Source organism: Melopsittacus undulatus, chromosome 9 (genome assembly GCF_012275295.1).
Source record: "Melopsittacus undulatus isolate bMelUnd1 chromosome 9, bMelUnd1.mat.Z, whole genome shotgun sequence".
Classification (NCBI taxonomy): Eukaryota; Metazoa; Chordata; class Aves; order Psittaciformes; family Psittaculidae; genus Melopsittacus; species Melopsittacus undulatus.
Genome location: NC_047535.1, coordinates 12,963,810 through 13,033,490, shown reverse-complemented (window position 1 = coordinate 13,033,490; position 69,681 = coordinate 12,963,810). Strand labels below are relative to the sequence as shown.

The 69,681-nt window shown below is 53.4% G+C and overlaps 3 protein-coding genes across 4 annotated transcripts; 1 reads left to right on the top strand and 2 right to left on the bottom strand.

The window, feature by feature from the left end:
• The first annotated feature begins 12,333 nt into the window (after window positions 1-12,333).
• INSYN1 (inhibitory synaptic factor 1) lies at window positions 12,334-24,140 on the top strand. The gene is made up of 4 exons (XM_034066502.1): window positions 12,334-12,370; window positions 12,858-13,022; window positions 13,315-14,045; window positions 23,451-24,140. Exons 3-4 carry the CDS (start codon window positions 13,863-13,865, stop codon window positions 24,123-24,125), a joined length of 858 nt encoding a protein of 285 aa, XP_033922393.1. The 5' UTR covers window positions 12,334-12,370; window positions 12,858-13,022; window positions 13,315-13,862; the 3' UTR covers window positions 24,126-24,140.
• Window positions 24,141-36,010: 11,870 nt separating this feature from the next.
• Window positions 36,011-39,440, bottom strand: LOC101874514 (zona pellucida sperm-binding protein 3-like). The gene is made up of 9 exons (XM_005145785.2): window positions 39,039-39,440; window positions 38,157-38,275; window positions 37,970-38,073; window positions 37,618-37,795; window positions 37,426-37,546; window positions 37,240-37,331; window positions 37,025-37,170; window positions 36,643-36,753; window positions 36,011-36,141 (listed from the first exon to the last, which is right to left on the bottom strand). Exons 1-9 carry the CDS (start codon window positions 39,438-39,440, stop codon window positions 36,011-36,013), a joined length of 1,404 nt encoding a protein of 467 aa, XP_005145842.2.
• Window positions 39,441-44,804: 5,364 nt separating this feature from the next.
• CD276 (CD276 molecule) lies at window positions 44,805-55,542 on the bottom strand. Of its 2 annotated transcripts, none has more exons than XM_034066553.1 (8): window positions 55,499-55,542; window positions 53,102-53,231; window positions 51,418-51,768; window positions 50,468-50,764; window positions 49,236-49,376; window positions 47,598-47,639; window positions 47,185-47,220; window positions 44,805-45,837 (listed from the first exon to the last, which is right to left on the bottom strand). In XM_034066553.1, the coding sequence occupies exons 2-8, from the start codon at window positions 53,214-53,216 to the stop codon at window positions 45,815-45,817; spliced, it is 1,005 nt and encodes a 334-aa protein (XP_033922444.1). In that variant the 5' UTR covers window positions 53,217-53,231; window positions 55,499-55,542; the 3' UTR covers window positions 44,805-45,814. The 2 variants fall into 2 exon arrangements, with proteins under 2 accessions (XP_033922444.1, XP_005145843.3); XM_005145786.3 differs by lacking the exon at window positions 55,499-55,542 and adding an exon at window positions 53,346-53,641.
• Window positions 55,543-69,681: the final 14,139 nt, after the last annotated feature.

Here is a 69,681-nt window from a genome sequence, read left to right as displayed (position 1 = left end):
TCCTGCAATGCAAGGATCCATGCCCAAGGATCACCAGCCTAGCCCAGCAGCCACAACGTGCACTCAGCCTTTCTGCAAGCACAGGATTAGAGACATGGAGCTATTCCTTTGTCTGGTTGGCTGTTGATGCATCCCTTAAGATGCTGCACCATAGCTCAGATCCCAGCCCATCCCAAGCTCCAGCTGCTCCCCCCCAGCTAAGCTCCATTTGCTTCCAGCAGCAAACGTCTTCTACTACTTAAAAGCCATTCTAACATCATTTTAAAAGAACTCAGAGTTACTCCCAGTGTCTTTACCAGCAAGGAAATGCCCCCTCTCAAAGCCCTGGATAGCTGTCCCCATGCAGAGAAGCCTGTTCAGCATCTGTCCCAGGCAAATCCGAGCCTGCAGCAGGCTGGAAGAATTCATCCAGCCCTGAACACCATCAGAAAGCATTAAAAGGAAAAAAGTCAGGAAAAACCCGACACAAACCAAGTTTATGCTCCCAGCAGCAGAAACTGGGGAATATTGAAGCAAAACTGAGCACAGGACATTAGGAAAGGTTCATTTTATTTCAGCTCTTTCCCATTTATTTCTTGCTGTCCCACTGTGGCTTCTCAGAATATGGAGTGTGCAACCTCAGGATAAACCTCCTCTAGCAGATGCACAGAGACAGGGAAACAGGGAATTATCATCAGAGGAGTCAGCACTTCAGGCAGTATGTTATGGAGGTTGCGGAGTCTGGGGCACTTTTTTCCCCTTCTCCATTGTTTTCCAGTGGGATAATATAACCTTCTCTAAGCTATTTTTAAGCCCTTGTGACTTGTTTCATCTCAGGACAGATGCTGATCCCAGGAGCCAGGGGTAACTCCTGCACAGTAGCATTCTTTCAGGCGAGATGGCACAGCTCTGGCTGCTCACCTTCTATACAGGCTGAAACAGCAGCTAAAAATACCCAATTTGGGGTGTTTTTGTAACAGAACCAAGGGAGCTGGAAAGAAAAAGGGGAAAATGTCCCAGTTTGTCTTTCCTGGTGCATTTCCTCAGCGCTGCACTCACCAGAGGACAAACAGCCTCATTGGTCCCTCTCAGACACTCTCATGCTGGAATCCATCACCAGAGCCAAGGGGTTTAACCCGTTTTGGATAGCAGAGACCTCCAGGACTACCACTGTCATGGGGGACCTCTTCTCAGGACACCTCTTTGAGCCCTGAGGTAGCTCTGAATGTGGTATCCTGCACATACCTATGGTATCCATAGGGGAAAGGGGCAGCAGACGTCCCAGGTTTTGGCCTCTGGGGTTGCTACACCAGAAGGAAGGGCAGCATGTCCCACAAGGTCCTCCTCTGCCTCTGAGCTCCCATCTCTCCCCATTGCTTTCCCACCTCTCTCATGCAAAGAGGTTTTAGAGGTCTCAGCCTCAAAACCCGGGAAGTTGAGGCTAGGGAGGGTCTGTGGGGCACCTCCAACCTGTTGGATTTGCAGCATATTCTGGGTGCACCAGGGAGCACAGAAAGATTGATGGATCAGCATCGGGATTTGAGAAGAAGCTGTGGCACTTCTGCTCCTACAGCATCAGCATCCCTGGGACTTCCCACTGGGAATGAAAACCAGCTCTCCTGCTTGGTCCCAGCACCTCCTCTCCCTTTCTACAGCCAGACAGGGAAGGCTCAAGGTGGGAGAGAAAGGGGAGAAGACCCTGGTGAGATGCAGTCAAAGCCAGTCATAAGTACCCTCAGTCTCCACACTGCACCACAGGAGGATGGCTGCCCCCTTTCATGTCCAGGTTGTCCCCCTCCAGCAGAGGGGACATAACACCGAGATGCAGAACCCACCCACAGCCCCTGGGGGTTTATGGGGTGCTGTGCCCCCAAACACAACAGAAAACTTCCCAACCCCAGCTTCAAAGCCTCAATGCATGCTGGAGAGCACATCCCAGAGCCGTCACATTGCAGCAGCTCGCAATTTGACACAGGAGGGTTAATTCTGCCTGACTTCCTGCATGGAGAGAGCTGGTGCTTGGCTTTCCCTGTGTGTGGAACTGGAACAGGGCACTACCAGGGTGGGGAAGAGCATCCTCCAGCTGTGCCAGCAGCACTGACACCTTCCAGCGCGCCAACAGCACATCACCCCCAGGGCTGCAGCTCAACCACAGCCAGAGCTCGGGGTGATGTGAGCACACACGTGTGCACCACTACGCACACCCCACAGGCTCAGACACTCCAGCAACGCGTCCCCACCTCACCCAAACACACACAGCACCCGCCCTCGCTCCTGCCCACGCTCCCACGGCGCTGCTTAAACAAACCATCCCGGTTTTCCCAGGAGCTTTAAGGGAAGCAGTACATAGATACTGCAGTGGCTTCCACTCTGAAGCACTTGGCTCTTACCAAAGGCAGGGAGCAGAGCAATGGGTAAGCCAAGCCCTGGAGAGGTTGAAGCCACGTAACGACAGTGATGCTGTCAGAAGGCTCAGGCATGGCACATACACACACCGCTCGTCTCTGAAGCAAAGAAGGGAAGGGATGTTCCTCTAATCCTTTCCAAGTTGAGGATTTAAATCCTTGATGTTTTCGTCAAGTGTATTCCAGCTCACAAGGATGAACAGATCCACTCTGAGCACATCAACAAGAGCGGAGTCAAGCATGCTGCGGGTTAGGAGCACTTCTTCATGGTGTCCTATCCACAGCCCATCCCTTACAGGACCTATGAATCAGTCACAGAGGTTTTCTGTTTGCCTGTTTCCCCCAAAGCTCGGAAGCATGTGGCTGTGTTCTGTCAGCCTGTCCCAAAAGGCTCCTAAAGAGAGACCACCAAAACTGGATAATTCCAAAAGCTGTAACAGGGAAGCACCTGGGGGGGGGGGGGGGGGGGGGGGGGGGGGGTCCTCAGACAGACAGCCCACTGGGACATCCCATATGCTGCAGAGACCCCATTTCTTCTTGGAGGGATGGAGAACTCCTCCTTCACCCCATTCCCAGGGAGCAAGCAGTTCATCCAGCCCCAGGAACACCAGGTTTTGCTTTGGAACCAACAGAGAAGGGTACCCACAGCCACATGAGTCCCAAGACACGACAGCAGATGGTAGGAAGCACCTGCTGGTGAAAGAGTTGTAAACCCCAGGCAAGCAGCAGCATGAAGGACAAGGGACTGACACCTAAAGCCCATTTTGCTCATTCCCTGTTGAGCTGGGAAGTGGGGGCAGCTCCTCCCTCCTCTTCATTTCCCAAGTGATCCAAAACTCTGGAAATTCCAGACCTCTGTAGGCTACAAAGCCCTTTCCACAAGGCTGACACATGGATGGTTCCTTGTCAAACCAAATCCTGCCTGCAGCTCCTTGCATTTCTTCCAACGGGCTGAGATGTTCCTTGCCATAGACCTTAGCTGGGAGCATCCCCCAGGGCAGCGGACACCCAAATGAGCACTGCTTCATGGAAGGAGGAAAGAAAACATCATCTGGAGGAGGAATTGCAAGAAAGCAGCAGGATGAAGTAGAAAATGTGAAGCCCTTCACAGTCGAATCCTCGAGGTTGGAAGGAGTACTGGCTTTGTTGCATCAGCTGAGAGAACCCATCAGCATCTTGCTAAAGTCCATTTAAATATTCATCTGGAGGATATTTAACTGCTGCCAAACATGAAGAGACACACTGAGACCCTCCTGTGGCAGTCACCTCCCTCTGGGGTTAGTGGAGGTGACAGCAGGGACAAGAGCACAGCATGAGCCAAGGGAAGGGACAAGCAATGCGAGGAGTCCCTTGCCAATGGGGAAGGAATGAAACCCAGAGCAGAGCCTGGCTGGGTTTCCAGCCTGGCTGCATCCATGGGTCCGCACAGCAGAGCATACGAATATCAAAACATGCAGGGAACGGGCTTTTCCAGGCTCACAGCCCAAAGCTAAGAGGGATGCACAAGCCCTTTTCTCCGCCCAGGAGATTTTAGGGGTAATTCTTGGCTTCTTCTCCCCCCTGAAAAGCACGAGGGCTGTTTATTTAACAAGCCCTAGCTCTGCCATGGAGGGGAATTAGAAGGCGAGTGGCCTCTGATCAACAAAATACATTATTAGCATCCCAACGTGAGCTTTGCCAGTGCCTATAAATACAAGCCAGCAGTGACTCAGCAAAGCTGTAGCTATTTCCCTCCCCAGTTTCCCAGGTAGTTGCATCTTGGGGTGTGCGTGTGTGCATGGTCCTGGCTCCCGGGATGCTGTGCAGGTCGTCATGGAAACCCAACACTGCCAAAACCCATCCCTACTCCAGGAGAATCCTGCACTAAATGTCCCCCTTCAGCAGCAGGGAAACCCCAAGAAGATACAGGACCAGGTAATGGCATAAATGGGCAGCACAGGGAGAAGGAAAAGGTGGGGTTGGGCTTTTATTAAGCTATTCCTGGTCTTTAAAATAACCTGGGAAGCAGGGAAGATTCTCTTGTCTCATATAAGGCTGTGCCCATCACCTTGCTTGCATCCAGCACTCAGCCCAGGGGCATAATATCATGCTTTGTATTCTTTTTAATTGTTAAGGCTACCTGTGCAAGAGAAACCAAGGGAGATGACATGAAAAGGCACATTATCTCATGGGTTTCCCACCATCCTGGTCAGCTCTGCCTATCACTAATCAATCCTGCCATGAAACCAAGGAGATTTAATACATCTGCCCCCCAAAAAGACCAACAGCAATAACATTTGGTGTTTCTAACAGCCTTTCACACATCACATTAGCAGACTCACCCAGCCCCAAGGCACAAACCCTCCCTTGTTACCCAGCTTAACAGGTTTTCCTTTGCAGATTCACAGTGCTAAGCAGGCCCCTGGAGCACAGACAGCCCAAGTTTTCCAGGGAAACAAGAAAATCAGCCCAAAAAAATGCCACAAAATGCCTGGCAATCCCTAAATTTCCATATCTTGGTCCAAGTTTCAGAGGGTTGTTTGTGCCTGGAGGATGCCAGCTCTGTTTTACTGCAGCATTTGAACAAGCCACTGCCACGGGAAAGGAGATTTGCATTTGGAAACTCCCTGTGATTTTGCTTTTCCGTTTCTATTGCAAAAACCAGGATTTAGATTGAAAGCAGTTTTGTTCGGAATTTCTGTTTTGGCTTCCTAGCAAATCACAACTGGAACAGCACAGGATGGCTCAGACCCTCCTGGACTGGATACCATGGGGATGGGCACTGCTGCGTGAGATGGGAGGAGTAACCAGCTCTATTGATATTCATATTTCTAAGTAGCACCTTCCAATCAATCATACCCTTGACTGCATCAAAAGGAGTGTGAGCAGCAGGTGAAGGAGGTGATCCTGCCCCTCTGCTCTTCTCTTGTGAGACCTTGCTTGCAGCACTCTGTGCAGTTCTGGTGTCCTCAACATAAGGACATGGAGCTGTTGGAGCAAGTCCAGAGGAGGCCATGAGGATGCTCAAGGGCTGGAGCACCTCCTGTATGAAGCCAGGCTGAGAACATTGGTGCTGTTCAGCCTGGGGAAGAGAAGCTGCGTGGAGACCTCAGAGCGGCTTCCAGTGTCTGAAGGGGGCTACAAGGAAGCTGGGGAGGGACTGTTCATCAGGGACTGGAGCAAATGGGACAAGGGGTAATGGGTTCAAACTGAAACAGGGGAAATTCAGGTTAAATCTGAGGCAGAAGCTCTTCCCTGTGAGGGTACTGAGGCTCTGGCACACGGTGCCCAGAGAAGCTGTGGCTGCCCCATCCCTGGCAGTGTTCAAGGCCAGGTTGCACGGAGTCATGAGTGACGTGCTCTAGTGTGAGGTGTCCCTGCCCATGGCAGGGGTTGGAACTGGATGATCTTAAGGTGCTTTTCAACTCAAACCATTCTGTGATTCAAGAGGAGGTGGTGACCAAAACAAGCAGAGTTTGTCCCCATCCTAAGTCCTGCTCCAGAAGCAGCTGCATCCCCATGCCCGCAGCCACTCATTGCATCACTGCCCTCCATGGCCAGAGGTCCCTGATTAATTATTTATCATTGCACGCCATAAATCGTGATGAATTTGAAATAGAAGCCTGCCCATGCAACACGAGCAAGGTCACCTTTCCCCTGCCAGGGGGAACAGCTCTCATGTTCCAGGTTCAACAGTGAGATAGCAGCCCAGCAGGAAAGGATGCTGTAATTACATCCAGCCCTTTTAATGGTCACATTCAGCAACTTGAGAGTCGGTTTCCCCATCCCAGCACCACAATGATCCAAACAAGCAAGGGCTCAATTGGGTTTAGGGCAACATTATTAGGGAGCATTAAGTCCTTAAACCCAAGTTGTCCCCAGGAGCATCGCTGTGGCCAGCACCACTGGTCCCAAGGGATGCTCAATTGGCTCATGCAGAACTTGGCCCTGCAAATCTAACTTGGCTCTTGGAGACCCCCTAAATAATTCAGGGGTCTTCAAAGCCAACGAGGCAGCACCTCCCTACACCTGATGATTTCATCCTTCCTCTACCTAGTCACGTCCCCAACCTGTGAGCCCTCACCAGCACAGCTCCATCCCCACAGAGCTACAGAAGACGGGCAAGAGCCAGAAACTCAGAGAAGGTCATGGACAAGGCTCTTATAAATGTAAATGAAGCCCAAGGAGATGGCCTAATCCTGCAGGCTGGCACTCTGCAACAAGCAGAAATGAGATTAGCACAAGGTCCCCTTGGCGCAGGTCTGGCCCATCTGCTTGGTATTCTCCTTGAAGAGGGTATCCCCAGAGAGGACTGATCCCAGAGCTCCCAGGGACATCTCCTGCCCCAGCACCATCCTACTCCAGTATAATCATCCTGCCAGGTGTCAAATGAAGGTGGCAAAAAGATGTCGTTCTGGGCCAAAGCAGCAATTCATTCACAGAACATCACTGCTGATGCTGCATCCCTCAAAGGGAAAATGCAAGGGAAGCTGGAAAACCCTCTTCCAAAGCTTTGGGGAGAAGCTTATTTTAGCTTTCAGCATTTATTTGGGTAGGACTGGGGCTTTTTTTCCCTCTGAAAAGCAGCTGGAAAAATCCACTTTGCTATCAAGCTCCAGCATTGGCCCACAGCCCATGGTCACTGCTGGGGCCTCTCCAAGGCCAGCCTTGCTCCATCCCTGGTACCTCCACAGCTGGGTAGCCCCAGAGGGACCCATGAAGCCTGATCCATTCTTTAGCACAGCTATGAGGGGTTTCTACTTCAGCCACAACAAACTCCAAATCAGATGCTCATGTACAAGCTGAGGATGGCAGGAAGGGTGCTCCAATGCTTTTCCTCAGCAGATGCTTTCTATGGTCTCAAATCCAAGACCAGGTTAAGGACCAGAATAACTTATTCCCCCCAATTCCTGGTACCATGTACCTGCTGCCCAGACTCCTTAATACCTTTTCTGCTCTGCTAGAGCACTTTCAGCCCAAACCAGAGGGACAGTGGAGCTCAGCAGGAAGCATCACCTGGGGGATTTCAGCCCCATGCTTTCCACTGGAGCCCCTTGTCCCCCTCAGCATACACTTTTCTCTCTCTAACAAAGCCACAGATGTACATTTTTAAAGCTCCTTATTGTGGGCACCCCCAGCTCCACTGTGCTCACTCCCCACTCAAACACCCTCATGGATGCTCAGAGGTCTCCCCTCTAACTCCTAGCTCTGTTTGCACAGATAAGCCATCCCCAAGCAGACTCAGCTCCCCTTGCCAGGGTGATTAATAGTGGGTTTGCTGGTAAAACAAAAGGCCATTAAGAACACTAATATTTGTTCTCCCTACTCCCTGCCTACTTCATTTCATCCTTCGATGCAAGCCCTGCACACTTTCCCCAATGAGAAATTAATAAGGGCATGAAGCCACATTGATTTCCCCTGCTATGGTGGATCAGATACATCTGCCCAATCACAGACACCCAGCCCCACTGGCTGCAAAAGCAAGGATGGTCCCAGCTCCATGCATCCAAGAAAGGGATGCATCCCAGAACAGGATGGAAATTACACAGATACCCTGTCTCCCTCTGAGACCGAGGAATTTTAACATTAGGAAAAGAGCAGCATTTCCACAGGGCTTTTAGGTGACCTGGTGATGGAAAAGTTCCCATATCCATCCCCATCCCAGCCCTGCAGCAACAAGGGCCTCATTTAAAGAGGCTTCATTAGAAGCAGCTCCAAGCACTCCAGACCTCACAGCCTCTAAAGGATGAAGAAAGCAGGAGAGGAACCCCAAAAGACCAAACCCTGGGCAGAAAAAGCCCTGTTTGGGGTTGCTCACCATTCACCAGCGCCAGCTCCTCTGCAACTTACATGGGGATAACCTCCCCTTACCAAAATACTCAGCACCAGAAGAAACCGCCTTGCTCCAAGCCCCTTTAGATGGATACTGAGGCCCTCAAATCCTTTCATACCAATGCCCCCACCCTCCCCAGGTGGGTTGTATCTGGGCTAAAAGCTCTGGAGAGGCAGATTGAGTGCTTTTGGGTGTATTGGGGTTATGACTTGCTCCAGACAAGTCAGTACCACAGAGGCCAGCACCCCTCCATGATGGGATACACATTTTCTACCAAGATCCACAAATTCAGTCAAATATGACCTTTTTCTTAGCACAGGGACAGTTTCCCAATGAAAACACCTTTGGGAAGCAGCTGTGAATGTCCCCATGTCCCATTCCCTGGTTTCACAGCTCACATCCACGTTGTCACTCTGTTTTAATCCACTTTTTTCCTCTCTACCTGCTTAAAAGCAACCAGTTGACCTGAACAACCACAACACGTAGCCAAGTAAAACCATTGCTGCTCAACACCAGCAGCAGTTTCTGCTCCTCATCCTCAGCATGGCCAAGCTGTGAGTTGAAATTCAGGGATGCTCTGCTCACTGGGATGAGCGGACACTGGGAATCTGGGGATTTGGACCCCCTGTGATGTGGCTTTGGGCTGGACTGTAGTGCTGAGGATGCTGAGCATGGCACCAACACAAGCAGAACAAGCAAGGATGGACCCACTGGGCTTTTCTGGTGCAATGGATTGAAGCCCTCCCAAAGGATCTTATCATGGATCATGTCACCAAGGGTGAAGAACTTCATTTCACCCCAGACCCTGCCCTGGTAGCCAAGATGCCAGCTGGAAGGGGAGCCTCCTTCACCCCCAGATCCTGAGCATCAAGGACCACAATGTGGAGCATCTCCCTCAGAGATTAATTCCACATGCCATGTTTCAAATAGCCCAAGGGTAAAGTCCATCCAGGCTGTTTCACCATGAGCATCCTGTGGGATTTCTCCCAGGAGAAGGCACCTGGGAATGCTGCAGGATGGCACGTGTGGCTCTGCAGGCCAGGTAATGGCAATGGAGATGGGGAAAGAAACAGATCTTGAAACACCATTTTGAAACAACAGGCTGCTTCAGGGGGTGTTTGATTCCTCTTTCCCAATTTCCTACCTTACCCTCTGCAGGTTTTCCCTGGGCAGCTGGGACCCGAGGCGCTGACACATCACTCTGTATTCTCACATCTCTCCAAGGTAATCTTTAGGGAAAGGGGAATTGACAAACTGCTGGAAACTGACTGACACTCCAATCAAAACACAAAGGGAACAGAAATAAATGGCTCCGCAAAGAATCGCTATTTAATTAGGAATTAGATCTGTGCCAGTGACTCACGGCAGGAAGCGACACAACAGCGGGCTCAGCGGAGGGCACCTGCAGCAGCATCACAATGGGGACCAGCTCCAGCCCGGGGCTGCGATGGGACATTGCAAGGAGGGGGGGGGATACACAGAGGGGACTCCCGCTGCCAGCATCCCCTGCTAAGCTTTGCCAAGCCAAGAGCCACGCTGCAGGAAGCAGCCTGGTGCGACCCTGGGCAATCAGATGCGTGCAAGCCCAGAAGCTTTGCAGAGAAATCCCCTCGCAGCAGTTTTGCTGCTGGAATGGGAAAATCCCAGTAAATCTGATCTAGTGAAAAGCACAAATAAAGATTGTGGAATGAGGGAGGGAGAGGGATTAGGGAGGTCGGAATAAAGCTGCTCCTCTCTCTCCATCACACTCCAGCTGCAACTGTCCCATTGGGAAACCCCAGCCCTCCATCAATAGGGTACCAAAGCTGGGCAGTATTTGGGAATCCCTCTCCTTTGGGAGACGCTGAGGAAAGTGATATGTCATTTGAGAGGATCTGGCAGGGATGGGGACCACAGATCAGTCACACAGGACATGACATGCTGAGAGCAGGGTGGTCCATGACCCCCCCCAAATCTGGGCTGGGATGCACAGGTGGGAAGCAGCATCCTTGTGGAAGCTCCTGCTGAAAGCTGTATCCTTCACTGAGTTCTTCACAGGGAGGAATCAGGAGCAAGGCAGAACGGATGAACATCACTCCTCATAGCTATCTCTTCGTCCCTGGTGCTGGGTGTGCTGGGGGCCAAGGGTGCCCCTTGGCATGGATGCAGCTGACGATGGTCATGTGGGGCTTTGGAACAAAGGAAAGCAGGAGCAAAGGGTGAGGGATTCTGCAGGCTTGGTTTCTCAGGTGTCTCATTCTATCCCCTTTCCAAGGGGGAACTGGTTGCTATCCCTTCATTTCACATCTTCAAGACACCATCCAGAGGGTTGTAGGAAACACAGCTTTGGGCCTCTGACCTCATGGTGGAGGCTTTGGACATAGAATCATAGAACAGTTTGGGTTGGAAGGGACCTTAAAGCTCATCCAGCTCCAATCCCCTGCCACAGCTTCTCTGGGCACCCTGTGCCAGCGCCTCAGCACCCTCACAGGGAAGAACTTCTGCCTAAGAGCTCATCTCAGTCTCCCTCTGTCAGCTTAAAGCCATTGGGCACCCCTGCAGGATCATTTCTGCTGCATTAGCTTCACTGCCATGGACAGGACTTTCTAAGCTGGGGTTTTGGGCAGTGTCCACTCAGAGTCCCACTCTCCAGTGATGGTAATGGGTATTTTTGAGCATCTTTTCTCAGTCTGGCTTGGACCAAAATTTGCTGGGCTGCTGGTACCCATCACAGAGGGGCTGAGCAGATGCCTATGGAAAAGAGCAGGGCATGGATGGAGCAATGCCCATGTCTCAGCCACTGGTTTTTCCCCCACTGTATAGCTTATTCAGGTCATCTGGCCAAAATCATTTGATATCTTCCATCTCCTTCACCAGCTGCACTGTGTGTGTCCAGAGGTGAGACCTCACCTGCTCCCACATCACCAGTCCAAAGCGGATTTCGCAGGAGCAGCACCTCCACCTCCATTTTACCACCTCCACAAATGCCTGTCTTAATATCCTCACTGAATTCCAGCTGGTTAACAGCAGAGGCAGAGCATGAGCTGGCATTAAGCTGCTATTAGAGGAAACCAGAGCCTGGGAGTGGAGGAGAAAGTGTCGTGGCTGTTACAGACCAGGGTGGCTCCTTGGACCCCAGCTGAGCTTCGGGTCCCAACTGTTGCATGGAGAAGGCTCCTACTGAAAACTTCCCCCCTGCCACAGGCTTACCCTGAGAAATATCATTCCAATGGGGCTGTGCACTGAGGGATTGCACCCCAGCCCTCCTGCCAGCACAGGGATCCGCCGCTGGGTCCCCACCTGAACAGTCTGTGGGAAGCAGAAGAGCCCCCAAAGCGTCATCTCACGACGAGCTGCTCGCTGAAGGATGAGTCAGCCCAGGAACACGTCAAAAAGTCTGTTCAGCACTTTTGGACATACCCGGTAGGAGGCAATAAATAACACATCTGCTCAGAGGCGGCCTCGCCTCCTGCAGACCTGGGATTGCCACTTATCGTCGAGGTTCAGCTCTAGGACAAGAATCAATCCTTGCTCCCATTGCTCTTAAACTGGATGGATTTTCCCACTCTCGATCCCTTTGCTTTGGGCCTATGCCCTCCCCTCGTTGGGGAGCATCCCACACACACATGCACATCCAGGCCCATGGCTGTTATTTTCCTCCTCCTGCCCAAGCAAGCCCGGCAGGAGGGCCCCTTGCTCGGATGCTGTTGCTGCATCCTGGGTGCAGAGGTGGGATTTTACAGATGCTGCAGAAATTGGCCCTAAATATGACCCACAGAGTGTGTATGGGGGGGGAGATTTTGCATTCAGGAGGGACCAGCTTTAAGGAGCCTGTTACACAGAGGGAGACAAATGAGTGGGGAAACTGAGGCACAAGCCACCCCTCAAAGAAAGGGACCGCCCCCAATCGCTGCCTCAGTTTCCCCGGCGCTGTCCCCCCCCTCCCCGCTCCGCACCGCGCAAAGGGGCTCCCTGCCCCTTTAAGCCCCCCCCGCCCGGAGGAGGCTCGGCCCCTTTCTCTGACACAGCAGCCGCCGGGACGAGCCGAACCGGGAGCCGCGGGGAGGCTGCGGCCGGGGCCGGGGGCCGGGCGCCCACCGCCGCTCCGCCCGCCCCCCCCCCATGGCCCTGCCCGGGCCGCCGGGCGCCGCCCGCCCCGCTCCGCCCGCCGGAGTCATCGCTGCTGCTGCCGCCGGTCGGTCCCGGGGGCATCGGGAGCGGGGGGTGCGGGCAGCGGGGGCAGCGGGGATGCGGGGAGCGGGGATGGAGGCTGCGGGTACCGGCATCCTCCGTCCCCGGGGATGCGGGTACCGGTGAGGAAGGATGCGAGCAGCGGGAATGGAGGATGCGGAGAGCTGGGATGGAGATGCGAGCATGCCGGGACAACCCCCCCTCCTCCCTGTGCGCACCCCCGAGATGGGGGTATGCGCTCACCCCACTCCGCCTCCACCCGTGCTTCCCCCTCACCCCCCGCGGGAATGGGGGGGGGCGGGGGGGCATTTGGGGGCAAGGTGCGATTTTCCCCCTCCTCGGCCGAGGCGGGGTTGGGGCTTGAAGCCGGGAGGAGGATGGCGGTGGGAGGAAGCTGCCAGACCCCCCCACCCCAAAGCGGAGGGGTCCCCTGGGCCGGGTTCCCCCTCTGCGGGCTGTCACCTCCGGTAACGTCTCACCCCTTCCAACAGCGACCTGAAGAAAAGTGGCCCCCGGACTCCTCTTGTGCCACGGAAAAGCCCTGAGGGGAGGAGGAAGAAGAGGAGGAGGGGGAGGAAGTAAGAAAAGGAGAAGGCATTGAAAAGAAGGACAAGGAAAAGCTTGAGCTGGAGCCAAGGGGTGTCTGGATAGCGGCGGTAAGTTCCTGAGCTGCTTGTCTCTCTGTTTGTCTGTCTATCCATCCATCTGGCTCAGCAAGACCCCGATGTGCCCAGTCTCCTGGTCTCAAACTGGGGAAGGGGCACAAAAATGGGGGGTGACAGGGTCAGGTTCCATCCTGCCCCCTCCCCATTAGGGGGGACCACTGTGGGGGTACCTGGGTGCTTGTCCTCATGCCAGGGCTGAGATCAAGGCAAGGCAGCAGTGGGCCCCCCCGCTGTCTGGCTCCAGAAGGGATCACTCCCTCACTCTGTCTGTCTGTCCTTGCAGGAGGGGAGCCTGGGCTCCCCAGGGCACCTGTGGAGACCCCACTGCCACCACCCAGCACTGGAGCTGGCTGCCCTGGGAAGAGGGCCCAGCACAGTGAGCAGCATTGCTCCCTGGGGACACCCAGCCCTTCATCCCCCTTCCCGGCATCGGAGAGCAGGCAAGGAGTGAGCCACTGGATTTTAGCTTCCTGGGACATCCAAGGGACTCTTCCTCCTCCTCCTCCTCCTGCTCACCTGACCAAGCAGCATTCACCTCTTCTGCTCGCCCCATGGCCACCCTGCATCTCCCCATGGCCACTGGCTGAGCCCCCTTTGCAGCATTCCCAACTCCGCATGCTGCATCCCGACCCTGCTCCCCGCTCCGAACCAGAGCCCCCCGACCTCGCAGGGAGGCGAGCGTGCGGCTGGGACTTCCTTGGAGGCAAGGGAACGTTAAGATGTTGAAAGCTCCCCAGCCGAGAGGGGCTGCACGGACGCCAGGCCACCCGGCTAGGGGGGAGCAGGATGGACAGAGCCGTTGGGGCCGGGAACCAAGGCTGGTAGGGAAGGATGGACTCCCAGACCTGCCAGGACAGGCAGCCCAGTGACCACCCCAGCAGCAGCAGCAGCAATTGTAGCAGCAGCAAGAGCAATTGTGAAAGGGAAAGGATCCGGAGCCGGATGAAAATGGTGATCGGGCAATTGGAAGGCATCTTACAGGAGCTCAAGGAGGTGGCCAAGGAGCTCCGGGAGGTAGGAAAGCCCTGGGGTGCCATCGCATCCCTGCGCGGGTCATGGGAGCCCAAAGCATGGGTGCTCTGTTGCTGTCCCCCTGCCTCCAGGGCCAGGCATGGGTACCAGCACCAGCTCAGCCTCCACCAGCCCCAGCAGGGACCTGGGGGACAGAACCCGGCCACGGGGCAATAGGATATTCAAAAAGTGGGGGGATAAATAGATCTGGTTGTGAAAATGCTCTTGACCTTGACACCAGGATCTGCTCAGGGTCAGGGCCCAGCCAAGGCACCAGCCCTGCAGGTGCTGGTAGCAGGGGAAGCACCACGGGGGTCACACAGTGGGGCTGGGGTAGCCAGTGCTGTTGGCACCATGTCCCAGTCAGCTCTGCTCTGCCTTGTTCCAGGCCCCTTTCAAACAGGGAAGAGGATGGAGAGCAGATGATGGGTCCCTCTGGCATTGCAGAGAGCACTGAAAACATGGCATCAGCCCTGGGTGCAATAAGAGGGGTGTTCATGGGGCCAAAGCAGCTGTCTGTCCCACAACCTGGCTGTCAGGGTCCATTGTTCTTGCAAAACCTGTTCTATGATTCATACACATACATATATAGAGTGTGGTTGGACTTCCAGTGTGGATAAATTTCATATTTAAGGTTTGGTGGGGAATTCTGTAACTCCATACATGTTCAAGGTGGAAAGGAAGGGGATGTGGATGGGACAGGTAATTTAGGACCACTTGCAGGTGATGGGGATGTGGTAGATGGAAAGCATGTGGTATTCTTCACACAGCTCAAACCTTGGTTTTGGAATGGGGCAGGTTGGGGTTTGAATGCTCTCCATGGCCAGAGCCAAGCATGGGGTTATACCTAGCACTGCACCAAACCTTCTGTCCCCCAGGGAAGGGCAGGAATTGGTGGAGCTTTTGCCATGGGGCCACCACAGAGCAGCCCTGCATGGGTTGAGGACCTTTGGGTACCACCAAAGAGCGCTGATGCAGGGGGACCGGCATCATCCTCAGTGCAGACACAGCCTTGGTCAGGAAGGTGACATCTTCTGGCCTGAAGCAGCCCCTGGGATGCAGTGTCCTCCTTTGGGGTGGTCCGGGAGATCTTAGGGAGGCAGTTCCACTGGGAAAGACAGTGGTGGGAATGCCAAATCCCACCACACCAGCCTCTGGGGCCCTGTGAGGGCTCAACCTGGCTCTGGCATCCGTAGAGATTTTCCTTTCTCTCATGGCTTTGCTGGTCCTTCCCGCAGCAGAAGGCAAACTCAGTCACCCACAGCACCTCCCCAGTCCCCACACCACCAATGGGGGATCCCAAAACCCCTTCTACATACCTCTGATGGATTAAAACCAGTCATAACAATAATAGTGGGGAGGCAGAGCTATTTGCTGTTTAGCCCAAGCTCACTTCATGCTCCTTCAGGGTCTTAAAGAGTTCTTTAAAATGAGGATGATGACAATTGGCCCCTCCTATTGCGCCCATGGATTTAAGGCCAGGTGGGACCATAGGAGCATCACTCCGGCCAAGGATGCACAGGGATAAGAAGGACCTGGATGAGACCTTAAAGTGCTTGGTGCTTCCCAAAAAGCTGCAGCAGGCTCTGCAAGGTCTCCGTACAGCTCTTGGAGCCAGACAGACCATGAGCATCCCAGCAGTATCCATGGTAGGTTGCACCAGTGTCTCAGAGCAGAGAAGAGGTGGTCAGGAGACACCCATCCTCTGCCCCTCAGCCCAGGGAGACCCTGCTCCTGTACCAAGGAGGGGACCCATGGCCCATGAGGGGCTTCTCCCCTCTCTCCAGAGGGCACTGGGAATCTCTGAGGCCTGGGGATGATTTTTCTGTGGAGCTGGCACATCCCTAAGCACTGGTGACCTCCCAGGCTGAATCCCATGGCTGCCCCGCACACCATGGGACAACACAGGACAACAGTGTAGAGCCAGCCTTAGAATCCCCACCACGAGGTGGATCTTGACCTTAAACCCTTCTCAACAGCTCCTACAAATACTCACACAGCAGCAAATACTTTATGCAGAACAGCACAAAACTCAGCACAAGAGCAGGCTCTGGAGCTATACCACACTGCTCTGATTGGGCTAAACCAGGCTCCAGTGACTACAAGGGAACAGAGGTCTGGTTCTCTCCAGGCCAAGCAGATGTTGGGTATGAGGGGCGTTAGGAATGCAACTCTTTGTCCTCAGGTCACTCAGAGCAAGCTGGATGGGAGCACACCATGGGCAGCTCTCAAAGCCACCCAGACAAGTCCATAGTAGAGACCAGGCTGGCAGATTGTGAACTCCAGGATATCAGAGAAGTGGAACATAAGGCTCTGTGGTTGTCTGCCTTGCACATAGCAATGCTCTTCCTCAGCTGGAGGGGAGGGCCAGCACTTGGGGACAAGGACTGATGGCACTGAGCTCAAGTGGGTTCATGGATGGGGGTCCCACATGGGGCTGCTCAGGGCCACCAAAACCCTTCAGTGACCGCAGGGCCCCGGCACTTGTGAGATCAGTGTCTTTTCCAGTGGAGCCACCATGAGGGCTTTGGAAATGTCCATCCCTGCATCCATCTCCTCTGCACCAGTGGGTTGGCGCACAGGGTTGGATGCGCTCGGTGAGGGCAGTGGTGGGCCCGAACCTGCTGTGACAGGATCACCCATGGGGCTGGAAAACCTTCATTGGGTGATGCCAGATGTGCTCGTTCCAGCTCCAATGCAAGAGGAGCAGGGTACGAGGACTTTATAAGTCTGGGAGAAGTAACCAGGTTAAAACCACCTTGACAAACATAACCCCCAGTGCCACCAAACCCTCTGTGTGGGCAAAAGGACTTTCACCCAGGGATGATTCCTGCTTCAAAAGCACTCACCAGCCCCAGGCAGGATTGCAGGATGCTCCAGAGGGATGTTTCAGTGGGGGACCCCTCTCTGCTAGCCCATCCCTGGGGATGCAATGTGGGATCGTACCCTAGTTCAGGCTCCATCGCTGGCTCCCGGGAGCAGTTCCCACCTGAAGGCTGTCATTCCAGATGTCCGTTAGCTCCAGGATGCTGTTTTACCAGCTTCCCACTCTCCCTGCCTCCCTCCTTCCCTTTTGTGTATATAATTATTCCCAGCACTCCACGGCAGGGCTGGTTTACGTGCGGGGAAAATGATTATTAAAACCTTTGATGGAAATTGCACACTGGAAGTAGAAGTGAGGCAGGAGGCAGGGAGGGAAGGCGCTTCCGCCGAGCACTCGCCACGCTGCCTGCCTTCCCACATGCCTCCTGCCAGCCCCAGCCTTTTCCCGCCGGGATCAGGGTGATGCCACAGGGAAGACGATACCCCAGGAGATCCCAGCCATCTCCGCTGCAAGGCTCCGCTCCTTCTCAACCCTGGGGGTTAGTGCTGGAGGTCAGGAACCATCATGGGATATAGTCAGAGGTGGGAGGTAAAACCAGTATCTGGGCATGTCTCCCTATGTGCAACCCCCCCCTAGAATCCCATGGGAATGGGGCCTATCAACCCTGAATCTCCTGCCATGGGAGCAGCAGGGTCCCACCACTGTGGGAAGCTGCAGCAAGGGGTCCCTCCAAGCCTTTGACAGGAGGAAAATCCTCCCTGTAAGCCCTTGTGATAATAAATGATGATGTAGTCAATAGGTTTATTTCAATGTGAACTTCCCTGAGCTGGGAATGCTTGGGAAAGTTCACAGTGAGAAGGCGGCTTATTATTCTAATAATAACACATTCCAGAGATCTGCACCGTGATTTTGAACTGTTTAGCAGCTGATGATCTAGCAAATGATCCCGAGATCTGCAGCGCACTCCTTTGTGAGCAGCAGCTCAGGGAGCAGAGGCCCCTGGAAGCCAACGAGCTCCAATTAATCTTTTATTCCTTATTAAATATTTACTCACCTTTGCCTGCACTGGGAAGTGGTTTGGGAGATGCAGGAAGGGCCCTGCTCCAGGATTGCTTGGCTGTGGGGTCAAGGGGTTTTGGGGTGGCTCTTTTCCCCCATGAAGAGAGGAATTGAAGTCCAAGGTGATGCCTTTGGGGTGATGTGATGCTCTGCGAGGCGGGCTGGGGATTCGCTGCATGGTCCCATTGCACATCCCCCCAGTGCATCAGTTGGCAGCAAAGCACAGTGCAGGGCCAGGCGGGTCGGATACAGCCAGGGAAAGCAGCTGTGGAGCATGGGAAAACGCTTTGGGCCCCAAGCTGTGCTGCTGCAGGTGTGCAGCGGGTGCTGGGGATGGATTCAGAGGCTGCGGGTGCATGGGGAGGTGCTCACAAATCCCTGCTCCTCTCCCAAGACCAGATGCTTGGCTCTGGGTTGGGAGAGCAGTTTCATGTGCAGGAGGGCAGCAGAGGGGACACACACACACACCAGTCCCCTTCTCACTGGAGCAAAGACATCCCAGGCAGCACCACCCCATCCCTGCTTTGATATCCCCATCCCGGAACCCCCCCCCCTTCACCCAGTGGTACCCATCCTAGCACCGATCCGCTTCCCCACCCTCTTCAAAGGCTGTGCTGGGATGAAGGGGCCGTCAGATCACACCACTTTGATCCCAGCAGCTCCCAGCTCCTTCCCCAGCCTCGGGAATACGCGTTACCAATTACCAGCCATGAAGCCTTTGAAGTCCCCTCTCATCCTCCCCCCTCGTCCCTCACCTATCCAGCATCTTCTCGAGCTTCCAGGGGGTTTAGCTCCTTGGGAAGAAACAGCATGGTCAAACGTGGAAGCTGGAGCCACCAAGCCCAGCTCTGGGCTTGATTTGGAGCCACTGATCAAAAACCCCATTCAAAGCCAGCAATGCTTCAGATGCTCAACATCTGCCTTAGAAGGTTCCTGGGTGTCAGCAATGTCCATGCATGCAGGGATGGTCTGAGAGGCGAGGGAAGCACCCAGCATTCCCAGTTGGGCTGAATGGTGGGAGCTGGTTTTTGGGGTGGGGATGAACTGGTTTTAGCGCATCCTTGCTCTGTGCTCATCCCTATGGGTTTCCAAAGGGACACTAACACATCCCTCTGCCTCACTCCACTTTATCCTCCAGCCGCTCAAAGCTCTTTGGGCAAGAGCTGAGCTGCCTTGGCCTCCCAGCACCTGCTTCCAGGGCACTTGGGCACAGCAGGATGAGGCCCCTTGGTGGGGAGAGGTGAAGGGGACTTATTTTTGCTCCCTCTTTTCCTGCTTCAAGACACTCCTGGTTTGAGCAGAGATGCTCTGCTCTCACCAAGGAGGTGGCACTTTGCAGCAAGGTGAAACCTAAAGGCAAGTGAGGTTGGGGACACAAGGCACCTCCAGCACATGCTGAGGACACCCCAACCATCTCCACCTGCTTGTAGGGGGACAGAGTAACACCAATTCACTGGGGAAAAGAGCATCACCCCAGCATCCCATCCCAGGTGTGGTCCATCCATCCCTTCCTCCCTCCTCATCCCTCTCACCCTGGCTGCCTCTGACAGCAGCAATGGCCTCAGCCAAGAAAGCTTTGACAACCTGCCTCGGGAAGGAGAAAAGCCCAAATCCTACTTTACATTTAAATCCTCAGTGGGTACCAAGTGTCACATAGGTATTTAACACCCCCCCTCCATCCCGCACCACCATCACCCGTCTAAAATAGACATCACTCCTAAAAATAGCCCTGAGTGAGCCACTGCTGATGTGACACTAATCCCCATGTGCCACCACAAGGACCAGGATGGGGACGTGCCTCCCCCTGGCACTGACTGGCCCTCAGTGACAGCAGGTCCCTCTAATGAGGGTGAGGAAGGACCTGGATGACAGGAACCCAAATGGAAGCCCATGAAGATGCTCACCCCGAACCCAGCACTGCAACCACAAAGCTGCTGTGACAACAGAGGTGATCTCATTTTAGCTGAGAGTTTCAGCACATCATTTGCTGCCTTATTAAAACCTAATAATAGCTGGGTGTTTCCCAAAGCCAGCTCTTTTCCTCCCCTTTTTCCTAAGGCTTTCTTGTCACCAAGAAAGAACGGGTCACTTGTCTTCTTCCCTTGAGTTTTGCCCTTTCTTCCCCAAAGAAATGAGGAAGAAAAAGGGGAAATGATAATAAATCTGGAGGTGCGCTGGGGGCAGGAGAAATCATCTCATCTCATTTCCAGACTTCCTCACTGATGCTGGTGCGGATGCTCCTGGCTTGCCCTCTGCACCCTTCAAAGCCAAAGCTTGAAGGACAGATGGGTGCCTGCCCAGCCCCCATTGCGTGGGCAAGGAAGCAGGAATATTAAGTTGGAGATCATGAGTGAAGAGCTTAGGCAAAGCCTGTTGCCTTCTGCTGTCTGGGTGGAGAGGCACTCAGGTCATTATCCCCAGCACCACCTTCCTTTGGGCACCCAAAGTCCCTCCAGGAGACAGGGACGTGATGTAGGTCTAAGCTCCATCCTGCAAGCAGGACCCAGGGCGGGCCCATCCAAGAGGAAAACCACCCATGGGGCCAGCACATGGGGCTGGGAAACAGCACAGGTCAGGAGAGGGCTTTTGGACCAGGGCTGAGCTTATATGGGTTCCTGGGCCATGGGCAGGGTGAGGTGGGGGTCCCAGGTGGGGCTCATCAGGGCTGTTAAGGTGTGTTAGTGCCCATCCCCATGTGCTCAGGTCTGATGATGGGATCACTCTCTTTATTTCCAACCCACCCTTTTTTTCCCTGCAAAGATGGGGTTTGGCATCTTTTATTGCAGCAGTCTCCAGTCCTTCCACCTTCAGTTCCTAGTGACCCACTCTGGTCCCATCTCAGAACAGGTCTCCCCATTCCCAAGTCTCCCCAGTCCATGTTTGCAGCAGGCAGCAAATGCACACATCTGGCCCCTTCACCCTCACCCAAATGCATCAGAGGCCTGTGCCCCTTGGGGTTGTGGCCCCATGGAGGTGGCACCAGTGTCCTGCAGAGATGTCCATCCGGGTTGTCACATAGCTTGGTGGCCACAGGAATGCTCCTGGCACAGCCAGAGCCTGAATGTGTCCCATGCGGCTGATTTAAAAGAGAGGGGGCTGCGTGCCCAAGGCTGGATGCCCCCAGAAGCAACTGGGGGGTTGGTGTGCCCCATCCTTGGTGCCATGGCCTCAGGAGCGCGGCAGAGCGGGAGCTGCATGGGCAGGGCTGTGAAGCCAGGGAAATTTGGAGCTCGGATATGAGAATTCCGTGAAAATGAGGTCAGCAGAATGTAAGGAGCCACTTTGGCTGTTGCAGCATCCCCCCAGGCTGCCGGCTCCAGATGCCTAGACATGTTCAATTACCCTTAACTCTGCCCTCATCCACCACGAGGGCTTTGTGAGGAGCCTGCCCTGCCAAGCCATGGCTCATTGCATTGGCCCAAATCTCCAGCAAAGGGCTGCAGAGACCAAGGGCAACCTGTGACAGCAGCTTTGGGGTGCCCTCCCTTGGGTACCCAACACGAGGGTGGGACTGGGAGGCCTGAGCCCAAGGACTCAGTTTCCCCTAGGAAAAGTGCTCAGAAAAGCATGGAGTTATGGGATAAGAGCTGCATAAAAATCACAGAACCATGGAATGGTTTGGGTTGGAAGGGACCTGAAAGCTCATCCAGCTCCAACCCCTGCCACAGGCAGGGACACCTTCCACTGGAGCAGCTTGCTCCAAGCCCCTGTGTCCAACCTGGCCTTGAACACTGCCAGGGATGGGGCAGCCACAGCTTCTCTGGGCACCCTGTGCCAGCACCTCAGCACCCTCACAGGGAAGAGCTTCTGCCTAAGAGCTCATCTCAGTCTCCCCTGTTCTGGCAGGTTAAAGTTGTTACCCTTGGCCTGTCCCTACAGGCCCTTGTCCCAAGCCCCTCTCTAGGTTTCCTGCAGCCCCTTTAGGCACTGGAGCTGCTCTCAGGTCTCCCCTTCAGGAGCCTTCTCTTCTCCAGGCTGAATAGCCCCAAAAGGATGGGGAGATGTGCCATGATTCATTATTCTTGGTGGATGAGAAGGTCAAATATCCATTGACAAACCCTGGGACTGGTGGAGACGTAGCAGAGCCTTTTGGTGGCATAAGGAGAAGGAAAGGAAACGTGTCTGGCAACATAATGTCTTGTGAAATATGTGGCTAATTTCCACCAGGAAAGGACATGAGGAAGGGCAGCAGAAGGAAAAAGATGGTGAGGGAAAGGCAGAAATGAAAAATAACCAGGAAAGATACTTGTGTATGGGGAAACCACCTAGGGAAAGCCAAGCAAAGGAAGTGGTTTGCTCCCAAACGTTCCCTGTGCGGGATGGGAGGCTCAGGAGCAGTGTCAGGGACATGGGGCCATGGTGCCCATGCTGGGGAGGGGGGAGCACATAGGTATGAGGAGTGTCCCTGATCCCTGGTCCTCATCTGCTGCTGCCCACTTCCTGCTTGGCAGTGCTGGGACAGGCCAGGCCCTCAGCCCAGTGCCAAGCTGGATGCACACATCCTGCTCTGCTTCCCTCACACAACTGTACTGCACCCCCACACACACAGCCTCTGACACCCAAAATCTTGGCAAGGTCATTGTATCATAGAATCATAGAATGGTTTGTGTTGGAAGGGACAAAGAGCATCCAGTCCAATCTCCTGCAATGAGCGGGGACATCTTCAACTGGGTCAGGTTGTCCAGAACCACATCCAGCCTGGCCTGGAATGTTTCCAGTGATGGGGCATCCACCACCTCTCTGGGCAACCTGTGCTGGTGTTTTACCACCTTCATACCATGCTCCATGGTCCATAGAAGGAAGGAGGTCCTTCCTTCTTCCCTCCCCTCCCAGCCCTGCCCATGGCTCACACATGACCTGGGACATAACATCTACTATTTCTAATGCTTTAAGGATCTGTTTTACTCAGGTGTCCATTCCCTGCAGCATGGCAGTGCCATGGGCCCATCCCTAGGCCACCACAACTCTTTATATACCCACACGGCAAAAGATGGAGGACCAGGAACCAACCCCATCAGCATCTCAGCCAGGGCAGGGGGTGACAGCGCTTTCCCAGCAGTCCTGCACCTTTTCATGTATTTGTCCCATGACTCTGAGACATTTTCCACCCTTGCCTCAGTTTCCCCACCCACAGAACTGCATTTTCCAGGGGGAGGAGGTAGCAGATGCTGGCGCCTCCTCATGGTCAAGTGCAAGGGACTGAAGAACACATGTGAGTGGGGATTTGGGGTGGCACACAAGGTCCCAGGGGACAAGGCAGACCCCCAGGGCCACCATGGGGAAGACCCATCCTGCTGCACCAGGTGCCATGGGGCTGGATGGGGCTGTGCCACCAGGTGGGCTTTGGTCCCTGCTGAGGGACTCCCAGAGTGGATCTACTTGGGCTGAGACCTCCCAGCTCATCACAGCAGTGATGCCAGGGAACGAGGCAGAGATCTGGGGATGTGCTGTTACTACGGAGCACAAACAGGAGGGACCTGTTCAGGGGCTCCTGTCTGCCCGTCCGCCCGTCCGTCTGTCCACAGGTGGTGAGCCAGATCGACCGGCTGACGTCCGACTTCGAGTTCGAGCTGGAGCCGGATGACTGGACAACGGCGACGGCCAGCAGCACCTCCAGCAGCGAGAAGGGGGGGGGCGCCTTCGAGCTGGGACCCCTCGATTTCCCCGCCTCCGACATCCTCTCCGACAGCTGGGAATTCTGCTCCTTCCTGGATACTTCCACCCCCTCTGACCCAGGCGACGGCCCCGAGCCCTCCCGGCCGCAGCCGCCGCCGGCTCGCCAGCCCGATTACCGGCTGATGAATGGGGGGCTCCCCATCACCAACGGCCCCCGGGGTGGGGGGACCCCGGATTCATCCAGCGAGGAAGCCTTTGGCGCAGCGGCCGGCCAGAAGGTCTCCCATCACCGCCCGGCCGGCACACGGGAACGGGTCCGGTTCAGCGACAAGGTGCTTTACCATGCACTGTGCTGCGATGACGACCGGGACGGTGACAGCACAGCATCCCCAGGGGATGAGGGCTCCGAAGAGCCCGGCCGGAAGGCGCTGGTGGGGCCCCCCTCCAAGCATCCTTCCACCGGTGGTGGTCCCCCGGCGCGGCGGGCGATGAGGAACAGCAGCACGCAGACCGTAGCCGATAAAAGCACCCAGACGGTGCTGCCTTACATCCCGGCCAAGCAGAGAATCAAGAACAAAAACTGATGCCGGCTCTGCCGCATGGAGTTGGGGGGCGGGAGGGGGGGAATGGGGGGATCCCCGGGAAGGGACACGAAAATCAAGGAAGATATATATATATATATAAATATATATTTAAATAAATCGATACTACTAATAAAATTCAACATGAAAAGGTGGCAAAGAAGACGAATGTCCCAAATACCTACCCGTCATTTTTTAAGGCTCAGGGAATTTTAAACTGCTTTTTTTTTTTTTTCAGACCAATAAACCATCCATCATGGAGAAATAACAACAACGACATATATATATTATATGTATATATGTACCAAAAAAAGGAAGCCTCTATGGAGGGGAGAGCCAATGCACCTGGCTGGGGAATGGATGGGGAGGTGCGGATGCAGGAGCTGGAGGGTGGCTGGACCACGGAGGACAAATGTTCCTTCCTGGGATGTTTTATCCCTGTGTGGTTTAAGAAAAGCCGGTGTGATCTACTTTGTTATAGCCAATGTCTGAGTGGAATGGGGATATTATCAGGGACATGAGGATGTGGCCCAAGAGGGATGGAGAGGGGCTTGCGGAGAGCAAAGCCACAGCAGTGATGAGGAATCAAGGTGAGGACACCAGCTCCACACACAGTTTCCATCTTTATACCAGGTCCAAGGGAAATACCAGTGACATCCAAGTCTTGCAACCATCTTAGATGATGGGGGACATTTCTCCAGCTTTCCTTTAGGTACCCACTTCTGGTTTTGCCCTGATCTGGAGGGGTAAAATAGATTTGCTATGAAGGAGTCCGGACTTCCAAATCCACCCTTGACATTTTTTCAGCTTCCAGGTTTTGCTAAGCCTTCAGCATCCAAAGGGATCCATGCAGTACCTGGTCCTGGAGCCAAACCCCTTGTGTCCTCCCCATTGGCTCTTCCTCCAGCAGGGATGCATTTGTACCACTGGCCTTCGAGCATCCCTGGGACGATGGTGGTTTTTCCAAGCCTGGCAGCAAAATCCCACCACCTTGAGTCCTGGTTTTTAATCCAGGTCAGAGATGCTCCATTTCAAGCCTTTTCTCAATGTCACCCTAAAGCCAGAACCCCCTCTACCACTCAGCATCACTACCATGAGCAGGGGATGCTCGTGTAAAACACCCATCATAGAGGAAGTGGCAGTGACCAAAACACTCTCAATTCAACCCAAATCATATCAGGATTAAAGCTTTTCACACAAATAATGTTGAATCACTTTCTTAGGACCCAAGGGATGCGGCATCACTTGGAGGATCAGTGTACATTCCCACCATGTGCAGAGCCTGCAGGGTTTGGTGTCTCTGATCCAGTGAACATCCATCTGGATCCCCACCAGGACATCCCAAACTGGGACAAAGCCAGGAGGAAGAAGAGCCCTACAGAGAGGACTATGAGGGGAAGACAGTGATGCTGATGCTGCTGCATCAGGTTCCTCTGCATCTCCCTCCATGCCCAGGGGTGGGATGCCAAGGGGAGCATGAGGGAGTTCTTTCACACTGAGCCATATCCCACATCACAAAGCAGGGACAGCACCGGCATGGGGAGATGTGGGATGGGACAACTTCTCCCTGCTCCCTCCATTACTCTGCATGTCAACAGCTGGTTACTTACTGATTTTAAGAGCTTTTTCCAGCCTGGCCCCATTGTAAAAGCATGATTAATAGATGTAGCTTTGTTCTTTAATAACTCCTCCCAAAGGATGCCGGGAGGAGCAAGAGGCACAAATCTAGAGCAGCTGAGATGCTCATCAACTGGTTCAGATTTGGGGGGCACCCACACCCCCTGCAGCCCAGGAATGAGCCAGAGGGGAAACTGAGGCACGGCGCAGGGATGCAAAGCTCAGGGCAAAGCTGCTCACCTTGAGGCTGAGGATTTAAAGCCAATCGCTGCAGCCAGGGCTGTGTGGACAAGGGCAACAGCTTCTTCCCCCCACATTTCTATTAGGAGTGAATTTACAGCTGTACAAGCTTTATTTCATGCCCTCTGATAAATCCAAGTGACGGCGGACATAAGCGCTGTATTGACCTTCTGGGCCCAGGGATGGGAAACCTCCATAAACCAGGGGTAAACAGAGATGAGGGCAATTCCCCTGCTCCCTTTGCTCAGGGTAAGGGGAAATAAAAGTCACCATTGACATACAGAGAACCAGAGGTGATGTCTTTGCTGCTTCTCTGCACACCCAGAGAGGTTTTGCTATTATTATATAGCAGGAAAAGCTGCTGGTTTGGAGCTTTTTAGGGTAAAAATCAAGAAGATGGGAATTTTCATTAACACAAATATGGAGGAACCATTCTAACTAGAAGGCTTTGTTACACCAGTAACAAAGTTATGCATGATGTTATGAATTGCACCACCAACCTAATCATCTCTAATAATGTTGAATGAATGGACTTTGTACTTGCAGGGACAAGATGCAGCTCATTGGGGTTGATCCATGGCCACGGGGAGGGTGATGAGGGATGGAATTGAGCTCAGCTAGGAAAGCACCTCATCTTCCTCTTTATTATTGTCACTCTATATTAACAAGTATTATATATCAACAAACTAAGGAGCCTTTCCCCCCACTCAGCATCCCAGCAATATCCCTGTGCTTCAGCCCCAGTCCCTTCCCAGACCCCGAAACCTGTTCAGGAACACTCAAAACAGCAATCGGAGCTGGCAAAGGAAGGGGCAAAGGGCTCATGTTTCCTGCAAGAAGCAATAAAGGAACCATCAGCAAATCAAACGAGGACAGGGGCTGCTGGTGATCTAGAACTATGGAAACCTCTGCCATGCATCCCACTGGGGTTTGGCCGGGAAGGATGCTCAGCGGCTGCTCCGGCCAGAGCCAGGGTTTGATGGGTTTAAAGCAGGATTTCAGCTTCACATCGGAATCTTCCAGCTCTGACCCTTCCCAAGGCTCCTGTTCGTGTTGACCTGGATTGCAAGAGGCTCTGCTGGGGTTGGTGCTTTGAAGAAACTCCTCTGAGCTCACCCAATCCCTCCGGCTCATGAAATCCAGCTGGGAAGTTTCCCCCTAGAAGAAGCTGTCTCGCTACATCTTGCTTCAGTGAGGGATGAAAATAGACCCTGGGTGCCTGGAGACTTCACTTCTGAGCTCGCTGACATGAAAGGCAGCCATCAAAGTGGATAACAGGATATTTTCCAGCCTAAGGAAGAGCTCCGGATCAGGGACAGGCTTTGGCAAGGCAAACTATGAGGGGGATGGGATGCACTTGGGACCCCAAACAGCACCCATGGGTCACTGTGCTCACCCCAGCTCCGTGGAAAGCCAGAACCAAGCTGTCCCTCTACATCGGAGCATCACTTTCACTCAGATCTATGATGATCCATTCTTACAGGGAAACCTCTCCCACTGCAGAGATGGGCTTTTTTTCACATAACCCTGACTCAGACCAGGCTACACCAGCCCCCTTGTAGCTCATCATCTGGTAAAAGCATCCCTGGATTTTAGCTGCAGTGCTTGGGGCTGGTCGCTTGCTGTGGTTGGAAGACAAATGCTTTGTTTTTGAAGGGAGAGGCTATTCCTGTGCCTCTGCTAATGTGCAGTATCGTGTCTTGTTTGTTCCTTGCTGTTCCACAGCTGAGCTGCTGCAAGTGATGTACCAGTATTTCAGATGATGCTGCTGCTTTGTAGCTGCAAGAGGAGCGCTCCTTCATCCTCTCAGGGAGTTAAATCCATTTTGTGCCTTGTGAGTGGACCATGGCTCTTCCCTATTCATCTTCACCCCTTCTGCCAGAGTGCTCTGCTCCATAGGGAGAAAAGGAGCCTATGGTCCCCATGGGGCAGTGCAGCTTGGTTCTGCTCCGCAGTGCAGTGAGCTGGGGGTCACATCCCCCCCGCTTCTCTTTATCTCCAGCCTCAGAGCCTGATAACTGCCAGGCAGCAGCTATCTGCTCACAAGAAAAGGCTGCATGGGAAGCAGACAAGGAGCCCTGCACCAAGCAGAACGGATCCACACTGCCCACAGCACCCCGAAGCTGTGCCCCTGCCAAGTACAAACCCAGCCCTCACTCCCTGGGGTGTTATTGAAGCATCCTGCATCCCATCACCTCCTCGTCCCCAGCCCAGAGCATCCCTGTTGGAGGAGAAAGGCTGGTTCAGGAGCCCCCCTGAGCCATGAATCAACACTGGGTTATGGATTCACCCCAACATAGTTTGGCACAAACACCCCTCCCCCCCCCCCCCCACCAGAGCAGCTCCCCTGCTCACACTCTTCTCCAGGCTCCATCATCTGAGCCCTCCTGGCAGCCATAGGATGGAGACAGCCCATGTCTGGCTGAGCCTGGCATGGCAAGAGCCTGACACAGGTGCTCATGGCCATGGCATCCTCATTAATCCCTGTGCTCCCCTCACTTGCCAGCATCTAATTGCACAGTTTTCTGCCAGTTGTGCTGTGGCAGCTTCCCATGCTCATGGATGGAGCAGTGGGTTCCAACCCTCTTTGGGGCTGATAACCAAGGGTGGAGCACAGTTGGTAGGGCAATGCCTCTCCCAGTATAAGAAGGACATGGAGCTGTTGGAGCAAGTCCAGAGGAGGCAATAGGGATGCTCAGGGGCTGGAGCAGCTCCAATATGGAGACAGGCTGAGAACAGAGGGGCTGTTCAGCCTGGAAAAGAGAAGCTGCGTGGAGACCTCAGAGCAGCTTCCAGTGTTTGAAGGGGACTACAAGGATGCTGGAGAGAGACTGTTCATCAGGGACTGTAGGGACAGGCCAAGGGGAATGGCTTTAACCTGCCAGAACAGGGGAGACTGAGATGAGCTCTTAGGCAGAAGCTCTTCCCTGTGAGGGTGCTGAGGCGCTGGCACAGGGTGTCCAGAGAAGCTGTGGCTGCCCCATCCCTGGCAGTGTTCAAGGCCAGGTTGGACACAGGGGCTTGGAGCAAACTGCTCCAGTGGAAGGTGTCCCTGCCCGTGGCAGGGGTGGAGGCTGCAAGAGCTTTAAGGTCCCTTCCAACCCAAGCCAGGCTATCTATGACACCTGAAGAAAAGCGACTGCTGTGCCAGGAAAGAGAAAAAGAATGAGGAGCTGGGATGGATACCCAGCAGTGGGGCAGGAGCTATCATTCCACCCCAGCAATGGTGATGAGGGGCTGCTGGTATCAGTGGGTGAGGATGAGGCAAGTCCAAGGCCAGGTGGGAATGAGCCTGCGGTCAATGCATATGGCTGGAGAGCAGCATCCCTGCAGCCCAGCTCAAGCAGGGACCTATAACTCCAGGCTGAGCTTAAATGGGCTGCTGGCACCAGAGTGGGGGCCCCAGGTGAGGCTGCCCAGGCCATTTAATACCCCCAGGGTGGTGGGAGGCCAGACCCGAGGTGAAGGTCTCTGCCTCATGAGCTGAGCTGGCAGCTCCACCACCTCCAGCCCAGCAAATCCCATTGTTGCAGTGGCTCAACCCTCTGGTACCTGGCTCTGTGCATTGATCACGCTACCTTGCGCTAGGAACCGTGTTTTCCGGGTGAGGAGCGGGTGCTCTCCCACCACTGGGTGGCAGTGGGCACACGCGCACACGCATGGACAAGCATGGATCAGCACCCGTGTGCCCCAAGCAGGGGCTGCTCCAGCCTCATCACCCCGTCAGAGCCGCCTGATGTCACTGCCCAACGTCCAGTCCCCAGGCAGCTTCCGCCTGGCCACATCCTGCTTTCCCCCGGCAAAATTCAGACCAGAAGGGCAAATTTGAGCCCCAAAGCGCTTCTTACCTCCATAGCCTGAAGGAAGTCACAATCTGGACCTTGAGTTGACCCTGGGACAAGGGGTGCTTGGTGGTAGCACCCCTCTAAAAGAGCCCCAGGCCCCCCATATCCATCAGCTCCAGCTGAGCTTGCTGCAATCCAGCCCAACCAGAGGAGCCCTGGAGGTAGTTGTAAGACAAGGGATGACATGCTTGATGGAGCTCCTTAATTAGAAGTCTCTAAAGCAGAACATATCGGGGCTCCCCCAGCAGGAACATGTCAGACAAAGCATTCATCATGCTCCAGATAAATAATTGAAACCTGGAGGATCTTGGAATAGAAGAGGAAACCCCAAAGGCATCAGCACCAGCCCATGGGAAGTAGCATTGGCTCTGTGCTGGGTTATAAGCTGGCCTCAGTGGGGAGCCACACAGTGCCCCCAGAGCCACCTGAGCCTGGTGGGACCAGACCGGTTCATTGAAAGCTGTGCCCAAAATCCCAGCACGTGTCAGGATGAAGTTTGGGATTCTAAAACCTGATACCTGGAGCTGTGGAATTACATCTCCATTGCAGCTTTATGTTAAAACACATCTTCTCATCACTATGGGCTCAAACGGTGGATTAAAACTAATTATTTGCCCACTGGCTCATGCAGTGTCCTGGAATATCATCCACAGTCACCTTTGGGATGCTGGATGATGCCCAGATCTCTGCCTCTGGAAGGAAAAACTTAGGAAACACTTTTGGAAGAAAACCACCAAAAAACAAGGCTTGCAAAAAGCCTTCCCCATCCCCTCTCAGCAAGAGCAGAGGTGAGTACTTCATGTTAGCAACACAGAGCTGAAATTAGGCCTGATGGAGCCATCTGCACCAAAGAAAAAGATGGAGCAGAGCTGGCCCTGGTCTTCCCAGCTCTCTGGCCACACAGAAGGGATGGTGGGAAGGCTTCTTGGGAGCGTGCATCCCCCACCCCAGCATCAGCCTTGGCCCAAGCCTCTGGTGCAAATCTACAGGGGGAAAAAAGGTGAAAAAAAGAGGTACAAGAGGCTGCAAGAGCGATGCTTCCCCCTGCACCAAAGCCACTTGGGTACCAGTCTTCAGGTACAAATGGCACCCATGCTCTCCTTTCTTCTTCATCATTCCTAAAACGAGTTTATAGAAAAGCAAAGCCAGGGCTGGCTGAAAAGCTGGGGTGGAGCTGCTCCTCTCACCCTGCTCATGAGCCAGCCGTTGGTGCTCTATTTAACTCAATAGCCATACTTTTAGCTTCTGCTTTTCCTTGCTAGAAGGCTGCAATGCAGCAGGGAAATGGGATGTTTCATGTCAACCCCACAGCCCTTGGATGTAGCCACCAAGAGATGATACTGAAATGCCCACAGAAGCTGTGGCTGCCCCATCCCTGGCAGTGCTCAAGGCCAGGTTGGACACAGGGGCTTGGAGCAAACTGCTCCAGTGGAAAATGTCCCTGCCTGTGGCAGGAATTGGAGCTGGATGAGCTTTAAGGTCCCTTCCAATCCAAACCAGTCTGAGTCTGTGACACCTGAAGAAAAGCTCCTGCTGTGCCAGGAAAGGGAAAAAGAAGGATGAGGAGCTTCTTACCCAGAAGGCACCCATAAAGACTCAGTGGCAGGCAGCATCCCTGAGCTTCCTCTTCCTCCTCCTCCTCCAACCCCCCCACAGCACATCACCTGGGTACAGAGCCTGCTGGGAAGGAAAGACTTCACCAAACCCTGCTTTATTGCATTAATATTTGCTGGTAATGAAGCCAGCACTTCAAGTTCCAATCAAATTAGGGAAGCTCTAATGAACAAGTAGTGGGGCATTAGTTTGTTAGCAGGGAATTACACTGAATTATCCCCACAAATACAGCACAGCTTCCATTTACCAGCGCTGTTTTCAAATGGCTTCTGCCGCTTCATCTTCATTTACACCTCAACACATTTCTTCTGGCAGCAGAAACCCGGGAAGTGAATTAACTCCAGTTCCTTGGGGAAATGCTCTTGTCTCTCGGATGGGAATAAACACCCATAACAGGTACCGAAAGATTTCCTTTTCAGCTTCTTCTGCACAGGGAAAATGGGTATTACTTAGAGCAAAGAGGTACTCAGGAAACACCATGGGGAAGGTCACTGCTTGTGAAAGCTCCACCAGCAACATCCCAAAGGTTAGAATAAAGTCCTGCTTTGCTGATCATCACAGGAAGTGAAAAAGGAGGGAGAAAGAACATGGCAATTCCCCTGGATACATGCAGGCAGGGCATTAATAATGTATATCCTTGGGAAATGAGCCTTGATGCTCAGCTGCCAGTTTGCACATACTTAATGCATACATTTGGGCAGCAAAACCTAATGGCCTCCCTAGTGTCAGTCTGCAGAGGGCTGAGAAAGGACACAACTTGTGTCATGTCCCTTGCTTGACAGGGCTCAGGAAATAAATCCCTAGCATCCAAACATGCCCCATCTGGGCTAGCACAAGAGCCAGCCCCATGTAACTTCAGCAATGCAATAACAGACCATGGCTGAACCCCCCCAGCTGGGGTCTAAGCACAGCCAAAAGAGCAGGGTGAGATGCAGAAGATGCATGGAAAAGAAATAGCATCCTTAGGACTTCAGGGAGCTTATTCTCGGGGCGAAACAAAGGGGGAAAGGAGCCCCTTGCACCACAGGGCACACGTGCCTCAGCCTCCTCTTTGAACAGCCAGGTCTGCACTGGGATTTAACTGGGATTTAAGGCAAGAAGGCTCTTGATTTGGGAAAAATAAATGTAGAAGGCTGGGAAGGCCTTGGGCTGTGCTGTTGTGGCCACAGGCCTCCAGGAACCAGGTTTGCTTTGTACTGAACTGCAAGGCAGGCAGCTCAGGGATAACACAGGAGGCTCCTTCCCTTCTGTACTGGAAAAGAAACCCCTCAAGCACAACCCTGGCTGCAGTGAGCTGGAGGTTTCCATCACACATGGAAGGTTTGGTTGCCTTCTCTTATTTTAAGCTACCTTGCGGACCAGGAATCCTTTGTGGAAAGGTCCCTTCTGCTGTAGGAAGCATGGCAGGGCCATGAAGGGGGTATTCCCATGGAGAAGATCTTTAAAGCCATCAAGTCTAACCTTGACCTCCAGCCTGTCCTCAGTGCTACAGCCCTGCAAAAGCTTGTGTCCCCTTTCCTGGTTGTCCAAGCATCCAAACCAGTCCCAACTTGCTGCCGTCTCCTTACCATCAACTCCATGGGGATGGGACCAGCTATCCCCCAAGGCACGCACAACAGGAGCTCCAAATCCACCCAGGCTCCCTGCAGGCTTGCAAGAGAAAGCTGCTACAAGCCCCAGCTCAGCTGAGTCTTCCATTAATTATTTTACCCTGTCTTTAATGGTTCTTGCTGTCTAATAACAGATGGGCCATGCCCAAGGCCATCTCCGTGCAGGAAGAAGATGGGCATTGATGCTCACAACACTTCCACAGGATACCACAATGCTGCAAACAACATCCCAGCAGCTCCCTTTCCCCCTGAAATCCCTGTAAACATCATTTTACTAGTTTTCCTATGGGATAAGCTATTTTCCTTTTAATTAATTGCCTCAAAGGCCACTTGGAGCCTATCACCACCATCTCCATATAACAGGACACAGCAACCTGGAGCCACATGTGAAGAATCACACTGTATCCTTGTTGAATTATTAATTCCCACAAATAGATTGTTCTTCCAGCATCTTCCAGCTTTCTAATTAAGCCTGTTCTCAGGAGGGTGAGGGAAATGAATGCTAATAAAACCCAGAAGCAGAGTTATGGGAGAGGGGTTGATTGGACTCAGAGCAGGTGAGTTAGGATCACCCCTAGCATATGCAATGCACTCCCCCCCTTCATCCAGCAAGTGGCTGCACAGGGCTGTGTTAACCCAGGCAGGAAGAAAAGGACCAGCAATGTCACCTCCTGAAGCTCTAGCAAGAGGGCTCAGTACCTCTGGGGACCTTACAGGTTCAAGCTTAAACAGGGGAAGTTCACGTTAGATCTAAGGCAGAAGCTCTTCCCTGTGAGAGTGCTGAGGCACTGGCACAGGGTGCCCAGAGAAGCTGTGGCTGCCCCATCCCTGGCAGTGTTCAAGGCCAGGCTGGACACAGGGGCTTGGAGCAAGCTGCTCCAGTGGAAGGTGTCCCTGCCCATGGCAGGGGTTGGAGCTGGGTGAGCTTTAAGGTCCCTTCCAACCCAAACCATTCCATGATTCTGTGACAGTGGAACAGCATCTGGAACTGCTCAACTCTTAAGAGCATCCAGTGGTAAATTCCTGCCTGGTCCCTTAGTTCGATAATCACAACATCATCCTCCGTGAGACACCTTTTGCCTCTGCCTCCTTAATCCATTTACAGCAACCCCAGCTTTGGGAGCCATAGCTCAAGAAAACCCACCCAGATTCTCTCCCCCTTTCCTAGCCTGAATGCTGAAGCCCTTAGAGAGGCATGGTTTGGTGTGAGGTATCCCTGCCCATGATAGAGGGATTGGAATCTTAAGGTCCTTTCCAACCCGAACCATTTTATGACTCAAAGAGAACCATACATGTAGAGCTGCCTGTACATGACAGCCCAGAGACCACAACAGTGTCTCCGTGCCCTTGGGAAGGGCAGCACCATCCCTGCAAAACCCCAAGAGCTGGTTTCTCAGGTTAGGGAAGCACAGTTGCCAAGCTGGAGCTGGCCCTGGCCTCTCCTGGAGCACCCTGCATGGAGAATCAACATCAGTGCACTGCAGCCTGATGGCTGGGGGATTGCAGGCCAAAAAAGCTGTTTCCAGCCTTCAGTTGCCAACTGTAAGCAATGCTTTTAACATTGTTAAAAGGCAAAAGACAAGGACCAGCCATGCTGCTGGCATTGCTCTGGGTCAGCCTTGCTGCTTTGCCCATCTACTCCTAGGGCTAAGAGAAGGTTTCTCAGCTCAGGAAGGCTGTGGTAAGCATCAGGTCTTTCACTTCTCCCAAAATATAGGGAACAGGGACATGAGGCCATTCAGACAGGATGGAGGGGAAAACAAGAGGCTTGGGAAGTTCTTCCTGTAGAGCACACAGCCAGGGGGCATTCCTGCCTCTGACTCCAGAAACAGGAGATGTTCATGTTCCTCAAGCTCCCAAGAGGCAGAACTGGTGCTCATCCCACCCCATTAGAGTTGAGACACCCAGAGCTCACACCCAACTTGAACCCCACCAGGCAGAAGACACCTCAAGCCTTCAGCAGCCCAAGCCAAGAGGTCAGGATAAGCCTTACTGCATAGGAGGGAAAGCCACAGAGCAAGGAGAGCAATCCAGCAGAGTTTCCATGCCTGTTGTGTGGTTATTGACTTAATCTAAGTGTGATGAGAACTCCTGTGCCCTACAGCACAGCAGTAGAATCCCCAAGGCTGCTGCAAGGAGAGGTGATTATAATCTAGACTAAGGGCTTCCCCCACCCTTTATATTCACACTCGAGATCTGTTTAGAGTGGATGGACCAAGAGCTTCCCATATTTGCCCTCTGAATCACCAAGTTCCACCTCTCCATCCAACCATTGCTCCCACTGTCCATATAGCCAAGGCCACACAAGCTACAAGCAACACCCATCTTCTGCCCAACACCAAGTCCCTCCCAGCAGCAGAAGCCATACTCAGCATCCACAAAGCCCCCACTTAAAGCTGCTCTTGTGTCCTTCAAGAGGACAGGGCCCCCTCAGCCGGGCTGCAATGAGTCACACCAACAGAGCTGCTGTTCCCACATCCTCCACTGCCACCCCTCTGAAGGCAGAGCAAATGGGACTTCTAGAGTCAGGAATCCACTCGACATCTGGGAGCAGCACCAATTCTTCCTTTACTACCTGTAAATAGGAGCCTTACCTTGTCTGCAGCCAATATTTAGGGATCTTCATTGTCTGCATCACATCATGTGCAGAGAGTAGAACATATAGGGAGCCTCAACAGCAGCACTGGGCATTTGGGAAGGCCTCCTGCAGAGATGCACCCTCCATCTCCAAGCACTGCTGACTGAGAGCTGCTTTCAGGTTGTGACAGCTCTCCATGTACCTGCTCCCACCACTTGCCCATTGGTGGCTTCCCAAGAGCTCACAGCCACCCAAAGATGCTCTTTACCTGCAGGATGCACATGAGCACGACCCTGACTCCCAGCCAAGGCTGACCTATGTCCCTCCTCTCCACTGAAGAAACAAGGGGAGGACAGAAGCATTTCTCTTTATTGGGGTGAGGAATTACAGTGGCACCCCAGGAGGGCAGCTACATTTCCTGCACACAAGAAACAGTCCCAGAGCAGTTAAGCACAGCACAGTGGCTGCTATGAGCACAGCAACTTGGACCAGCATGGAAAGGCCTTCAGCAGGACCTGGAAGAGACAAGAGACTCTGAGGGACTGGAGCAACAGGACAAGGGGTGATGGGTTCAAACTTAAACAAGGGAAGTTCAGGTTAGATCTAAGGCAGAAGCTCTTTACTGTGAGGGTGCTGAGGCGCTGGCACAGGGTGCCCAGAGAAGCTGTGGCTGCCCCATCCCTGGCAGTGTTCAAGGCCAGGTTGGACACAGGGGCTTGGAGCAATCTGCTCCAGTGGAAGGTGTCCCTGCCTGTGGCAGGGGTTGGGACTGGATGAGCTTTAAGGTCCCTTCAACCCAAACCAGGCTGGGATTCTATAACAGACATTAAATGTTTTTTCACCATCTGTCAGTGGATGACCTCACAGCTTCAGGAAGGAGTCCCCCAGAAGGTCTCTTGGTGATGCTACCAGAAAGCCTGTCCATGAAATCACAGTGGATTCCTGACTACACCAACCTGGAGCCACCCTCAACTGAGACCTGAGAACACAATCAAACAGAAAACCCATGCACTCACCATGTGCCTTCCCTGCTGGCGCAAGACCTCCTGAGGAACTCCATAATCCCCGAGCTGAATCAAGGATTAACAGTGGTCCAACTGAGACATCAGCCTCTGCCAAGGACCCACCTAAGAGGAGATGAACATGACTGAGTTCACAGGGGAGGCAATTCCTGCTTAGCGTGGATTTCAGAGCAAGGTGGACCCCACAAGAGCAGCTTCCTGGTAGTTGTAAGTGTAAGGACACATAACCACAGCTACTCGCCCAGAGACACTGTGGAAGAGCTGAGCTTGTCCTTAAGGTGAGATGCGTCTGCTAAAGATCTTTCAGCATCCCAGTTATCCCACCCTCGATGGTCACCCTGCCCTGGGGGTTCATATCGGCTGCACAAAGCCCTACCTTGCTTGGAGGAGAGGTCTCTCCTCAAGCGCCTCCCTGGCCACCTGGCCGCAGGGTTAGGTCTCCGGGAGTATCCTCCATACAATGGGCAGTTGCCGGTCTCACAGCAGCTACAGATGTCTCCAGTACCCTCCACAGGAGCCCACCTGAAACAGAAAGAGTGGTAAGCCTTCTTCTCGAGTCTGGTCCTATCCCTGTGTGCACCAGGTACTCACAGGCTGCTGGCTTTGTTGAAGGAACAGGCCTTGTTTGATGGATTTGGGGCTTGGTCAACTGGGGAGACCTTCAAGTGGCAGGTGATGTAGATCTGGAAGGGAAAGGAAACCAACATCCAAGACTGACCTTGTCCTTGCACAGCTTCTGGCCACACTACGGGAGGTGGGGTGGGCACCACATCTCACCAAGCTCCTTTCATCTCCCGCAAACCTGAACGCATCAACTGTGAACTGCAGCGTTTCCTGCCTTGGCCTTGGAGAGATGAAGGCTGAGGTGGTGTCATCCAATCTCCCATCCACCAAGCACCTGGGCAAGGGTCAGAAGTCAGGGACAACCCAACCAGCCTCAGCAGCACCACTCAGCACTGTACCCCTTACCCGCTGAGGTCAACCAAGGCGTATCGAGGTGAGGAGTTCCTGTCTGGACTCAGAGTAGCAACACAGTCATCCACAAATAGCCTCAGAGGTATGTGGTTCCCAGCAGCCACATCCGCCTGGAGGTGCAGGCTCTCCCCCAGCTGGAAACCATTGGATTGTCTTTCAGAGCTCCAGTCATCTGGAAGGTAGATCCAAGGTCACTTTGGAGGCAAGGACCTTGCACACCCCTTAACTGAGCAGCAACGCTGCGGGTCCCTTCTGCAGGACACGATTTTAGCCCACATTCAGCTGTTTGGGCTCTCAGCACATGGCCAAGCCCTGCCAGGAGCAGGGCAGCCAGGTCTGCACCCACCGTTCATGAGGCGCAGGGAGAACATCAGCTTCTCCTCTGCTGACACTGTGGAGTGGAAGGGAGCCCACGTGGGCCAGACAGCACTGCTGCTCACGTTGCTCTTCCTAAAGCAGGGAGAAGCGTGTTAAAGGTGCCACACCATCACCTCGGGTCCATCAGAGCAGAGACACAGCCCCCATTTGCTCACCTGGGATAGTGGCACTCAATAGGAACCACAGCCGGATTGGTCCTTACAATGACCAGATTGCCAGAAGGAATAGGTTTGTAGGACAAGTTCATTTTGTAGATGAAGGAATCTGGGGTCATCTGCAAGGAAGATTTGGGAGAGGTGAGAAGTCAGTAAAACAAGAACATCAACCAGCACCATCAGATGCCCAGCAGTGATCATGCTAGGACACACAGGCCCACCAGCTGGAAAAGCACAGGCTGTCCTCCACATTCCCAATCCAGTGCATATAAGGCACCATGAAGCTTAGTATTGACATCCCAACAAGGTGCCAGCCCCATAGGTCAGACTTCGGCATCCCAGTCAGCACCCACATGAAGTGGGTCAGGGCTGTGGGACAGCAGGTCTGCAGGCCTCCTCCCCAAGGTGGGCTGGGGCACAGCAGCCCTTCCCGTCTCCTGCTGAGGAGGTCAGCAAACCCCTTTCCCAGTGATGCTCACTGCAGTGTAAAGCTATACTCATCTCTCCCATGTGCTCATCCAGTTACATGGGATGCACATCCCATTACAACTCTGAGCCATAAACCCATTACAAGCCTTGCTGAGTGTGCACCTCATCTGAGGCTTGAGGATGGTACCCAGACTCTAGGACACAGGTCTGCAATGGTCATACCACCCCTCACTAGACAACTACTGCCTCCACACAAGGCCCCTCCTCACCCCAAACCCTGCCATCCCCTTCACCAGGTCATTCCTAGGACAGACACGAATGGGGCAGCACAGCAGCACAATGCTCTGAAGCTGCCCACAACAACCCCCATTTACCACCCCAAGTGCTGGGGTCCCTTCCCCACACAGCACTAGCAGGGATGGAGCAGCCCCTCACCCCAGCATCCCACCTCACCTGCAGGGTGCTGCCGCACTCGTGCAGCCCAGCCACGAAGGTCACAGTGCCCTCAGCATCACTCTGGGCCCCCGGTCGGCACCCAGCTGAGCCCAGGCTCAGCTCCACAGCCCTGACCAGGCGCCCTGTGCCAAAGAGGTCTCTGTGCACCGTGACCATCACCTGAGCCTCCTGGCACTGCACAGCCACAGGGTGCAGTGGGGCTGCAGCCTGCAGCTGGGACACATCCACCCATGCCCAAGGCTGGGAGAAGGAAGGAACATGGGGCCAGCTCCAAGAGGAATCCCCTCGGATCCTCAGAGCCCCGGATTCCCTTTGAGGGAAGCCCCAGGGACGGTAAGACACTGCTTCAGCCAGTGCCCAGCAGAAGAGAGCAACCCCCAGGCTGCCTGCAGACCCCATCCTGACCCCAGGATAAACCAGCTCACAGAGAAGGTGCCGCTCAGGAGTCTTTTATACCAGATGGGGACACCTGCAGGAAGGCCCCCACCCAGCAAGGAGCAGCTCAGGACAATGAGACCCAGCTGTGGTCATCCCTCCCTCTTAGAGGGTGATTTCCTTGGACCTCCACCTGGGAATCACCCTGGAGCAGATTGTTCCAGATCCTTTTGTCTTGCCTGCTTGGGGTGGCACCAACCACTGCCACCTCGGTAGCCAAGTGACCACAAGCCCTCTGCTTTTGCCCCTTGTTCCTCTGCCTGTTTCCTTCTGGTCATATGAGATGGAACCAGTTTCAGCCACCAACACAGCAAGGGCTCAACAGTCAGGCTCCTACAAGTGTTTCTCCCCACATCATCAGCATCAGCCACTCCCCACACCCCAGTTCCTGGACCATCATTGAGGTGGCATGTTCAGAAATGGAGAGAACTGCAGGATCCACCTGGGCTCTGGCCCGGGGGTGCTGGTAATCTGTCCATGCTGGATTTCATGCCTATCTGCCCTGGGTAATTGTGTATCAAGTAATGAAGGCATCATAACCAGTGTATTTGCATAGAAAGCAGAGGTACAAAAGCTAATAGTCCCAATAATAGTAGCTGATAAGTGAATGGCAAGCATAATCTAAAGATTAATTGGCCCTCGTGTGTTAATTATGGTAATTGGCACAGCTGCTCATGTGTACAGCACGGTGACTAACGGCTCCACAGCCCTGTGTGAGCTGGGTGAAGAGCCTGGGGTCACCCAAGGCTGCTTGCTGCAGTGGCAGAGCCCAGCGAGGGGGGTCCCTCTGACATGGGGGTGATGCCCCGTGCACAGTGGTGTGGCTGGACAAGCCAGGAGGGTGTTTTTAGCCTGAGTGGTTGCATTTGTGGTGTGTTTGTAAAGGTGCTTTACAAGGGTGCCCGTGGAAATGGGGTTTATTGACGGAAGCATCTTCCCTCTGACCCATTAGGATCCATGGGGTGGGACTGGGAAGGGGTGGCCTGCACCATTCTCTTGTAGGGGAGACTGCAGTGATGAGCTGGGTAAGAAAAGCTCTCACTGATACCATGGAGGTGCATCCAAATTCCTGGTGGGATCTCCTTCCTTGCTGGAATATGCATTAGGCACTCGCTGTTTTCTCCCTGAAGCATGAATAATGCCACGCCATCCTTCTCTGGCATGATCTCCATGTCCCGGCCTTGTCCCTGATATATTTATGAATGATGAATAAATGATACAACAAGAAAAACCTCTCTGGCAGCTCAAGCCCTCTTTATTAATTCAGCAAGCAGCAGGTTTTCTCCAGCCCCAGCTCATCCCTGTGCTAGGTTGATACTTTCATGCCTCAAGCTGGGCTTGTTCAGGAGGGCTCCTGCAGCCAAAGGCATCCAGGAGACTGGGAGGTGATGCTGGTGCTGCCCACAGCCCCATCACCCAGCCTGGCAACAAGACATGGCACTGGGTGTCCAGGGACTGATTCACCCAGCCTCCTGCAAACCACCTTGATGGGGACCCAGGTCCACACGGATGGGTGCCTGCACCCCTTTGCTCCTGTTCCAACGGGAGAGGTGCAGCTCCTCCAGACACCCCAGGAACCTCACTCCACCCGAGCCCTGTGTCCCACACTAACAAAACCCCAAGTTTCCCTGCTCTGAAGTGGGTTTCTCCCACCCCACAATAGCTCCAGCCAAAGGTTGGGTGGTCCGAGCACCAGGTGTTGGGGTGGTGAGAGATCAAGTCAGGAATCTAGGATAAAATGGTGATTCATTGGCATTAAAAGCCTGACTCTACTGGGTGAGGATCAGCTTTTATTCTTGTTTGGGTACAAAAGAGATCAACAGGCAGCAAACCCCCCCCCCCCCCCCCACCACCACCACCTCCTGTCTCCTGCCCTGCAGTGAGGGCCGTATCCATCACTGTGAGCTGTATTTAACAGCTCTGAAGGAAAAGCCCTTCCTGGCTGCTAAGTCCTCTGCAGGCTTCCTTTAGGAATGAAGGACACTGGGGACCTTGTCCTTTTTGCTGTCCTTCCCTGGGCCACCAGGAGCTCAGGGTCTTCACTGAGCCCCTGCTCCATGGGGAAGGCTGCTTGCTCCCCATCCATGCTCCTTGGGAGACCTTCAGTTGAGCAGGATGAGCCCCACAGTGGAAGCCTTTGCTCCGTGCTGTAGGAAGCAATATCGCATCCTCCCTTTGGGATGGCTCTGTTATGAATTCGTCATTTGTCTATGCAATTGCAGCCGCTGAGATGAGAAAAGTAATTTCTCTGCCAGGCCTGGAGAGGAGCTGCACTGTCAGTGCCTTTCCTCTCATCCAAAGGATCTATTTACCAGGGTGCTTTTCCATTGGAGTGTTAAATGCTGTGTTTGTAGGGGAATTGAACTCTCCGCTGGCACTGTTTAAACAACATCTCCTTACCTGAAACACCACACACTTCTCTAAGGCTCATTAAACAACACCAACCTCTCTTCGGCAGTCCCTGAGAAAATGATGCTGTCGCTGAGCCTGCAGTGCACCGGCTCAGATCCCACTTCCCAGCGCATTGCCAGGGGGATGCGGTGTCACCCATCATGAGTCATGATGGTAAAACAACATTGAAATGCCATCTGATCACAAAGTGACCTTGAAACGTCCCCCCACTTCCCTTGCCCCCATGCCAGGCATCCCAAGGAGAAACGAACCCCACTTGGCTAATGGGAGAGAAAGGGAATTGGGGTTTGGAAAGTGCTCATTGATTCCCCTGTCTGGAGACAACCCCTGCATGCCAGGTAGTGCTGTTTCAAGCAACATCACGGTTTTGCTTCCAATCTCTCCCCAACGACTTCTGAGTCACTGCAATAAATACTCTCCGTGCTTGCTTTCTGCTTCAGAGCCCTTCTAACTGCTGATGGATAAATTGCTGGAGTTACCCGGGATAAATCATGCAGGGCAGACAAATCTGTAATTAAAACGTCTCTCAACCCCTCAGTTAACTCTGCCTTAGAGGCACCGGATGCATTGCAGCTGCTGGGAATAACCTGTTTGGGATTGGGCTCTGAAAAATGGGTCCTGGGAGGTGAAACTGACGGTTCCACACAGTTCCCTTGGGAATACTGTGGCACTGCTTCATTCTCCATCAAAAGGATTGGGGTACCAGGATTGATGGCACAAGTGGGGAGTTTCTCAAGACCTTTTATTGGCTGAAATGGAGCTTTTGAGTGCGCCAGTGCTTTGCATTGGTCCATGGAAAGCAAATTGCTGGCATAGAGCTGGGTGGTTTCTCCATCTCAGTTGTTGCACTGGGACGAAACAACGAATCCCGGATGTTTAGACCAATCTGGAGGGCGGGAATGTTGCTTCCCAGGAAAAGCCACCCACAGAGGTAGAAAGTGATGCTTAAAATCCCTCTCCCCCAGGCTCACTGCCCTGGCCTCAGGGCTTTGCTCCTTGCTTTCATCAGCAGAGTGCAGGAAGATGCAGCCCAGGGGCAGGTTCTGGGCTCTGCTTTTCCCTGTGAAAGACACACAGAACGGAGCAGAGCCAGGCTGCCCTGAGCTGAAGTCGGGTCTGGCCTTGCAATCTGGGGGCTATGAATTGGCTGTTTGGGGGCAGCGTAGGAGCCGGATCCTGCTCATCCTGATGAACAGCACATCACCCTGTGGAAACAACCCTGGGTTTTCAGAGCATCCCTGTGGGGACACAGGCCCATCTGTGAACTGGGTCAGGACGAGGGGACAACAGGGACAGGCAGCAACCCTGCCCCAGCACCACAGGGGCATCATCCTCCCCATCCCGTGCCCATGAGGAAGGCAGACACCAGGCTCAGCATCTCCATCATCCCCTCTCTCTGGAATGAGGTCACTTGAAGAAGCAGGAATCAGTTTATTCTTGATGGGGAGAATGAAGCTGCATCGATCGGCGCTGGGGACAGCCTGGCCCAGCATGGTCTGCAGTCAGCTGCCAAATGGGATTGTGTTGCTGGGCTTCTTATGCATGGAGGGTATGCGATGAACTCACAGCCTCGCCTGCTCCCAAGAGGGATGAGCACAAACACGAGCGAGCTGATCTTGCAGCTCCCAGGGCTGGATCTTTCGTGCTCTGCATCCCTGTCAAATCCCATTTCCATGCCTGCCAGGTTTGCTGTTATCCAGGAGCAGGATGTTGGGGCTGTTGGGAATGGGAAAACCCCCACAATGTGGCTGCCAGGCCTTGTCCCTGCCTGGCTCTCACGCACAGCACCCATAGACCAGCATTTTGGATTGAGACCTTGACGAAGAGGCTGGATAGTTTCCTCCCCCCCCATCTGGCCAGCTCCAAAAGCAGGATGGCACCTGGGGCCAAGGGGACAACTGAGCTCCTCGTGGGGTGCTTTACCCCATGCCAAAGCACAGCACATCCTCCCAGGGATAGTGGTGAGTGGCTCAGCCCCAGACAGAAGCTCAGCTTGGGCTGGGCCATCAGCCTGAGCCACCTAACCAGTACTTCCCTTAAGCTGCCACTGCTTCAATGATTTTCTCCCTCGCCACCCTCAAGATCCCCCTTCCCTGCATGGCCCAGACCCAAAGAAATGCTCCAAAACCCTCCAGCTGCAGGAGACAACCCCAGTGATGCTGGCAGCACCCCAGCACCTTTAAAGATGCTCTGGATGTGGGGACAATGCACCCCACTACACACCAAGGAACTGATTTCATCCCCAGCCCAGTGCCTTGATGCTAATATTAATGATGCTTCTGAGCACCGGGTTAAAAATTGCACCAGCTCTGAATCCAAGTTGTAGCTCAAACCCCCTGAATGAACCCACCACCCATCCCCTCCCTAAGCAGAGCTTGAAACCAGCACATTTCCCCGTCTTGCTTTTAGAAACAGTTCTTCTATAGAACATGAGGGCAGGCAGCAACCCACTGCTGGAGTGGTTTTCTACCTGTGCTTATGATGGATGAGGGCAGCCAAGGGCTGTGGTGGCAGCAGGGGACCAAGGGACAGGGCTGAAAGGGAGACATAATGGTTTGGGTCAGAAGGGACCTTAAGGCTCACCCAGCTCCAACCCCTGCCACGGACAGGGACACCTTCCACTGGAGCAGCTTGCTCCAAGCCCCTGTGTCCAACCTGGCCTTGAACACTGCCAGGGATGGGGCAGCCACAGCTTCTCTGGGCACCCTGTGCCAGCGCCTCAGCACCCTCACAGGGAAGAGCTTCTGCCTAAGAGCTCATCTCAGTCTCCCCTCAGGCAGGTTAAAGCCGTTCCCCTTCGCCTGGCCCTACAGGCCCTTGTCCAAAGCTCCTGGCCAAAGCTGCACCCCAGAGACCACAGAGAGCCTGGAAATCATTGTCCAAAACACCCCCCCCCCCCCCCATTTATTTGTCAAGGCACAAAATTCCCCTTCAGATCCTGGATTTTAAATAAAACCAAACCCCAGCACAAGAGTCCTCGAGGGACTTCACCCCCTGGAGCAGGACCAGGGCCATGCCACCTTGGTCACCATGGCAGCTTGGATGCCCCAGGTACTCAGCAGCAGTGGGAGGACCCCCAGACACGTACTGGGGCAATGACCCCCAATCCCATGCTCAGCCCCATGCACCAGCTGGGTTTGCCCTCACCAGTGCTTTAGCCCCCAAAGCAGCAGCTTTATCACCATGGGGAGGCCACGGGGGCTTCACCTGGCCAGCAGGTTCAGTCCTGTCCCCCTTCCAGCCCTGCCTTTTTGTCACCTGGGATAATTCAAGGCTGGAGATATCTGCCCTGAGGGCACTTTGCATTTAAGGCAGAAATGAAAGTCCAGTGGGAACCACGGTGGTGCAAGGGGACAAAAGAGTCATCCCCACATATCCCCAGAGTGGTACCTCCATCAGGGACAAGAGCACCAGCTCTGCCCCCCCCGTGCCTGGGAGTCCTGCAGGTCCCATCCATCTTCCCGGAGCCTCCAGGGCTCCATGTGTTGCTCACTGAGCCCATCACCACTCTCAAGGCCTCTGGGCTTAGAAAGGGCAGCAAAGTTTGCCCTGGAAGGCACCTGGAAGGTGGCTGGCTCAGCTGCAGCCATGCAGGAGCAGGAACAGAGGGTGATGGGGGGGCAGAATGGTTGACCCTGGTTGCTCTCGGCCGCACATGGGGATGCACAGATGGACAGGGAAGAGCCTCCACCCCACATCATCCATGGGAAGGATGCGTTGGTCTTCGGGGCTTGCTGGGGATAGAGAGATTCAACCACTCCCCAGCCCCAGGGCACCCCAAAGACAAGGCTGGGGACAGAGGAGGGTGATAGGGCTCAGGATGACGGGTGGCAGCAGGTCTGTGCCCTTCCCAGTGGACCTGGAGCTCATCCCCACTGCGGCTGGTGCAGGGCATAGGGCACTGCTTGGGGGTGTCCCAGCTCCCATCAATCGATTTCTTGCTCATTATCTGGGGAGAAAAAGAAAAGGCTGAATGAAAACGTGCAAAGACATTAACAAAGAGTCGTTCCCAGGCCCAAATGAATGAGTTCATCTGCCTGATAACAGCTCTGGGCTGTCCTGGCTCTAGAAAACTGGTATCCCCCCCTCCCAGGGCTGATGCTAGCTCCAGGTAAATAAGCCTAGGCACATGTAGATGTGTTTTTATCCCTCCATCCATCCTCCTGGATAGACAGCCCCCCCCCCGGCTCCAGCAAGCCCTGGGAGGTGTTATTATCCAAGCTTTATTGCTCCTGTAAAAGTGGTTGAAGTGCAAGCAGATGTCTTCAACATGTGGTTAAGGAGACAGGGTCCACTGTGGAAGGAAAGGCAAGGGGCTGGGAAGCTGAGCGTGGTCTGAAGAGGCTTGTGAGGGAGATAAGGGCAGGGAGGAGGGAAAAAAGGAGGAAAAATGGAGTCGGCTGATGCTTCACTAAAGGTGAGAAAGGGAAGGGAGAAAAGGCTTTTATTAACCTACTGGTGGGGAGGCAGAAATGACATTAGAGGAAAAACAGGGTTGTTAATAAGAGGAAGGAGGGTTAAATGAGCAGAGAACAGCAGCAGCAGAGGCCAAGCTCTGCCTTTAATAGGAAAGGGAATGAATTAAAAGATTGAGATCTTGGAATGAGGATGAGTTGGGGAGGAGCAGGGCTGACCAAGCATGGAATGCACTGCAGTGCGTCACAGGGCTGGGATGCATGATGGGCTGTTGGCAGCACCGAGCCAGGACGCTGGGAAAAGGTCCTCAAAGGTAAAACCAGGAGCTAGGGCTCCACTTTCTATGAATTTCCAGCAGGAATTCAGCATCAGGCTCCTGCTGGGGAATTCTGCATGGGGAGGGATGAGGCTCATGCAAAGTGAGGACCAACTCCATCCATTTCTCTCCTCTTGGCAACACCTGGAGACAGGCCCAGATTCCTCACAATGACCCAGGCTGGTGGCAAGAGGCTTTTCCTGCCCCCCTAGTGTCCAAGACAAGGAAGGAGAAGAGAAGAAACACCATGTCAAAGCCATCAGCTGCATCACTCCATCACTGGTGGGAGACACGAGCGGTGGCCAGAACAAGTGCAGCCCTAACTGGAATGGAAATGGGTGATAGGAAATAACTGATCTAAGAAAATCTGATGAGAATTGGGGGAAAAAAATGAAATAAATATGAATAAATTAAGACACCATCCCCCCCAAAACCTAGTGATGGATGATGGAGATGCAATAGATGCTTTCCATTTAGATCTGAGCATCATCTCCAGCACTCTTGGGAAGAAACCATCATGAGCCAGCGCATAGTCCTACACTGTTGCCTGGCAAATGCACTCACCCTCTTTGCTCTCTGTGTTCTTCAGCGGCTGCAAAGCTGCAAAAAGCAGAACAGTACTTGGTCAGTCAAGGAGGAAACAACCATTCTGGGGAACTCACCCCAGTAATTGCCAATTTCCACTGCAAACCAACCCCTGGTCCCTAAATCTCACCGGCAAGAAGGAGCCGGCATTGCAAGTGGGCTCCTGCAATAAGGATAAAGGCAATCACAGGGCACATAATTCACCTGCTTGATGACAGCAGAGCACCATGAGTGCTCTTCTCTTTAGAGATAGGGTGGCTTATCAGGGAGCTGCCAGCCTTGAGGGGGTGCACTGGGGAGTGGGCGAGCACGGGGGGCTGAGCACAGATGGAGGATGTAAAGCACATTGAGGTGGCACAAACACATGTATATAATAAGCATCATGCACCCACCTGTCTTGGGCTCTCCCCCCTCCTCATCCTGCTCTTCTGCCCCTGCAAAAGAACAAGCCAGAGAGTGTGAAACTCCACCCCAGCTCCCTGAACCAGCTCTGATGGGTGTCCCTTGTATCACTGCTATTCCCAGTGCCCAGAGCCACCCATGATCACCTCACATCCCAAGGTCTGCTCACGACCAGGTTCTGCTGAGCCACTGGTGGTACTCAGGGAGGAGGTGAGTGGTACCCACCTGCACCCAGCACCCCATGGTGGGAATTCCTGCAGCACAAGGCCCAACTCCTACAAGCAAAGCAGGAAAAGCCACAGCTCCGAGAGATGCAGCACAGCCGCTCGCCTCCCTATTTATAGCACAGCCACCATCTGGAGCAATGCTTGGCAAGGGGCTTAGCAGGGAGACCACGGATCCCCCAGTGCCTCCGGGACACCCCATCAGCACTGAGGGATGAGCATCCCCTTCACACCCACCAGCTGCCACCCTGTCTGGGAGCCCAGGAGCTTTGTACCCCATGGGTAAGACCTGCCACAATGCCAGAAAGCACAGCAAAAATCACTGCTCCTGCCTCCCGTGGCTGCCAGGCCCACAGGCAGGGGCCCTGCCTGGATTCTGGCTGACCAAGAGTGACAGCAAAAGGTTACTGCTATGGGCATGCAGCCATCAGTGCAACACATCACGAGCTGGGAGCTGTGTCTTGATGGGAAAGAGCTGAGGTCAGCTGGCCCTGGGCCACAGCTGAGCATCACAGCACTGCAAACCCCCTGGCCAAGGGGAAAACACTCTGTTAGAGAGGGAAAAATATATCTATATTATCATATATATATATATATATATCCGGCAGACCATTCCCAGGATAAAACCCTCTTGGTCCCCACTGCTGGGGGCACCCCACAGCCAGGCATCAGGGTGATATGGGCACAAGACAGAGAGAGGAGGAGCAAGACAGGAACCCCTGGGGAGGAAGGCTGCAGGTCCCAGCCCTGCAGCATGGAGCTGGCAGGGAAAGGCTCTGGCAGAGCAAAGGCCTCGGGAGGCAGCAAAGGGAAACAAATGGGAACACCAGGAAAGCTGCTTCTGCAGCCATTTCAGAGCACGGCAGCTTTTTAAAGCAATAAAACCTCCCTCTTTTGTGCAAACACTTCCCCATAATAATAAAAAAAAAAATTCAAGCCACCACACAGGAGGATGCAGAAAACCAGAGCGTGGAGCACCTCTCTCGTGCTATTTCAGTGTCAAAGCACTTGGCGTTTTCATGGTGGCAAGTGCTAAAAGCACCTTCACAGAGGAGATGCTCCATGCACACCCAGTTGTGGGTACCAGATGTGCAGAGGATGCTCAGAGTGGGGAGGTGAAAGGGGGAGAAAGTAAAGCAGGGAGCACTTTCACTGCAGGTGGAGGGTGGGGGGAGAGGAAAACCAAGTGTATGTTTGAAAGAGCTGCCTGGAACAATGGACGCAGCCAGCACAGGTACAGATCTGCTGGTGTCCACTGACCCCAGCAGCTCTGAGCATCTCTTCATCCTCTAATACATGCCACCACCAAGGCAAACCCACGCTGGTTAAAATTTGCCCCAGCTTCCCCCATCCATCACCCTCTGCAAACCTCATCCCTTTTCTGGGGGGAAACCACCACATTACCTGCGTTTTCCTCCTCTTCCTCACAGCTCTCGCGGATCTTCTTCTGGCACACATAGGCCAGGACGATGAGCAGCCCCACGACGCAAATGGCAAGTCCCACTGTCACCCAGAGAGCCACGGCAGGGAAGGCGAGGTGTTGGCCTTGCAGGGGGAGGAAAGGGAGATGCCACCACAGTGAGCAGTGCTGCTCAACAGGGGGATGTGTGCCCAGGGGACTTCCCCATGGAAGGAGCTGGTGGCACAAGAGGTGGTTTTGGAAGTAAAACCACTGGTGCCTTTGATTAAACCCTCCCCCAGCAGGTCTGGATGAGCAGAAACAGCAGGTTGAGGTACTCCTTAAAATACTTCATTAACTTTTAAGTCATTACACTAATGAATTCAAAAGGCAGGATGAGCTTTCACTTGCTAGGGAGCACCAAAGAAGCATTAGATGATGCAGCACCTGCTCCCTTTCCCCTCTCATCTTAGCCCAGGAAGGATGGGGACACCTTCCCCAGCATCCAGGACAGCCTGGCAGGGACCACCAGGACTTGGGGCTATCTCCTGGAGCATCAAAATTCCATTTTTTCCCTATAATAGTGCTCCTTCAAATGAAGTCTTGCCACAAACCCTACCCCTCCACAGATGTCACCCAAGGCTGACCATTTGCTCATGAAGCCATACAAAAGCCACCCCCTGTCCCCAACCAGCAGCATCCACACAGGTTTCCCTGCAAGAGTTTGCTGCATCCAGTCAAAACATTAATGCTCCACCAGGGACCCACCTTCCCAACCCAGTGCTGTACTGAGGGTAATGAAACAGTACTTAATGCTGAGTAGCACACAAGGTTCCAAAGACCTCCAGGAGGGCAGAACTAGAATGGACCAGGGGCTCAATGAACTTTTCCAGCCTGTATTTTTGAAGTAGGATTGCTGCAGCTGGGATAGAGAACTCCAAACCCCAGAGCATCCTTAGCATTGCTAAGGAGAAGACAAGCACCATGCCCTGTGCTGGCTTAGACTGGGATGGGGCAACTAGCAAAGTGAGAGACTAAGAGCTAAGGATGCTGGCTCTCCCTGGGATGTGACCGGGAGGAGAGCACAGCCTCAAGTCACCCTTGCAAGCCCATGGGGAGAGAGGTCGAGCAGAGATATGGGGTAGCAACCCCAGTAGGGATCCCAGTGCCACCACAGTCACCTTCTTTAGACAGTGCCCATCACTTCCCTTCCCCAGTTTGGGCCCCACAGGCTCACCTGTGATGGTGACAGAAGCTTGGGTCTCCTGCTGCAGCACCGGGTTTCGCACCACACAGGAGTAGGTGCTGCTGGGCTCCACCAGCACCTGGAGCACGCTGTGCACATCAAAGAGACCTTCTTCATTGGCCACCTGGGACGTGGTGATGTTCTCTGTGATGTTGCTGCCCTGGCTGTCCTGCCAGAGGACACTGGCCTCGGGGTAGCCACGGGAAGCGTGGCAAGTCACCGCTGCCAGATCTCCTGGCTTCAAGTGCTTGTTAGGCTCCAGATTCATATGGGGCTTGGAGTAGGGAGCTGCAAGGAAGAGGGCAGCCAGCATGAGCAAAGGATCCGGATCACAAGGAACCCAGTGAGGTTGGACAAGTCCCAGGATGGACTCTTCCAGCTGATAGGACCAACCAGATGAAGCCTCCACAGCTTTGGTTCATGGCCATGTTTCTATAAGAGCCTCTCCATCACTGCAGGGAAGGGACTGCGGCCCCCACCAGCAATATTTTGGGGACATCATAGAATCATAGACTGGTTTGGGTTAGAAAGGACCTTAGAAAGGATCATCCAGTTCCAACCCCTGCCATGGGCAGGGACACCTCACACTGGAGCATGTCCAACCTGGCCTTGAGCACTGCCAGGGATGGGGCAGCCACAGCTTCTCTGGGCACCCTGTGCCAGCGCCTCAGCACCCTCACAGGGAAGAACTTCTGCCTTAGATCTGACCTGAACTTCCCCTGTTTCAGTTTGAATGCAGCACCCCTTGTCCTATCACTACAGTCCCTGATGAAGTCCCTGTCCAGTATCACTGCAGCTGATGGTCTCTAACACAGACCTGACTTCATGGGAGACTGTGGCAAGGCAGAGAGAGAAAGAGATTCCAGAGAGGAACAAAGCATGATGGAGAACCCTTCTTTTTGGGCAGACATATAGGGACACCCCAACTCTCCATCCCTCACCTGCCACCTGCAACGTCACAGCCGCACTGTTGTGGTCCTGGACCCGGACAAAGCAGGTGAAGCTGCCCTCATCTGAGATCTCCACACGCCGGAGCAGCAGTGAGACATTGCCGTGGGCCAGCTGGTCGTAGAACAGGGCTGTACGGTTGGCATAGCCCCCACCCTGGTCTTCCAGCTGGTCCCGACCACCAGAGAAGCTGTGCACCAAGCGCTTGGTGTCCGTCAGCTGCCAGATGAGGCTCAGGTCGTTGAGGCTGAAGTTGGCCTCGGGAGAGAAGGAGCAGTGCAGGGTGGTGTCTCGGCCGAAAAGAGCTACCACAGGCTCATCTGGGACCTGGATCTCAATGGCTCCTGCAGGAGGGTGGTAAGGGCAAAAGCACGTGATGGTGAGACCTGGCAGAAGCACACTCTTAACTCCATCTCAGTAACATCAAAGGAAATCAAGGGATGCCCTTGGAAGGGACCCATGGGTAGGTGGCATCCCAGCTGTGACCATGGGTACCTCAACCTGCACCCCACCAGGACAAGCAGCTTGGTTTCTTCCCATGGGTAGAGGACATATGGGGGTGACAGCAGTGGGGACACAGCCCCGTGTCCCTGGGACGAGCCAGCAGCTCCAGACGAGCCAGCAGCTCTGGGCAGCACCATGGCCAGGCTGGAAGGTGCTAGATGGCACCAGTGCTCCAGCACAATGCCAATGGCATGACACAGCACGATGCCAACCTCATCCCAGTGCCACAGCACGATGCCAACCTCATCCCAGTGCCACAGCACAATGCCAGCCTCATTCCAGTGCCACCTCAGGATGTCAACAACCCCATTGCCAAGCCATGGCAGGACACCAACCCTGCCATTGTATCAGGGAGCAATGCCAACCATGCCAGGGCTGCCAGACCCTCCACACTTGGAGCTGGTCCTGGGGTGCCCATTGGCAGCAAGCAGCAACATCCTCCAAAGCAGACCCAGGGCACTTCATTCACCAGGAAAAAGCTCCCCTCAGACCAAGGATTTGCTTCATGTTCCAACCTCAAAACCATTGCAGAAACACAACAAAGGTGTTACCTATGGCAAATACCTCTCTGGAGACAACAGCAGCAATGAGCCATTACATTTTAAGCAGGTGGGAAGGATGAGCTGTGGGAAGGAGCCAGGTTGGAGGAGACCTGACAGGGGCCACAGCCAGGCAGGAGAAGAGTGCTCAGGCAGCATGCCTGGCTCTAGACTCAAGAGCATCATGCCTCCCTCCGGCTGATAATCTATGTCAGTGGGTTTTAGGACGTACTACCCAGCCTGGCCAGAATCACTGCTGAGTATTCCAAAAGGATTCAGTCCCAGCATCCCTCCCAGGTTGAGGTGATGCAGCCTGGGAGACCAGGGGATGCAGTGCATGGTGACAGATCCAGGTAAGTCAGAAACCTTCAGGATTTCCTCCTCCCTTGGCTCTGCTGTTCAGCTGCGCCATGCAGAAGATGGTGTCCCTGCTCTGAGGGTGGCCCATGTGCACCAGAAGCCATCACACCCACTGTAAGACCCCAAAACCAGGAGAAACACCTTGCAGGTACTGGCACCAGGGACCATGGGTCAAAGGCAGCTTTGCCAGGATGAACGTGGCACGAAGGACACCTCCTTTGGGGTGCTGACATTCAGACCCCACCAACCCCTAACCCCCCCCAGCCCCACTCACCTGCTAGGCTGAGCACCAGTGCTCTCAGGGCAAGCAGCGGGCAGAGCATCCTTGGCTCGAGCAACAACTTGGGGAGGAAGCAGAAGCCAGCACAGCCCTGGGTGTCCTTTCTCATTACAAGTACCCTGAGCTGAAGAAGAATAGAAGGAGACAATGAGAGGGTGACAGGGATGAGGGACAAAGAGAAGGGAGAAGACCGGCACCAAACAGGGGATCCCATGCCAGCAGCACCCGGAGCACCCACCCCATTGTGAAAGGCAGGAGGGGATTTGCCTCCAGCCTGGAACCAGCCAAGTCCCAGAGTTTAGGAAGCCGATGGATCCGGAGGCAGCTCTTGTGCTGGAGGCGTTGGCCGGTGCCCTGGGGAAGCCACGTGAGCCTCTTCCCCTCCTCGCTGCTTCTCCTCCCCTTTTGTTTCTCTCTTTCCAAGCACAGCGCTGGGCTGTTACATCCCTGTCCTCCAAGAGGAAGCAACTCGCTCCTGGTGTCCCAAATCACTAAAAGCTAAACATAAAGAGGTCTGCAGATTCCTGGTTCTGCCAACAGTGAGAAGGCTGCGAGGTTCATCCCCACTCATGAGGCTGCCCTGAGAAAAGGAGCTGGATGTGAGGAGAGGGCAAGCTGCCCGGCACCGCTGGCTACCGTGGCTTGCTTCCCGAGCATCCCTCCCTGCCGTGCCTGGAGCAAGCCAGGCCCCTCGTGACCGGCATTCCTTCCTCATAGCAGGAGCTGCAGCCAGCATCACCACTGCCGTGTCCCATCCCATCCCAGACCCTCCCTGCTCTGCCTTTAGCACGGACAAGTTTTGACACAATAGCTCCACTTGCAGTAAATCAATGTCACGGTCCTGGTGTCCTGGGGTGCAGAGAGAACTTCAGCCACTGACTCCTTAATCCTTAAACCCCCTTTAAGTGGGGAAATGGCAGCCCTGAAGCTCAGTCCCATGGGGGAAACTGAAGCACAGGGCGAGATGGAGGCATGGGAGGGAACTCAGGCACAGGGGGAAACTGAAGCACAAGTCTGCTCCAGCATCCCCTCTCCTTCCCTCCTGAGCACGAGGTTCCTTTGGGGAAAACAAATTCTCCAGCTTTTGTTCCCAAACTATATCCCTGAATCTCACCTTTTTCCCAAGTGGATGAGCCCAGAGCCAGCCCCAGGCGGGTGGGAAAAGAGGGACATGCGGTGGGAGAGGGTGACAGGGCACTGCTCAGCTGCCCATTGAGGGAAACGTGAGTCACCTCCTCCCGCTTTCCTTTTCCTGGGGATGCTCAAATCAATCCCATTTTACAGGTTCCGTGACCTATGAGTCCTGCCAGACCATCCCAGAGGCGTCACAGGAAGGGGACACCGGTGTTCCCAACCCTCCTTCTTTCAATGGGTCTCCCACCTTTCCGTGACTCAGTTTCCCCATCCCTGCGGGACGGGTTCTGTCCCAGACCTCAGCTTCTGTCACAAGTTGGGATCTAACGAACCTCACAAACATGTTCCCGTGGAAAACCAGGACGGCTGAGCCCCTGGGATAATGAAACCCTCTGTTGCAGCAGGAGCGCACGTCACCCTGTTAACTATTAACTATCGTGCTGCCGAAACACTGCTCTTTTATAACACCCGAAGTATCAGCAGCCAAAATCTCCCCTGAGACGGTGGAAGTGTAAGGAGAGCATCTGCCGGTGTAGGGGGAAGTCCCGGACCAGCCCAGTTTTTGTGGGAGCTCCCGGTTTGCTGCTCTCCTACCCGGGGTTTGTGCCAGCAAAGAGCCCGGCTCTGCTCTAGACTATTTTTAGTCCCAGCTTAACTTCTGGGTGGGAAGGAGAAGCTCCCCGCTTGCAAAGCAGGACCCGGTGGGACCGGGGCTTGGGACGAGGTAAATAAGAGGGGTGTGGGAACCCCAGTCCCAAGGCAGTGATTTGGGGTGCAGTGTGTGGCGGTGGAAAAGAAGGGTTATCCCTTCGGGACACAAAAAAGGGAACCATCACTTCCTCCGCAGCCGGGGTCTGTGTCACGCGCGGGAGCGGGTTTTACGTTAATCGTGGCTTTTTTAACCGGATGGGTCTATAGGGATGCTGCCTCCCCTGCACCCCCACGGGCCTCGGCGACGGGACCCGCTGGGGACACCGCCTGCACCCCCAAACCCCGACCCCGGCCGGGGCTCCCCGAGCCCCCGCAAGGCTCCGCGCCGGGGGGGGGAGCTCCATTCATTCCGCCCTCCGGGAACAACGGCCGCGTTCCCAGCCCCGGCCCGCGGGAGGGGGAGCGGGAGAAGCGGCCGCTCCTCCGGCCGGGCCCTGCCCCGCGGGCCCCGCTCCTGGCCCGGACTCACCGGGACCGACCCCCCCGCGCCCCCCGGGCTCCGCCACGTCCCCGGCGCTGCCCCCCCCGCCCCCGGCGGGCACTTACCGGGAAGGCGGCGGGGGACGGGCGGGAGAGCGCGCGCCGCCGCGGGCGGGCCGGTCGCGGGGCGGTGCCTCCGGCTCTGATTGGCTGCGACCGCTTCCTGCCGCGGTCCCGCCGGAGGAGGAGGAGGGGTAGGGGTGCGGCAGAGGAGTGGGGTGCAAGGGGTAGGGGTCCACGGGAATGGGAGCACCGAGATGGGGAATGGGGTGCACAGGGATGGGAGCACCGAGATGGGGAATGGGGTGCACGGGGATGGGAGCACTGAGATGGGGAATGGGGTACATGGGGATGGGAGCACCGAGATGGGCATTGGGGTGCACAGGGGTGGGTGCACTGAGATGGGGAATGGGGTGCACCAAGATGGACACTGAGGTGCAGAGATAGGAAATGGGGTGCACTGAGATAGGCATTGGGGTGCACAGGGATGGGTGCATTGAGATGGGGAATGGGGTACACCGAGATGGGCATTGGGGTGCACAGGGATGAGTGCACCAAGATAGAGAATGGGGTTCATAGGGATGGGGAACCAAAGCATATGGAGCCAAGGGTTACACACAGCCAGATCACTGGGGTGTATAATGCTCGGGAACTGAGGCTGTGAAGCCCTCCCATCAAATCTGGGAGATGCAGACATGGAGACCCAAGGGACTGGGATGTGCCCAGCCAAGGGAACTGGGGCACAGGGAACCTCAAAACAGGGGGACTCAATCCCTCAAATGTGGGCCTAGGGTGCATGGCAAGGCAGGAGAGTGAGCATCTCCTCTGGGATGAACAAAAGGTAGCTGGAGTTTCCAGCTGCAGAGACCAGACACAGGCCACTTCCCAGGGAAAAACCTAGCCAGGGCAAGTACACCATGTACTCTAGCTTTCCCTGCTCTTGCAGGGGGGTTGGACTAGATGGTCTTTTGAGGTCCCTTCCAACCATTGGGATTCTGTGATTCCGTGACACCTACACAGAGGCAGCTGCAACACCACACCATGCTCAGGAGAAAGTGCTGCTGGAGGGTAGAGGGGGACCCCAAATAGTTGGGAGCTGCAGTGCTAGAAGGGGACATCCTGAGGTGCTTCCACACACAGCATCTCCTTTATACAGCCTCAGGCAGGCAAAAGCGCCCCTCCCAACATACACAGGAGGGATGTAGCCAGAGCAGGGGAGGAAGAGGAGGAAGAGCAGGGAGCTGGGCTCTTTGTTAGGGTGAGTTTTCAGCACACACACACACACCAGATGTTTCCCCAAAGGAAGCAGCTTCTTGGTTTTAAGCTGATTTTTTTAGGGGGTTCCTCAACACCAGCAGCTCTTGCTGTGTTCCCAAAGGCTCCAGCAGCTTCAGGCCATGCTCCAGAGCCAGGTGCCCATGTGGGAGGGTTGGATCCTGTTGCTCCAGAACAAAGGAAGCTCCTCACCCTTTTGATTACAGAGGGGAGCAGGAACAGCCAGACCTGGAGAGCTTAAAATTAAAAAGCAAATAAGAATAACCTAAACGTGCTATATTTAAAACCATTTGAGTTTTTCCCTCACACTTCCAGGCAAGGCAGGATTTTTCAGTGACAAAGCACACCTTGACCCAAGCACTTTGGCTGACAGCAGCAAGAATGAGAAAGGGTGAAGCCAATGCACTTTGAAAGCCTTGCAACTAAACTGGGAACCCTGGGCTCCATTTGAGACGTGCCCTGCAGATCAAGTGGCTTTCTCTTTCTGTGCTCAGCCTGGATGTGTGGACAGACAATGGAGAAGATCCAACCATCAGTCCCTCAATGCTGCACCAGGGAGACAGGGGTGGGTTGCAGGGACCTTCTTGCATGAGATGGTTCCCTCTCCCACAAGCAATAGGTCCCTGGACTTCTCCTGCACCAAAGCTCAGCAACCCAAAAATGCAAGGATTTTGCAAAGACACCCCTCCAAAAAGACACCAACTTGCCCAGAGTAAGGTTTCACACCATCACAGCTCCATCACTTTGTCCCTTCTCCCAACAGTTCACTTGATCAAAGCAGCATCACAGCTTTGATACCTTAACTGCGAGCACAACTGCTCTTGTTAGTCTTTGAAGATCCAAAGTGAGCATCGGAGCACCAGGAGCTTTCTTACTGTTAAATAAGAAGAAATTAAGCAGCTTGGAAACAAAGACAGATTTTTCAACATCAAAACTAGCTAAAAATTCAAGTCCATGCTGTTTGCAAGCCTGCTCGTGATTAACAATGAAAGGGCTTCTGGGGAGGGATTTAACCAATAGATGTTCTCCATCACAAACGATTATTTTGGACTAATTTTCCTTCCTCAGACCCTTCAGTACACAAGGTATGTGCATCAGAATGTGCATAATAATGACAAAAAACCACAGAGAGGCAAAGGGAAGAACTACAGTTTGCAGGTTTAATTTCACACTCAGACAGGATTTGATCAAGGGGAGGAAGAATAACCAGAAAGAACGGATGGAGGTGCTGGAGCAAACCCAGAGCTTCTCAACAAGGTGTCCATAGCATGAGGGCTCTGTGCATCCCAAGGGAAGCTTGCATGGCTGTTTCTCCTCCACATCACAAGCATGGAAACTCTACATAGCACCAGCACTTCCCAGCTGCCAAGGATGTAGGAATCAAATCTGCAATGCCCAGGAGGCTCTCCTGTGTTTCCCTCCAGCACAGGACATGTGGTACACATCATCTTCATGCTCAATCCAGTATAAGGCAGGAGGGTAAATTACACCTTGGCTACATGCAGATTTCCATCCCCCAAAACTACTGGGATCATCCATTTTAGAGCACTATGGAAGTGAACACCAGCCAGTTCCATGTAGTGGTAACTGTTACACCTCTGGGTGAGTGGCTGGAGCTCCTTTGCTGCAGGATCCTTGGACATATGGAAAACAGCTCTGGCTCCTCCCACTGCAGACTCAAAAACATCACAGTGGCAAAAAGCAAAGGATCTGGAGAAGCAGGAAGGGGGTTTTGAGGTTGCTTTGAACCAAGAGGCAGAGCAGGGAGCCAGTCCCAAGAGAAAACAATCCCAACACTAACCTGGGAGTCTCCCAAGCTGTTTTTGATGAGGCTGCATCCGGATAACCTCAATCCTGCTCACTCAGGAGGAACAGCGTTGGAACACTTTGGATGTGGTCACCCCGAGGCACAGGGTCAGCGCTGGGGATGGTGAATCACTCACCACCACCCGAGCACAGATGGTTTAGGCCTGTGTGTGGAGCAGGAGGCTGCTTTGGAGAGAGTCAGCATTTCTGTGGTACACAAGGATCATTCATAAGCGAAGAGCCCAGCAACGGACTCCAGATGCAGAACCACCCCAGGGGAAGCTAGCAAGGAATGGAATGAATCCGATTCTGCATCAGGTATACACCAACCCTTCCTCCTCTCCTTCCCAAGCACAGACACAAGATCCCACCACCAGGAAACACTCAAACCAGGCTTGGAGCCTTCATCTGTCCTTCATACCAGCTACAGCAAATGGTTCCCCCTAAATTCAGGGGGGGCTTTATCTGTCCTAAATGCCAATAGCTGAAAGTGTTACAGGTTGCCAGTGCTGGTGCTCCCACAACTGCAGATGAACCACTCTTGCTGACTTGTGTTGGGATCAGCACCCCAGATTCACCCTGGGAAGTGGGGAACACCTCAGGAGAGCTCCTTGGTGGGGCAGGTCAGTCCTCAGAGCAGAGCTGGGGCACATGAAGGGTGTTTTGCCCACATCTGGGCTCCAGGGATGTCTGTCTGCCATTGACACCCCAAAAAACACACCTTCCCCTGCTTCCCTGCTTCCCCACTTCACACAGGGCCTCTCAGGAGCAGGAAGATGGAGCTGCTCTGTGTGCAGATGGTTTCTGCAGCCTGCTTTGGAGCAGCCGCTGCAGGATGAAAAGGCTCCTCTTTGTTCCAGCTGCATTGCCTCTGAGGCACACAGGGAGGAAGAGCAAGCTGGTAGGCAGAGCTGTGCACCAGGCCCTTGAAGAGCATTTCCCCTCCCCCAGACATGGAAAATTAGCCTTTTTTTCTCCCCTTTTGTTTCCACATCCTTCCCAGGCATCCCCCAGTCCTTCCAACCCAGCCTTGCTGCCATAAGCAGCTACAGCATGAAGCACCTCAGCTGCAGCCACCACAGCTACCAGCAGCCCCACTGTGCTGGGACTCATCAGCACCCAACAACCAGCAAGGGCAGGATGAAGGGAAACACCTTTCAACATCCCCCCCCAAATCTAAGAAACATAAGAGCATCACTCCTCTGTGCTCATCTCCAGGTATTGCCAGAGCCTTCATCTGTCCCTACAGCATCCTCTGCTGTCCCATGGCCACCTTATAGCAGCACAGCCAGGGCCTGCTCCCCCTCATCACCCTCCTCCAGCCAAGCTGTGGTGCTGGCCTGGCCAGGAGCAGGCAGGAGCAATGCACATACAAAAACTGAGGTGAGAAATGCCCCGAGTCCAGCACTGATGGCTTTGCAAAAGGCACCTCACTGTCTGCAGTGACTGGGCACCCCAGCTCTGGTCCTGCCATGGGTCCTCTTTGTAGAGTGAGGCAGAGGTGGGAAGCTGTAGAGTCCACCCTAACATGGGATGAAGATTCCATAACACTGGCAGCACCCTCCCAAAAGGAGGAATTCCACAGCTGGGATGTCTCAGAGGACGAATCCATGCAACCTGTCCAGACAGACACACATTGCCCCCTCTTTACCTGATGGATACTCCCATTAACCCCCCAGCTTTAATCGCTTCCTGATGATACTGCTCTCCAAACACTACCATGTGGCCTTTTGCTACCTGATTGCCAGCATGTGCCCTGTACCCATCATCACAGTGCTGTGGGCAGCATCTCCTGACCACACCAGACAGATTGCCAGCTCACAGAGGAGCAGGCAGGAGCACAGGGCTTTCTGGTTCACTTACAAAGCATGTATTGCATTCTCACCTCCCAGGAAATTAATTCAGTTCAGAGCAGACTAACTGTAAATATCAGTAAGGTATTTTCTTATCAGGGAAAAGTCACAAAGCTTTTCTTTTCCCCAGGAACACCTCAGCAAGATTGCTTTCAGCAGGACTTTCACCAATTCATGATTAAAAAAAAAAGGAAGATTTATCTCTAAGGCCTTTCCTTAAGGTGTTCTCTTCAAAAATACCCTCAACAATCCAGATTGCAACAACAAGTAAACTCCAAGTAGAGAGCACAGCAGCAACAGCATAGCCAACCTCAAGTGCACAAGCAAGGGAAATGAAGCAGAATAAATACCAAAGTGGAAGCACAGCACAGTAGGATGTGGTCACCACGTCCCAAAGAAAGCAGTGACACCACAACCCAGCCATGCAGAACTTCAGATCTCAGACCAGTGAAGAACAAACCATGCCTGGTTCATTAGGTACTCAACCTACTTACCCACAAGATAAGGGATACATGCTGTGTCCACACGAACACCAGGTTTGCCTATAAGCTGCACAGACTTTTAATGGTGACTCATCACTTCTGTTTACCATCATAAGGTATGCAAAGTTGGACTGACCCGATAGCAGAGTGCAACTGAGCTAATGCAAAGCTTTATGCTACTCCCCCCAAAATAGAACCTTAATCATCCCTGGGGATGACTTGATGCAAGCAGCAGGGAGCCAGAGGCTGTATTACGTCCTAATGCACTTTGGACCTCAGCTCCTGTGGGGGAGATGCTCACCAGAGACCGTGCAGGGCCTGGCAGGGGCACAGACAGCAGGTCTCACTTGGCAGCCTCCAGCCCCTGGTTGCTGCTCACCATCTGCTGTGAGAGCTCCCAAGGCAGAGCCTGCTGTCAGCTGCAGACAGACACACAGCTCAGACTCTCCTGCTCAGCAATCCAACCCCTCCACAGCACAGCAGCATCCCTGAAGTAAAGGGACCATGATGCTGTTAGTGTCTCTGCTGTTAGACACTTCAAATATCCCTTTTAACCCCAGTTTCCCAGGGAATCCAAGTGCTGATCCCCTTGCTTACTGTTCCTCTTCTTCCTTTTAGAAAACTTTAGCTAAGTCTGAAAGGAGGTCAAAGCCTAAGGGATGTCTGGATTCCTACCAGCTTGGTTAGAGATTAAGCAGGAGTCAGAGGCACATACACAACCCAGGGTGGCAGCCAGCTGGCATCACAGCACACTTCCTGGCTCCATCCTAGCCATAATCTGTGCCATAGCTGTCCTGACAGGTCACTGGGGAGAAGGAGTTAGTGCAGCAGTGGGAAAGGGATAAGCAGAAGGAAAATGAAGCCTTGGGAAGGAATAACCTCCACACTGCTGCTCCCAGAGCAGCTGATTCAGGAAGCTAAGTGCTAAGTGCACCACATCTCCAGACTCGCCCACACATTTTTGGAGCCCACCCTTGTGCTGCACAGAACAGAGCTTTTCTTCCAAGAAAAGCCCTTCCCAAAGCAGCTCCTCCATCTCACCACCACCACCATCCTCCTCTTCCTCCTCCTCTTCCTCCAAGGCAGCTGCCTGCAAGGAAGGGAATATGGCAACTGCACAAGTCACTACAAAGCTTGTCTGCAGCTGATGCTTCAGGCTCCTCAACTGCAGCTGTCCCATGGCAATGTGTCAAGTGTATCACATACAAGACACCATGTTCACACCATTATCCCCATCCCAGTCCTCCCCATCACCATCTGTTTGGAGCTGGGCCCCCTCGACAGGTGGCTGGTGGGACAGCAAAAGGAACCAGCAGCTTTTTAGGGGATCTTGCAGCACAGGATACACTGACTTTCCCCCAAATATCCTGCCTCCTGCTTTGGAACAGTCCCACCAAGAGATTCCCACTCATGAAGCCAGGCAGAGACGTTGGCATGACAAGCTGAAGATGAGCTGTTTGTTCCCCCACGTTCTGCAGCAGCTCGATGAGCCTTGGGGGAGGTTTGCAGCACAGACCCCACTGACCTGCTGCAGGATATGGCCACAGGTCCTACCTGCCCTGGCCGATCCAAGCAAAGTTCCACCAGGAATACAGGTGGCTTCAGGACAGTTATCTGGGCTCATGCAAACACATTCCTCATGCAGCATTTGTTTAACCCTTTAGCCTGTGGTTTGTTTGTACTGTGCTTAAACCAAGCCTGGACAAGGGCAGATGTCAGCACAAGCCTGAAATAACCACACACCTCTGCACCCTCCTCAGCTGCTTTTAATGGAGACAACACGGAACCAAACTTTGTCTGAAGTTTGGAAACTATTCCCAAAGCCCACCAGCACCACAAGGTACAACACTGTGTGTGGAACCTGAAGGGGGGATAGAGGGTGAAGAGATGCTTGTGGTCACAGTTCCACCCCTGCTCCTAGCATCCCAGCCTTGCTGGAGCACAGCCATCCTCCACCACACAACCCATCCAGGCTTTGGCAGGCAATCCAGCCAGGACTGCTGGCAAGGGCCTCTGAGCATGAGATTCCCAGCCTTCCTGCCACTCTTCAGGCTTCCCCAGCCTTTCCTCTTGCTCCTGGCACACTCAGAGCTGGTTCACTTCCCATCCATCCATCCCTCATGCTCAGCATCCCTCTGTAATGTCCCTTTTAATTCATCCTTTGCTCCTCTTCAGCCACTGCCCTGCCTGATTTATCTATTATTTCCTAAACTAGTTCTGCTTTCTAAAAGTACATGCAAAAGAGGTTTCAGACTTTCCACTTAAATAGGCTTTTCCTTCCACCCATACTTCCCTAAAACTGTAATTCAAACAACTTTAATTGTACATTATTGTCTTTCTGAGTCGCCCCTATGGATAATTCATCTTCTTTTAGTGTAGCCATAGGGAGCACAATCTTATCTTTCAGCTCCAGCAATGCTGACAGTTTCCTATCTTGTGATACCTTCTGCTCTTTTCCATGCTGGGGCTTTTGTTATAGAGTTGATTAAAGCCAAATTGCTTTTTGCTGCAATTTTACTGCAATCTAACCCAGCAATGCCCCAAGAATCAGAGTCATCTTTCACAATGCTCATCCATTCACTGCTATAAAAGTCCTCGCTGCTCAGGGTGGAGGAGCTCTAACTCTGTACCAGCCACAGTGTTTGCTATCAGTTAAGCCCCCCCTGTGAGATAGGGCTGAGACACTGAAGCAGAGCCCCTGGCCACTCAGTGCCATCCCCCACTGCTCATTTTCTCTTATTAATCAAAAATGCTTCTGCTCAGAAATTGCTTTTCTTCCTGTATCTGCATTCAAAAGCTCTTCCCAAGCCCTTTCCACACACACACACACACACAACCTAAAACCTCCATGAGAAACCCCCAATTCTCCCATCTACAGGCCTTAACAGGGCACGGCACTGACCAACAAAGCCCCAGCCCTGAATCCAGCTTCTAATCCAGGGGGTTACAGAAGGGTTTTTATCTACTCAGGTGACTCAAGGACTCCAGCCACCTGTGAGAAGGTTTCTGGATCTGCACAGTGCATCACTCCAGAGTTTCTGAAAGGATTTCACTGCCCCATGCTCCATCCCACCTCTTCCAGCTCCCAAGGAGGGATGGAGCCAAATACATCACAAACCCAGCTCTTTTTATTGCCCTGATGCTGCCTTGAAATCTCACTAGGTGAGCCTGTATTGCTGGATGAGGAGCCCAAGCTCCCACCTCCAGGGAAAGGGGCACAACAGGCTCCTTACAGACCAAGGGACAGAGCTGGTACTGCCCAGGGCAAGATGCTAGCAAGACCCTACCTGCTAGGAGGGGACATGCAAGCCCTCACTTCAGCCACCAAAACACAACAGGCACAAAGTGAAGCTGAAGGAATAGCTCTTATCCCAAAGGGGTTGAGGCTCCTGGCAGCCCCCCAGGCCCCACACCAAAGGGTACCTCTACAGAAAAAAAAGCTGGCCTGTGAACAGCAGACCCATCACCTTCCCCCAGTGCCAGTGAGGAACAGGCATAGGACTGAACCAAGAGATAAAGGCAACCACAACACAAGTGGGAGAACTGGTTGAAAGGAAGAAGGCAGAGAGTTGTGGGCAATGGGGCAGAATCTAGCTGGAGGTCTGTGACTAGTGGAGTCCCTCAGGGGTCGGTGCTGGGACCAGTGCTGTTTAATATTTTCATCAACCACCTGGATGAGGGAACCGAGTGTACCCTCAGCAAGTTCTCTGATGGCACTAAATTGGGAGGAGTGGCTGACACACCAGAAGGCTGTGTTGCCATTCAGCGAGACCTGGACAGGCTGGAGAGTTGGGCAGGGAGAAACTTGATGAAATTCAACAAGAGCAAGTGTAGAGTCTTGCATCTGGGGAAGAACAACCCCATGTACCAGTACAGGTTGGGGGTTGACCTGCTCGAAAGGAGTGAAGGGGAAAGGGACCTGGGGGTCCTGGTGGATAGGAGGATGACCATGAGCCAGCAATGTGCCCTTGTGGCCAAGAAGGCCAATGGCATCCTAGGGTGCATTAGAAAGGGTGTGTTTAGTAGGGCAAGAGAGGTTCTCCTCCCCCTCTACTCTGCCTTGGTGAGGCTGCATCTGGAATATTGCATCCAGTTCTGGGCCCCTCAGTTCAAGAAGGACAGGGAATTGCTTGAAAGAGTCCAGCGCAGAGCCACAAAGATGATGAAGGGAGTGGAACACCTCCCTTATGAGGAGAGGCTGAGGGAGCTGGGTCTCTTTAGCTTGGAGGAGATTGAGGGGTGACCTCATCAGTGTTTACAAATATGTAAAGGGTGGGTGTCAGGATGATGGAGCTAGGCTTTTTTCAGTGATATCCAGTGATAGGACAAGGGGTAATGTGTGTAAACTGCAGCATAGGAGGTTCCATGTTAACATCAGGAAGAACTTCTTTACTGTAAGAGTGACAGAGCACTGGAACAGGTTGCCCAGGGGGGTTGTGGAGTCTCCTATGTTGGAGATATTCAAGGCCTGCCTGGACAAGTTCCTGTGTGATGTACTCTAGGTTACCCTGCTCTTGCAGGGGGGTTGGACTAGATGATCTTTCGAGGTCCCTTCCAACCCTTGGGATTCTGTGATTCTGTGAGATCATACTGGACCAAGCAGCCCCAGGGAAGACAGCTATATTGGATGAGGTCTATCTAGAAACAAGAAGACAGAGCTACCTACACAAAACACATAGATCCCACCTCAGAAAGACCAGCCCAGGCTAAGACAGACCTACCTACAGACCAGCTCAAAACAAGAGCAACTCCTTGGCTCCACACTTATATGGAGCAATGGACAGAGGGTCAGTGGGGCTCCCAGCTGAAGCTGCTCAAGGCCACTAAAGCTTATTAGTGCCTACATGGCTGGGCTCAATCCTTCCTCATGCCCGCTGTTTATTTTAGGGAGAAGGGAGCCTCAAGTGTCATCAAATCACTTTTAGTAAACCATTACATCATTAGCTTATATTAATGTGGCCCAGGTCAGCACAGACAGCCCCATCTCAGAAAGCCCGATCAGAGGAAGACAGTAGATCCTTTGAAACTAGAGTCATAGAACAGAATCATAGAATAGTACAGGTTGGAAGAGACCTTCAAAGGTCATCTTAGTCCATCCCCCCCTGCAATGAGCAGAGCCATCTTCATCATAGAAAACCCCATAGGTCCAGTCTGACCTGCACTACATGGGATTCAGAAAATTGTAATCTAATTGCCACAAAGTGTAAAGGCCAGCTGATACCTTTAGCTTTGATTCAGCTGGTAAAGCATGACCTGCAGGGGATGCTGAAAATAACCGTCATGTTTAATAGATCCAATACCCACACATGTGGTGCACAGTCCCTGCTGCACTATCACGAGCAATCTGTGCTGCCACAGGCTGTCTGTCGGTCATAATGAACTTCCCCCTGTCCTCCCCACAATGATCCATCCTGATCCTCTTCATTTCATTTTAATCATCAGCGTTTAGTGAAAGGCATCGGCGTTTCTGCCTCGTTGGCTGCGTGCAGCGAGACCCATGGGGGAGGCAGCAAGAGGCTGCGGTCGATGTGAGCCATGATAGCACAGTTGTCATTGATGTCTGGGTCACTGGGCTGCCTCCAGCCCCCCCCCTCCCCCCCCAAACCAGGCATCAGCCCCTTTGTGGGTGCTCCTTTAGGAAGAGATGCATGTCATAGAGGAGCTGGGACCAAGAACCACGAGCTCAGCAGGGAAGAGCAGAGGTCCAGAGTGGCACTAGCAGATACACAGAGTCATAGAATAGTTAGGATTGGAAAGGACTTTAAGATCATCGAGTTCTAAACCCCATGATGAGGGCCCATGTGGCTCACTGAGGTGTCCCCTTAGGTAATAAATAGTGTGCAGTGCTTTTGGGATGGCATCAGCTCATCTGTCTCTTGAGCAACTGATGCCTGCAGGTTGGGTGACAAGTCCTGAGGATGCAATGGCCCTGAGCAGCCCCACCTGGGGCTCACAGCTTGCACCTGCCTGTGGGCTTTGCAGCCTATTTAAGCTTAGCCCAAGGCCCTCTATCCTTGTTTGTGCTGTACTCCTGGGGTGCTGGTCTCTAGCTGAGTTCTAGCTACACCTGTACCTAATTATGGGTCCTATTGATCTGAATCCTGATCCAGACTGATTTCCACCTTAAATCAAGGTCTGTTTTGTCTTCTTGAACCTGCCCAGGGGATTGTCCTGGCTGTGTCTGACCTTGGTTGCTCTCACCAGAATTGATCCTGAGCTGTAGGCTGATTTTTCAGCTTGGCCTCAAGCCTACCTTACTGCTGTAGACATGCCTGAAGACTGTGGCTCCTGGCTGCCTCCTGCCCTCCTCAATCAGGTACCTTGGGGCTGCTCCATCCGTGTTAGCCACCATGTCCACTTGCTTCCCCCTGCCTTAGGGAGCAGTGTCCTTGGTGCTTCCTGGTACAACACCTCTGCTTGCTGTGGGCACGCCAAGGCCAAGTTCACAGGCTAACAGAATCCCAGCCTGGTTTGGGTTGGAAGGGATCTTAAAGCTGAGCCAGTCCTCATGCCTGCCATTGGCAGGGACACCTTCCACTAGAGCAGCTTGCTCCAAGCCCCATCCAATCTGACTTTAAACACTGCCAGGGAGGGGGCAGCCACAGCTTCTCTGGGTACCCTGTGCCAGTGTCTCTATCCTCAGAGTAACAGATTTATTTCCCATATTTAATTCTCTCCTCTTTCAGTTTAAAACCCTTGTCCTCAATGGCCTGTGTGTGATAGCCCCAGGCCACCCCCCACAGGACACAGATGTCCCTGCATGCAATCTACACATCCCTCTTCCAAGAGATGAAGCCAAGCCCTAGCTGCAGGCATTGCTCAGCCAGGCTCACGCTCACCCTGAGCAAGCCCTGCGCTAATCCATGGGTGCCACCTGCCGTCTACTCCTGACGGCATGAGCCACAGCTTCACCTCTGCATCACTGCCAGCTGCTCCAGATGTTCAGGTTTCCCCCTGAGCCCTCTCAGAGGGACCCGCAGCCTGCAAGAGCAACTTGGGCGTAACATGGGTGTCCCCCTGTGTGGCTGGATGGAACAGCTCCCAGCGGGAGCAGGAGAATAACGTTATCCTTTTCCTTGGGATAATGAGGTCAGAGAACAGCTCTTGTGTGTCTAAGTGGAAACTAAGTTATTGAAGGCACTTCCCTAAAAATATGGGTGGAGAAAGCCAGTATTGTGTGGATGAAATAATCACAACTGAGAGAAATAACCGTGAAATAGGGTCAGGAGGGGGGGAAGCCCTTTCCTTTTTTCCTGTCCTTCTTGCTCCTTTTCTGCAGAAAAGAAGGTTAAACAAACTTAAGACTTTTGTCCTAACAAAGATGAAATCAAATATGCTGATATTTGTCATTGGACTCTTTGTTCACACTAGAAATAATTCTAACCAGCACTACCCTTTCTGTCACAATGATTGTTTTGTGTGGAAAATACACTTCTTTTCTGGAAGAAGGGGGGGTTGTGATCAGTTAAAACACTTCGACCAGGTCTGACAGGAACATTTGAACATAGAGCAGGATGGGAGATTGCTGGAAATAACCAAACTGCCGTTACCCAGTGGGGCTGGGATATGTAAAGGGAGCTTTCTGCAAAATGAGAAAGCACATCTATATTCTCTTATTACTACCCTGGGAGCTTTCCTCCTGTTCTTCCATTTTCTTCTCCCTTTTTTTCACTTGTCACCAATTTTAGAAGCTTTTCCTCTGACTCTCATTCCTCAGAGCATGGTTATAATTTTATGAGCTTTTCCTTTGTGCTTCATTCCTCTGAGCACTACTTTACGTTCCTGTTCAATCTTTCTCTGGCTCTTTAGGATGAAAGCTAGTAAGGAGTCCCCCATGCAGCACAGCCGTGTCTGTAAGAAGAGCCAGAGAACCTTTGTGGTGACTCACTGGGATGGGTGTCACCTCTATCTAATAGCTCCATTCTGTTCCCTGATTAGGTTAATGGTGTTCCCTGCCTGCCATTGTGCCTTTGAAGATGTTAATCTGTATATACCTAACGTACATTAAGCCTATAACCCAAAGGCCAGGAATACTTTTTGGGATGCTTTACCTCCAACTCCTCTGCCATGCTGCAAGGCAAGCAAGGAGCACTGAGGGTTGGGGTCTGAGTCTGGCTGGCACTATATAACATACATGCACAGATGTATTGCATTGTGTTTGCTCATTCATCTCTCCCCCTGTATGCACAAAACAAACATGTTATCTTGATCATGCACTTGATAGTGCTGTCTGGTTTGCAAATAGGCTGTGTGTGTGTCTGGCTACAAGCTGATTGGAGCCTGTTGGATATAGATCTGGGTTTTCTCTAGCATGTAGCTCTCACAGTATTACCTAGTGTTTCTCAGCCCTGAGAGCAGCTGCAATAGCAGGGCTGTGCTGCTAGACGTCAGCAAGTGCTTTGTGCTCTACCCTACATTTTCAACTTGCCAATAATAGATGCAAAGGAAGGTGACTGCAAGTGAGCCTTCTAGAGGCAAAGCTTGCTTCAGGTGCCAAAGCATATCAATAAATACATCAGAATAACAGAGATCTCTTAAGCCCTTCCTGTCACAAGAAGAATGCTGAAAGATCACGCAGAAAAAAGGTTGATGTTGCTTTGAAACATGAGAACTGAAACTTTAATGAATCTGTTGCTGATTATGTGGGGGTTTTGTTTTGAATCCAACATTTTCTTACCACCTTTTGCTGAAGACTTAAGGAATTATCAAAGAACCAAAACTGAGACATCCCAGGTGAAAAGATGAGTCTTGCTTGAAGGGAAAATGCAGGGATTTTTGAGTTACTGTATTTGGAAACTTTGACAGGTCAGACTTTCCCCTGCCACGCATGAGC

Coding starts and splice junctions, on each gene's coding strand:
- INSYN1 (XM_034066502.1), top strand. CDS start 13,863: ATGGACTCCCAGACCTGCCAGGACAGGCAGCCCAGTGACCACCCCAGC. Junction 14,046..23,450: donor TGGCCAAGGAGCTCCGGGAG/GTAGGAAAGCCC, acceptor GTCTGTCCACAG/GTGGTGAGCCAGATCGACCG.
- LOC101874514 (XM_005145785.2), bottom strand. CDS start 39,440: ATGGGGTCTGCAGGCAGCCTGGGGGTTGCTCTCTTCTGCTGGGCACTG. Junction 37,796..37,969: donor CTCCCTGCGCCTCATGAACG/GTGGGTGCAGAC, acceptor TCTACCTTCCAG/ATGACTGGAGCTCTGAAAGA. Junction 37,332..37,425: donor CGGGAGATGAAAGGAGCTTG/GTGAGATGTGGT, acceptor TTTCCCTTCCAG/ATCTACATCACCTGCCACTT.
- CD276 (XM_034066553.1), bottom strand. CDS start 53,216: ATGAGAAAGGACACCCAGGGCTGTGCTGGCTTCTGCTTCCTCCCCAAG. Junction 50,765..51,417: donor TGTGACGTTGCAGGTGGCAG/GTGAGGGATGGA, acceptor TCTTCCTTGCAG/CTCCCTACTCCAAGCCCCAT. Junction 45,838..47,184: donor GAACACAGAGAGCAAAGAGG/GTGAGTGCATTT, acceptor TTTTCTCCCCAG/ATAATGAGCAAGAAATCGAT.